Source organism: Piliocolobus tephrosceles, chromosome 14 (assembly GCF_002776525.5).
Source record: "Piliocolobus tephrosceles isolate RC106 chromosome 14, ASM277652v3, whole genome shotgun sequence".
NCBI classification, from domain to species: Eukaryota; Metazoa; Chordata; class Mammalia; order Primates; family Cercopithecidae; genus Piliocolobus; species Piliocolobus tephrosceles.
In genome coordinates this window covers 17958614-18029240 of record NC_045447.1, presented here as the reverse complement: position 1 = coordinate 18029240, position 70627 = coordinate 17958614, and the positions used below count along the sequence as shown (strand labels likewise).

General features: G+C 49.1%; 2 protein-coding genes across 10 annotated transcripts in view; both read right to left on the bottom strand.

Moving 5' to 3' along the window:
• Positions 1-5186, bottom strand: part of PHF19 (PHD finger protein 19) — a 23835-nt gene extending 18649 nt beyond the window's left edge. For 2 of the 6 annotated variants that reach the window (XM_023223736.1, XM_023223743.1), the window contains exons 1-3: positions 4325-5186; positions 1792-1992; positions 1216-1297 (exon numbers count right to left, since the gene is read on the bottom strand). In XM_023223736.1, the coding sequence (XP_023079504.1) occupies positions 1216-1297; positions 1792-1977 (268 nt within the window). In that variant the 5' untranslated portion in view covers positions 1978-1992; positions 4325-5186. The other 4 variants (XM_023223741.2, XM_023223740.1, XM_023223739.1 and 1 more) reach the window with 4 other exon arrangements.
• Positions 5187-32178: 26992 nt separating this feature from the next.
• On the bottom strand, positions 32179-57678 carry TRAF1 (TNF receptor associated factor 1). 4 transcript variants are annotated; one of them, XM_023223683.1, is made up of 9 exons: positions 57544-57678; positions 54551-54689; positions 53933-54298; positions 51694-51781; positions 42180-42245; positions 41268-41678; positions 39287-39464; positions 37243-37391; positions 32179-34085 (listed from the first exon to the last, which is right to left on the bottom strand). In XM_023223683.1, the coding sequence occupies exons 3-9, from the start codon at positions 54070-54072 to the stop codon at positions 33867-33869; spliced, it is 1251 nt and encodes a 416-aa protein (XP_023079451.1). In that variant the 5' UTR covers positions 54073-54298; positions 54551-54689; positions 57544-57678; the 3' UTR covers positions 32179-33866. The 4 variants fall into 4 exon arrangements, with proteins under 4 accessions (XP_023079451.1, XP_023079450.1, XP_023079449.1 ...); XM_023223682.1 differs by lacking the exon at positions 57544-57678 and adding an exon at positions 56861-57178; XM_023223681.1 differs by lacking the exon at positions 57544-57678 and having other exon boundaries at positions 54551-57178.
• Between the last annotated feature and the right edge of the window lie 12949 nt (positions 57679-70627).

The window sequence follows — 70627 nt, the reverse complement described above, 5'->3', positions numbered from 1 at the left end:
AGCAATTCTTCTGCCTCAGCCTCCTGGGTAGCTGTATTTTTAGTAGAGACGAGGTTTTACCATGTTGATCAGGCTGGTCTCAAACTCTTGACCTCAGGCGATTCACCCACCTTGGCCTCCCAAAGTGCTGGGATTACAGGCATGAGCCGCTGTGCCCAGCTGGTAACAAATTCTTGAGTAACAGCTTCTCTAAAACCAATAGCACTGAGCTAACCATTTTACATGGATTAGCTCACTTAAGCCTCCCAACCACCCTATGAAGCCAGTAGTTTCACTTCATCTTTCACATGAAGAAACTAAGACTCAGAGAGGTCATATTACTTGCTCTGCAAATGCAGCTAGTAAGTGGCAAAGCTGGTCCAAGGTCTACCTGACCCTAAAACCTGCTTCTTCCCCCTCTAGGGGCCATGTCTCTTCTCCTGTTAGAGTATAAATGGCAAACATGTTTCTCCTCTCATGCCAACTCTGATTGACAGGTAGTAGCTGCTTGGGGCTCCACGTTGAAAGTACATGTGTTGTCAATGGCTACTGATGTCTGTTGTGTGTACAGGAAGGGAGAATGGTGGCAAAGATGGTCCTGACTTGCCATCTCTGTAAGGGAGAGATGTCAGCTTTCTGAAGGCAGGGATGGTACCCAACCCAGATTCCCTTCAGCCCTGAAAGCTGGTCTAGCTCCATCCAGGCATGTCCATCTTCACCCTGCCTGACTTATCTCTGCTTTATTGTTTTTTCTCCCATTCCTCCCGGCTCCGGCTCCTTGCCCCGTGGAGAGGGCTGCTTCCACTAGTTTTATTCATATGTTAAATCAGGGATGCTGTGCTAGTATCTAGAGCTGACAATTCTGATTACCTGGACACGCCCCCTTTTCTAGCCCAGACTGACCCAGAGCTTTGAGCAGCTGGAGCTATAGTGTAGCCAGGAAGCAAACACAGGCCTGAGGCCCAGTCTGGCCCTCCCAACACCTCCCTGAGCTACCTTCCCCACCTGCCCAGCCTCCCTCCTGGGGTATGAATCCTCAAGGGGATGACTGATGTCCTAAGTACCTTCCCAAGTCAATATACAACCAGATTAGATCATTATCACAGGGGGGCTTGGGGTTCATGGACAAGGGCAGATGCCAGGAGTAAGAGATGGAAGGAGAGGAAGAAATGAAGGCAGCAGAGGAGAGAAGAACTGGCGAGGGTGGGGGCTACCTGAAATGTTAGGAAAACTCACCATGCTGTATGTCCTTCCATAGGACCCAGTATTTGGAATTATCTTCGAAAGTCACGAGGCAGCTTTGCTTAGAGCTGCTGACCTGGGGCACAGATAGGAAGAAGCAAGTGAGAAAGGGTTGGGGAAAGCCAACCTGGAACATAGTCTTCCCCCATTTTTGTCTCCATATGCTCCAGAAAGCAGGGCTAGAAGGGGAAGGAGGATGGCAGTTCCTGGACAGGGTGTACTCCTTGTCATTGGAGTTGCACAGCCAGGGACCCATGGATGATAACTTGGTCAGAATGTTGACGACAGAAGCACAAGTCAGATGCTCCTCTGTGATCCTCTCGAACCTGACTTTTTTGCTTTGTAGGCTCTTAGAGCACCTTTCTAAAGAACTGATTGGATGATGCTGACCCTAAGGATGGTTGGTGCCTGCAAGACCAGGCTCTGGCCCCTCCCACCACCAGCTTTGGGCATGAGGGACAAGAAGGGAATTCCCTGGCAATCCCCCTGCCCCCTGGTCTGACAGCCAGGCTGGAACATGAGCAGAGAGATGCTGAGCCTGAGAACAGGGGCCAGAGAGGACAGGTTTACCCTCTTGATTTTCCCGAGGTAGTACAGGCCATCTGTCCACCGGCACAGCACATACTGGCCCTCCGTCAGCTTGGACATCAAGTCTCTGAAGTTGTTCTTGACCTTCGCCAGGGCTCCCTTGTTGGGGAGGTGGCTGGTGGCACCATAGGAGTCCCGAGTCCCTGGATCCAGAGCTCGATTCTCCATCAGCTTCCCCTGACACTGGGAGAGACAGAACAGGGTTTTTACTTCTTGCTTCCCTGCTTCAGAAATCCCATTAGGGGAAGGAAGGAAACCACCATTTCTGTACACTGTGCTATAAGCCAGACTTGTTTATTATCTCACTGATTCCTTGTGGCCATCCTATGAGGGAGGTATTATTCACGTCTTACAGATAGGGAAACAGGTGTGTCAAGGAGAAGAGGCTGATGGGCCAAAGGCAGAGCCATGGCCCATACCACACTGTCTTTTAAAGAGACTGGATCTCTCAACCCACACAGAACAAAGTCCCCTACCCAGCGGGCCTGAACCACTCCCTGTTTCAGGAGGCTGAGGTTTTATTCCTTAAGCAAACACACTCCATGTGCTCTGGATGGATGATCTTCTCCAGGGGAGCAGCTGGGTTTTATTTTTTACCCCCAACCCCTGCAACCATCCCTACCCAGAGATCTGTCCAGAGAAAACTCACCTAGAAAGGAAAACCGGGTGGCTTGTAACTAGTGTAGCCTGGGTCATCTGTCTTTTGTAATCCCCTCTTCTGTTCTAAATTATGAGCTGATTTAATGGAAACCAATTCTGGGACATTTAAACCCACTTATGCTTTCACCCAGATACACATTTGCTCCAAGCAGTGAAGTCATCCATCCCCATGCCAGCCTCTCCACGCCTGTCTCTCACTATCCTAGTCAACGTGCAGTTCACCCATCGATTTCTCTGTCCCTGCTAGTGGCACTGCCTCCATGCATCTCAAACTTCTCTAAGCAATGAGTTGCCACAGCAGGCCATTTTAAGTGCCATGATTTCTGGTTTTCCATCTCTAGCTTCCATCCTCCTGCCCTAGTCTGAGTTCAGGCCTCATCTTTTGCTTGGGCCATTCATTCATTCATCACTCAGTAACAGTTTCCTGGGCCTTGTGCTCACCTCCACTAGGCATCTGGGGCGGGGAACGGTACTACCTGCACCCAGTGCTAAACAGGTAGCTCCTGCATTCCCGCTTCTCCACCAGACTCATCCGCAGGGCCACCAATGTCCTTCCAGAAACCTTCTGGGGCTCCCCACTGCCCTCACTGGTGCTCAAAGCCGTCACTAACGCCCCCTCCTTCCCTGCTGGGCTCACCTGGTTCCATGCCCCTCCACACACTCTCCACTACAGCCACACACAGCCTCGCTCTTTCCCCGAGAGCCTACTCGGGTCTCCTCCTTGTGGCCATGGCGCTGGGCACCTGGTGTTATGACTACTTGTTCACAGGGAGAGAGTCCAGTGCCTGTTTCTGCGTGGTGCCTGTGTGTACTCCTGTGCGACTGGGCAGGATGATGTCTACGGCATTGTGCCAGGGAGTGTGTGAAGCTAAGTACGAGTTTACGTGCGGGGCCCTGGGGCGAGCCGGGCACTGCAGTGGTCTCGGCTCCCCAGATGGTGGCGTGGCCACGACCCTCTCCACCCCCACTCCCATCTCCTTTCTCTCCAGCGCAGAGTGCTCAGGCTCCCGCGCAGGGGATGCGGTCTGAACCCCTGTCCTCTCCCTGCCACCTGGCTCGCCCGGGGCTGCGAGGTCCCCGCCCGCCAGGCCTGGGGCCAGGCCGGGGCCGCTGCAGGTTCACAAACTGACACTTCCTCCCCCGCTGCGCCTCTGGGAGCCGGCCGGGTCGCCGCACCCGCCTCCACCCTGGCCGGGAGGGGGCCCCCGGGTGGCGCCCCCCCAGCCCCCGCCTCCGTCCTCCCGGAGCGGGCCCCCGCGGGCTGTGATTGGCTGATTCAAACCCATTTGCAAAGAAATGCCTGTTTGCGGGTTCCCGTCTGCGTCCAGTTCAAATCCGCGGCACCGGGAGCGCGGGGCCGGGCGGGGGCAGGAAGCGAGGATGATTCATGCGCCGGGGCCTCTCCCAGGGCGGCCGTTGGCTTTTTAAAAAGGGTATTCAGGAGGGGGTAAAAAGCTTGCAGAAGCACCCCCTTCGGGTTCAGCGCTCCTCTCCTCAGTTGCTCGGACGCCAAGCCTCCCCCATCCCAACCCTGCTGCAGCCTGACTTCGGACGTGAGCGAAATGCCAAACGCTCGTCCGTCCTTCCCCCACCCCGACAGGAAAATTAAAGATCGGGGGCAAGGAAGAACGACCTGTCACCCACGCCCCCCGGGGCTCGGGAACCCGGGTGGGGCCCCTTTGCCCCGCAGGTACCCTGCACGCCCCGTCCCCACCCCCGAGCGCCCCGCTCCATGGGAGTCTCACCCCCCGGAGGCGTTCGGGCCGCCAAAGTTCAGGGAGATTTCGAAAAGAGAGGGATGACGGCCGGGAGAGGAGAGCGTGGCGGGGAGTCCGCCCAACAGCTCAGAACTCACCGCGAGGCTGCGTGTCCGCCGGTCCCACTTGGAGTCTGGCCACCAGGCGCATCGGTGGCGGAGGCGGCTGCGCTCGGCCCGCGGCTGCCCGGCCGAGTGTCCGCCCGTGGGGCCGGGGTCGGGGTCTCGGCGGGGGCGGAGCGGGGCGGGGGCGCCGCGGGGAGGAGGGGGAGGCGGCGGAGGGAGGGGCCGGGGCGCTCAGGAAGGGGCCCCCCGGGCGCGGGGCGCCATCTTTTTCGCGTTTTCCCGCGAATTATTGACGTCCCGCTTATGTAATTAGCGGGGGCCGCGCCGGCCTCGCCATTGGAGCCCGCGGCCGCCGGGCCCCGCAGCGCAGCCCGCCCCAGCCCGCCCCGCGGGCGCGCATCCTCCGCGGCCACTCTCCCGGACCTGGGCCCCCCGCCGAGGAGCGGCCACACCGCGGCGCACACGGAGACGCCAGGCAGTGCGCATGGCGCACACTGCCGCTCGCACACTTGTTGAGGAAGCACAGCTCTGCGCGCAGGCACCGGCGGACCCTGGCACAGACACACAGCAGGGCGGCGCGGACCCTTGGCGCAGACACGCAGACACAGACCCAGGACGGCCAAACGGGCCACACAACAGGTTGCACTCACAGCACAGGCGTTCGGCACAGAGACACAGCCCAAGCGTAATGTAGATACACAACACACAGTGCACAGCGCACAGACACAGGTCAGAACACACCGCAGCATGTACAGGACACACTCCACAAAGAGAAGTACTGTACACACCAGCCATAGGCATAGATACACAAGGGAGAACACAATGTACACAACAGAGACACAACAGAACATGCATGTAAGGTAGACGGACATAACACATAAAACCACAACGCAAGAACAACACAGGCAGGCAAGAGACACAAGTTTTCCTGAAAAGGGGGCATTCAGATAGGTTGTGGAAATAGGTTGGTGGGTGTGCCAGGTGGAGGGAATTTAGTGGGCTAACAATGCAATTTTTAAAATATGGGTTAAGGATATCAAAAGGCAATTCACAAAAGAGGAAACCTACATGGCCGAAATAACCCCAAACAACAAACTGCATAGACACAGTGCACAGAAATACATGGTACAATCGCAAATATATGCCACACGCATAACACGTCATATAAATAAAGGGCACACAATGAAAGATAACATGCACAGAGTCATACGAATGGCAGATCGAGGCAGTGGGCAGAGCTCCAATCACAGGGTCCCTGCCCTGGGGGGGAAAAGGCAGACACGGTCTCACCCAGACTCACTCTTGGGGGAAGGGGGGAAAAACACTTACCAATAACCCCACCCCCATCCTTGCCCTCAGTCCAGCGCGCCCACCTCTGTGGCTACCATCCCACTCTGCAGACACCCCCACCAGACAGGGATGTGTCCTTTCATGGGTGTGGCCTGTGGCCTTCCCTGTTCACTGTCAGTTGCTCACTCTGGGCCCTCTGCCTCCTGGCCTTGGAGCATGATCTGTGCTGCCCCCCACCTCACCTTCTCAGCAGAGATCCAGGAATCCTCACCTCCTTCCTCACTTCCTTCCACTCCTCCTCCTGCTCTCACCTGCCTCACTGTCCCGTTCTGGATCCTGGGCCTCAGCAGAACCTAGCACTGCTGAGCACCTGCCTGAACCTGGAAGGAAAGCCTGGGAGCAGCCTCATGGCACAAAATCTCCCAATCCTGGAGAGCACATTTCAAGTCCCAAAGGAGCCCTAGGATTGTGCTACTTAACCATGTTCCGCCCAGAGAACGTGTGTCCAACGCGGGTAGGGTTGATGATGGGAGCAGAACACTCCCACTAGCTTCTAAGCTGGCTGGGTCTGCCTTCAGGATGCTGGGGGACAGAGATGACAGAGGGAAGTGCTCACCTCTGAGGCTATAGGCCAGCTGCACCCACTACTGGCCATGGGAGCCTGAGTGTGTCACTTCAACTCTTTTTTTTTTTTTTAAACAATTCTTACTCCCGAGACTTTAACTCTTCAGCTTCCGTGTCCTCACCTAAATAGAGTTCTTGGGAAGGTTAGAGTTAATATATGCAAAGCCCCTGGTGCCTGGTGGGTGTGCAGTAAGTGATCATCGTATTAATACTTTGTTAAGAAATTATGTATTCAGAATCTTGATGGCCCCACTGTGTGGGACTAGAGCACGGGGATGGGAGACACACAGGTGGATGGGAGACAAGGGACTGGCAATCTGGTGGAGGAGGTGGTGTTGATGCATAAATAAATAAGGGGATTGTGCTGTGAGCTGCGCATGGAATTGAATTGTCCTGGCTTCAAGTCCAGCTCTGTCTCTGAGCCAGGATGGGGTCTTGGGTTGGCTAGACCCTCCTACACCATGTTTCTTTATCTGTTTAAAAGAGGGTAATAATACTACCATCTCGTGGGGCTGTCGCATAAATGCTCAAATAATACAATGAAGGAGCAGATGCTTTTGTAAACTAAAAAGTTTGATACCAAACTAAGAAGTTAAAACACTACAGAACAGGAAATTATAAATGCCACGAGAAAGGTACAGTGTCACCAGTGATTGTTTAGAGGCCACTCTAACTTTGAATTGAGGAAAGAGAACAAGTTTCCCAGAAAAAGTAGCATTCAGTTAGGTTGTGGAAACAGGGAGGTGGGTGTGCCAGGTGGAGGGAGTTTAATGGGCTGATCAACGATCCAATTTTGAAAATACGGCTTAAGGATATCAACAGGCAACACACAAAAGAGGAAACCTAAATGGCTAAAATAACCTAAAATGTGAAAAGATGTTCAACCCCATTGGCCACGTGAGAGATGCAAATGAAGAGAACTGTGATACACCATTACACATCCACCAGATGGGCACAGTAGTCGAGTCTGTCAATACAGGGGAGTGGGAGGGTGAGGATGTCGCACGGTGGGAACCCTCAAATGCCTATGGAGATATGAACTGGCAAAACAATTTTGGAGAACAGTTTGGCAACATGTAAGAAAGTGGAAGATACTCATAGCTACAATTCAATGACTCCACTCCAGTCATTCAGCACATAATTGTGAAAATTTAGAAATTAATGAATTATCCATGAACAGCAGTCCAGATAGGCCAGGCAAGGTGGCTCATGCCTGTAATCCCAGCACTTTGGGAGGCCAAGGCGGGTGGATCACTTGAGGTCAGGAGTTCGAGACCAGTCTGACCGATATGGCGAAACCCCATCTCTACTAAAAATACAAAAATTAGCTGGGAGTGGTGGTGTGTGCCTGTAGTCCCAGCTACTTGGGAGGCTGAGACAGGAGAATTGTTTGAATCTGGGAGGCAGAGGTTGCAATGGGCAAAATCGTGCCACTGCACTCCAGCCTGGGTGACTGAGTGAGACTCTGTCTCAACAAACAAACAAAAAAACAAACAGCAGACCAGATAGATTAATTGTGATCTAGTCATACAATGGAATAATATACTGGGAGTAAAAATGAACTAAGTCTGTAGCCTCAACATAGTTACACTCTAGGAAAAAAAACTAACATCAAGATGTGGCATAGGTACAGTGTGACACAAATGATACAAAATGTTTCTTAATGCATTCAGCTGGGCCCTGTGGCTCAAGCCTGTATTCCAGCGCTTTGGGAGGCCATGGTGGGAAGATCGCTTGAGGTCAGGAGTTCAAGACCAGCCTGGACAACATGGCGAAACCCCATCTCTACTAAAAATACAAAAGTTAGCTGGGCATGATGGCATGCACCTGTAGTCCCAGCTACTTGGGAGGCTGAGGTGGGAAGATTGATTGAGCCCAGGAGTTTGAGGCTGTGGTAAGCCATGATTATACCAGTGAACTCCAACCTGGGTGACAGGGAGGGACTTTCTCAAAAACAAACAAACAAACAACAACAACAACAAAAACCCAAAGAAATACAAAATAAGCTATGTAGATATTTTGGGGCTACAGACAGGTAGTAAAAGTATTGAAACATGCATGGGAAATGAAAGACCCCAGATTTAGAATAGGGTAACCTTTAGGAAGGGAGGGACAGGAATGAGATCAGAAGGAAGAACACAGGGGGTTTAATTCTATCTGTATGTTTTATTTCTTACAAAAAATATTAAAATCTGAGACAAATATGACCAAGTGTCAAGATGTAACAGAGCTGGGTGGTTGATCTATAGTTCTTTCTGATCCCTCTCCTTCTCAAGTCTAAAACTTTTCCATGTTTGAGATATTTGGTGATTTTAAAGATGGAAGGGGCAGGAAGCTACGAGGAGATTGCAGCAGAGGAGATTTTGATGATAGCATTGCTTGTTAGGTGTGCAGGGTGGTTACAGTGCACAGTGTCCCCTCATGCATGGGACTGATCACCCTTCTTATTTGTTTGTTTATTTATTTATTTGAGACGAAATCTTGCTCTGTCGCCCAGGCCAGAGTGCAGTGGCACGATCTCAGCTCACTACAACCTCTGCCTCCTGGGTTCAAGCAATTCTCCTGCCTCAGCCTCCCGAATAGCTGGGATTCCAGGTGCATGCTACCATACCTGGCTAATTTTTGTATTTTTAGTAGAAGATGGGGTTTCACCATGTTGGCCAGGCTGGTCTTGAACACCTGATTTCATGATCCACCCGCCTTGGCCTCCCAAAGTGTTGGGATTACAGGTGTGAGCCACTGCCCTTGGCCCACCCTTCTCTTTTAAGGCTTGTCACAGCTTGGTGAGCCAGGTGTGGCAGGCCTCAGGTCCATTTTGCTGGGGATAAAATGGAGGTTTGGAAAGGCGTAGTGATATACTCAGCGTCACACACAATAGAGAGTCAGGGCTTGTCCCCTCTGCTTAGCAGTGTCTCAGCACCTGTCTGTCTGAGGAGACCACCAAAGGGCCAGAGAGCCCTGAGAGAAGGTCCCCTGCCTCCCAGTAACCCATGCTCTTCCTTCTGCTGTGCTATTCTATGTTTTCTTTCAATTAAGGACAATTTGTAAAATGTCAAAAAGCATGAGGAAGAAAATAAAAGTAACTTGTGATTTTCACTGTTACTTTTAAAATCAGATTTATCAAAGTATGCTTCACACATGACAGATTCACTTGTTTTAAATGTACAGTCATTATTTTGAGAGAACATCATTTTCTTTCAGAAATACTTATTTGAATACCAAACAAGTTAGCCTATATGAAAGTGCTCCACAGCTGGGCACAGTGGCTCATGCCTATAATCCCAGCACTTTGAGAGGCTGAGGCAGGAGAAGCTTTTGAGCCCAGGAGGCATAGGTTGCAGTGAGCCAATATTGTGCCATTGCACTCCAGTCTGGGTGACAAGAGCGAAACTCCATCTCAAAAAAAAAAGTGCTCTATACAGAAAAGGCTTTTCACAAATATGAATAATTATTATTACATAATTTTTGAAAATAATTATTATGCAGGTGACAGGTTAGACGAGCCCATGTTCTATGGCCTGAATTTGGGGGTTGGTTTATCATGTCCTCAGCATGGAGGTACAGAGAGTTTTCAGATTATAGTAGAAAGCATGGTTATTAACACCAGTTTTAAAAAAAATGTTTGCCAGGGTCAGGCTGTGACCTGTTGGCGTGGTTGTGGCCTTGGTTAGCTGCCAAGCTATAAACACCTTTACCTGTGGCTTTTGTGGGGAAATGAGAGAAGTCTGCCTGCCGTCTCTGTGAACCCAGGGGGTGTAGAAAAGAAAATGGAGCCTTCACCAGACACTGGAGATCCTATTTCCCTGCCTTGCCAGCTTGCTATGGAACCAAAGATCCCTTCCCTTGTCTAAATTTTAGTCTCCCCATCTGTTAAAGATGAAGTGGTGGTTTGTTCACCCTTTCAACATAATGCATGTGTGTAAAGAATCATGCTGTAGGCAGGTACCATGCTAGGAATGACAGGTGTGGCATGAAGATGAATAAGATGCAGACTTTGACCTCAGGAAGCTCCTGGTCCTGCAGGGCGTGGTGGCTCATACCTAAAATCCCAGCACTTTGGGAGGCTGAGGCAGGTGGATTGCCTGAGCTCCGGCATTTGAGACCAGCCTGGGCAACATGGTGAAACCCCATCTCTACCAAAAATACAAAAAATTAGCTGGGCATGATGGCATGCACCTGTGGTCCTAGCTACTTGGGAGGCTGAGGTAGGAGGATCGCTGGAGCCTAGAGGCAGAGGTTACAGTGATCTGAGATCGCACCACTGCACTCCAGCAGCCTGGGTGACAGAACAAGACCCCGTCTCAAAAAAGACAAAAAAAAAAAAAAAAAAAAAAGAAGCTCCTAGTCCAGAGCTAGGAGGTGGGACTAGGGGGACAGACAGATTGATAGATAATTGTGGGAGGGTGTCGAGAAAAGGAGAGATCAGCTCTGTGCAAACCACAGTGACCTCTAAGGTGTCTCTGACGGCAAAATTATTCGATTCTATGAAGTCAGTCTGAGCTTTGTTTCTCCCTCACTGGGTAAGCTAGGATAGGTCACTTCTCTAATCAGGGCTTCAGATTGACTCACTGATCAATGTATGAAGTCTAGAACAAATGAGTTGCTCCCAGTCATTCTTCATAAAGGATGTTATATAAAGATTTGACCCACCAAAACCTGCACTGACTATTTGAGAGATATTTTGTCTTCTTGTTTTTATCAATTAGGTCTGCATACTACATTCAATTAGAGATTTTTGACTGATGTGATTAAAACAGTGTGATCATAAAAGACTGACTTAGATAGATAGATATAGTTATTAGAATTCTTGCCAAAAGTAAGGACACTGGGTAATTAGTCAATCTATGCCATTTTATAGCAGATACTTCCAGAGAAGATTAAAGCTATCTTTAAAGTTTTCCCCACATTGAATTACAGAGGAGCCATTTTATTAATGAATTCCAGTATTTACAAGGCATCTTTTCTGGGATCAAGCAATCCATGAGTTAATCCATGTGAGGTGGCTGAGCTCCTGGCCCCAAGCTGGGTGTGTAGGAGAAAGAGAAAATGTATGAGAGCTGTTCCCCGGGAGCCAAGGCTCTTGCTGGGCATTTCATGAAGGACAAGATATAACCAACTGCCCAGGATATAGCTAGAGGAGAGCAAATAAGAAGAGAGTGGATACAACAGCGTCATTTGTATGATTCAACTAGTATTGATGGAACTAAGGTTTGAACCCAGTTGATATGGTGTATTCAAAAGCTAATACCAGACTGGGCATGGTGGCTCACACCTGTAATCCCAGCACTTTGGGAGGCCGAGGTGGGCAGATCACGTGAGGCCAGGAGTTTGAGACCAGTCTGGCCAACGTGGTGAAACCCCATCTCTACCAAAAAATACAAAAAAAAAAAAAAAAAATTAGCTGGATGTGGTGGTGCATGCCTATGATCCCAGCTACTCCGGAGGCTGAGGCATGAGAATCACTTCAACCCTGGAGGCAGAAGTTGCAGTGAGCTCAGATAGCGCCACTGCGCTCTGGCCTAGGAGTGAGACTCTGTCTAAAAAAATACATAATAAAAAATATAAAAAGCCAATACCAGCCGCTCCTGTAAATCCCAACTACTTGGGAGGATGAGGCAGTAGGATCACTTGAAGCCAGGAGTTCAAGACCAGCCTGGGCAACATAGCAAGACCACATCTCTACAAATAAAAATAAATTAGCTGGGGTGGTGACACGCACCTGCAGTGCTAGTTACTCAGGAGGCTGAAGTAGGAGGATTGCTTGAGCCCAGAAGTTCGAGGATGCAGTAAGCTATGATTACATAACTGCACTCTAGTCTGAGCAACAGAGTGAGGCCCTGTGTCTTAATGGAGGGGATCTTCCAAGTTAAGTTGCCCAACTTCTCATTTTCAGATGGGGAAACTCGTATCTAGAAAGCAGGCAAGGTCGGGTGCAGTGGTTCATGCCTGTAATTCCAGCACTTTAGGAGGCTGAGGTGGGCGGATCACGAGGTCAAAAGTTTGAGACCAGCCTGACTAACATGGTGAAACCCCATCTCTACTAAAAATACAAAAATTACCCGGGCATGGTGGTGTGCGCCTGTAATCCCAGCTACTGGGGAGGCTGAGGCAGGAGAATGGCTTGAACCCAGGAGGCGGAGGTTGCAGCGAGCCGAGATCGTACCACTGCACTCTGGCCTGGGCGACAGAACAAGACTCTGTCTCAAAAAAAAAAAAGCAACCAGGAGAGGTCTGGCCAAACTCATGCAGGAAAGACTTGTTCAAGGTCAACTAGTAAATCAGCACATGAGCAATAAGTGGGTCCAGGCCTCTGCCCCTCCCCTGCCCGGAGATGTATGCCATGCCACTTTTATCAGGTCCTCAGCAGTCCTCTTGATTTTTTTTATTGCCAAAATTTATTTTAAAATCCTTCTGTTTGAGTGTTCTGTGACATGTGACCTTCTTATGAATTTCAGAGGTAATCCTTGCCTGGATGGAGGAATGCCTAAGTGACCTTCAGGACCTCTTTCAGCTTGGAGAAGTGGAGATTCTGTTGCCACAATTCCATGGTTCTTTAAAGTTAATCTTCACTCTTTTACAGCTCTCAGAAGGAACTCTCAGGTCTGGCCTTTCTCTGTTGTCTGTTCTCCTCCATGATCTTCGGGCTTAAGTTGGGGCAATAGTTCCAAGAGGTTTAGCTGGGACCATTCAGATCTGTGTCTTATAGCTGCTTCTTCTAAGATTACATTCAAAATCCCAGATGCCTCCCCCCACAGAGGAGAGGAAACATCTGGGCTGGAGCTGCACAGAGGGAGCCCAGCTGTGTGGGACATCCCTTGGGATAGGAGCCTGATGAGCTGAGAGCTCTTCATTCCAGATGTGGTTCTGACCATCAGGGTCTTGGTCTCACCCATGAGGCTTTGGCAGGCCCCAGGTATGTGTGTGCAGGGAATCTGAACAGTCAGCAGGCAGGAAAGAGGCTCTGGGGAGTTATATGTGGCTGGTGGGGTGGCAAGCAGACTTTGTATGGACATCAAACCAAAATAGAGAGATGCGAAAGCAGCTAGACAGAAAGTGGGTGGGGGGAAGCATTGCAAGGAACAGAGCTCTGCAGCAAGGAGTTTGGTCTGTGTAGGTCACAGGGAAAGCAAAGAAAAATATAGGCTCATATCGTGAGTCATGTATTCATCCTTCACAGCTAACCACAGCATTCAGCCATGCACTCCTGGTGTGACTATGGAGTTCCCTCCCATAGCCAGATGACCCAATGGCAGCTGAGTGTTTCCCACTCCAATGGCTGGTTCACCCAGCCTGTAGTCACTGCCCTCTGGCAGAGGCACCACTCTGGGCTGACCCCTCTGTAATGGTCAATTTTATACGTCCACATGACTAAGCTATCATACCTAGTTATTTAATCCAACATCAATCTAGGTGTCACTGTCAAGGGATCTTAGAGATGTGGTTAACATTTATCATCAGTTGACTTTAAGAAAAATACCCTCGAGACCAGCCTGGCCAACATGGTGAAACCCCATCTCTACTAAAAATACAAAAAATTAGCCGGGTGCGGTGGTGCACACCCATACAGCTACTTGGGAGGCTGAGGCAGGAGAATTGCTTGAACCTGGGAGATGGAGGTTGCAATGAGGCAAGATTGCCCCACTGCACTCCAGCCTGGGTGACAGAGTGAGACTCTGTCTCAAAAAAAAAAAAAAAAAAAAAAAAGAAAAGAAAGAAAAAAAAAGAAAAAGAAAATTACCCTCACCCTCGATAGAGTGGGTAACCCACAGCCAATCAGTGGAGGGTCTTAAGAGTAAAAACCGAGGTTTCTGGCTGGGTGCAGTGTCTCACACCTATAGTCCCAGCACTTTGGGAGGCCGAGAGGGGTGGATCACCTGAGGTCAGGAGTTCAGGACCAGCCTGGCCAACACGGTGAAATCCTGTCTCTACTAAAAATGCAAAATTAGCCAGGCGTGGTGGCGCATGCCTGTAATCCCAGCTACTTGGGAGGCTGAGGCAGGAGAATCGCTTGAACCTGGGAGGGGGAGGTGGAGGTTGCAGTGAGCTGAGATCACGCCATTGCACTCCAGCCTGGGCAACAGAGTGAAACTCCGTCTCAAAAACAAAAACAAAAACTGAAGTTTCCTGGAGAAAAAATTCTGTCTCAAGACTCTAGCATTAATTCCTGCTGAGTCGCCAGCCTGCTGGCCTGCCCTATAGATTTTGGACTTGCCAGCTCCCACAATCATGCAAATTAATTTCTTAAATACATCTATTTATGAACAAACATATATATACACACACACACACACACACACAGAGATGGTCCCTGAATGATGACAGCTTGCCTTATGATTTTTTGGCTTTACGACAGTGCAAAAGCTATACGCATTCAGTAGAAATCATACTATGATATTTGGTAGGTTAGGTATATTAAATTCATTTTCCACTTACGATATTGGAGAAGCCCCATTGTAAGTGGACAAGCATCTGTATACATACCCAGTGTATCTCCCATTGGTTCTGCTTCTCCAGAGTCTGACCGACCTACTTTCCTTCACAGTCCCTGAGAACAGAGCTTGTCCCCTAAGCACCTAATGACACGTGTGCAGGTCTTTTGACTCCTTGTCCTCTTGCAACTCCGCACATGTCTGTCGCCCAGGCTGGAGTGCAGTGGTGCGATCTCAGCTCACTACAACCTCCGCCTCCCTGGTTCAAGCAATTCTTCTCATGCCTCAGCCTCCCAAGTAGCTGGGATTACAGGCATGAGCCACCACGCCTGGCTGATTTTTGTATTTTTTTTTTTTTAGTAGAGAGGGCGTTTCACTATGTTGGTCAGGCTGGTCTCGAACTCCTGACCTCAAATGATCTGCCCACCTCGGCCTCCTAAAGTGCTGGGATTACAGGCATGAGCCACTGCGCCTGGCCCAGCCTCCTTCTTCACACTTATCACCCTTAAAAGGCTAGCAGCTCCCAGATGGGAATGGAATTGCAGGGGGAACAAGCTTGGTGGCAGTTCGAAGAGCTGAGAGGTGTGGAACCCAGCAGTGAGCCGTCAGCTTATGTCTGCTTTTCAGGATGCAGGCAGCAGCCTGGATAGCTGGGTCTATCTGCTGTGATAAATCTTAGGCCTTGGCAAGAGAGGCTATGCCAACCTTTTCATGGCACCCAAAAACGGTTTTCCTGGGAAGAAACTCCTTGATCAGTGTCCACAGCACCAGAGGAGATGGCTATTTCCTGCCTTCTCTGTAAACAGGATGGAGACCTAGGACCTTGTATCAGTTGGAATTCTTGATTATGAGCAACCAGGACCAACTCTGTCTATCCAAAGCAAAAGGGGAACTTCCTGGAGGGTAGTGAAGGTACACAGAATGAACAAGGGGCTGGAGAACAGGCTTGGACAAAGGGCAGGACCAAGAGAGGAATTCTGGCCAAAGGAAGACTGCAGGCACAGTCTGATCCAGGGTTCTCTACTGAGGATGAGTGATCTCCAAGGGTCCCCTCACCACTCACTCAACCCAAGAATGAGTATCTGATTGGCTAGTGTTGCATTTTCCGTGTGCCTGTCCACTAGCCAGGCAGGATAAGATGCCGTGGAAGGATTTAGCTCCACTAGGATTTCACAGTGATGGTGGCCATGGGAGGTGGGTGCTAGTTTTATCCTTCCTCAAAATGGGGAGCTCCTCCAAAATTGAACCAGAATTTTAAGGTGGGGGTGGATGCTGGACAGATCATAAGTGACAGCGAAACCTCTTGGAGCTATTACCCAACTTTGGCCAATAACAGATGAGGCCAGGCACGGTGGCACACGCCTGTAATCCCAGCACTTTAGGAGGCCAAGGCAGGCGGATCACGAGGTCAGGAGTTTGAGATCAGCCTTAACAGATGAGGCCAGGCATGGTGGCACACGCCTGTAATCCCAGCACTTTAGGAGGCCAAGGCGGGCGGATCACGAGGTCAGGAGTTTGAGATCAGCCTTGCCAATACGGTGAAACCCCGTCTCTACTAAAAATACAAAAATTAGCTGGGCGTGGTGGCGGGCGCCTGTAGTACCAACTACTCGGGAAGCTGAGGCAGAAGAATCACTTGAACCTGGGAGGCAGAGGTTGCAGTGAGCCGAGATCGTGTCATTGCACTCTAGCCTGGGTGACAGAGCAAGACTCCATCTCAAGAAAAAAAAAAGGACCAAGGTAGCCTGGGTGCAGTGACTCGTGTCTGTAATTCCAGCACAGGAATTGGGAGGCTGAGGTAGGAAGATCCTTTGAGCCTGGGAGTTCAAGGCCAGCTTGGGTTACATGACAAAACTCTGTCTCTATGAAAAATTTAAAAATTAGCCTGGTGTGGTGGCAGGTACCTGTAGTCCCAGCTACTCAGGAGGCTGAGTTGGGAGGATCAATTGAGCCTGGGAGGTTGAGGCTGCCTTCGGCAAGCCATGATTGTGTCACTGCACTCTGGCCTGGGTGACAGAGCAAGACCCTGTCTTGAAAAAAAAGAGAGAGAGAGAGGAAGAAAGAAAAGAAAGAAGGAAAGGAAGAAAGAAAGAAAAAAAGGAAAGAAAGAAAGAAGAAATGAGAGAAGAAGAAAGAAAGAAAAAGAAAGAGAAAGAAAGAAGAAAGAAAGAAAGAAAGAAAAAAAAGAAAGAGGAAGGAAGGAAAGAAAGAAAGAAAGAAAAAGAAAGAAAGAAAGAAAGAGAAAGAAAGAAAGGGGAAGGAAGGAAAGAGTGGATAGGCTCTAGGATCTGGACTAGACTTGCACTTAGAATCTGGACTTGGATAACCTAAGGTCAGGTTCTGCCATGTATTAAGCAATGTGGATAATAATGGCACCCACAGCTCACAAAATTGCATGTGTAAACACTTTGTAAACTATAAAGTATTTTGAGCCCTGGAGGGCAGTGGGGATGGGACCATCATGCCTCAGGCAGCTTCTCATCTCAGTGCCCAGCTCAAGACCTGGCACCCAGTAAATGTCCCGTAAGTGTTTGCTGAGTGAATGGATAAACAAGTAATTATCATCATCCTTCTAACTTGACCATCAGCTTTGCAGAAGAAAAACAGGCAGATGCTGTTGGACCCTGATTCAGCTTTTGTGAGCTGAGGCCTCACAAATGAGCCTGCTTTTTTTTTTTTTTCCTGTTAACGCTTTTGACGTTTTCATTTTAATATGTGAAACCTGGCTACTTGTCTCAGGGAGAGTTTATGGAAAAAAAGCTTCCAGCTGGCTTTGGGCAGCCCATAAAAATGTACTGAAATGTCTAACTTTGACCAGTTAGAAATTAGGAGCTGTTGGGGGATGGAGACCGGTGACACCACTCGCCCTGGTGAGGCCACTGAATTTCAGTAATTAGCTCTCTGGGCAGGAGGACGCGCTCCTAATTCCTTCCTGGTTCTGAGTTAAAGGATGAGGCCCTGAATCTGTTAAAGAGAAACCACAGCTTTCAGATAACAAACACATCTTTAACACACGCAATCTTTGATTCAAATAGTTTCAAAGGGCATGGGGGAGGGAAGGGTTTTTGTGAACTTTTAACTGAAGCAGCTCATCAGAATGTCAGCTCTCCAAATCCTATCCCTCCCTCAGCTCAAGTCTGACCTCCTCCAGGAAGCCCTCCTTGGTAACCCCAGCCCATCACAGGTTTGTTCATCCACATGACTCCTTGCTTTAAAACTCTCCAGAGGGTCTGCCTAGCTTCATGGTCAAGTTCAATCTCCTTAGTTTGGCATACAAGGCCCTTTGTGATGTGACACCTTCTCACCTGTGCAGCCTCTTCTCCTACTCCCCACCCTCACCCTTTGACCCAGGTATGACAAACAACCTTCACCCTTCTACCTGGAATTTGGGCCTCAGAACCTTGGACTGTGTCTTTGCCTTGATGGGGATTTTCCTTCCTCTTCGTCATGTGGTTGGATGGTCCTTATTCCCAGAACTCACCCCAAGCCTCTCCTGCAGGGGTGGGGAGAGATTGAGCCCCCGGGGCTGGGTTAGGTATCCCTGCTCATGCCCCAGAGTGCCCAGGTTTCTGCTCATCACACTTACTGTAAGGATCTATTTACTCACCTGCCTCTCCCCTCCTCTCCCCTCCCTTCTCCTCTCCTTCCCTCCCCTCCCCTCCCTGAGGAACTTGGTCCAGCTACAGCCGATATCTGGAGAAGGTATTGGCCTAGAGAGCCTTGCTCAATCTTAAGCCCTCACACCGGAAGTACTTTGGGATCACCCCAGGAACTGTAGCATGCTGATGCCTGTGTTCTCCTCTTCAGTGATTCTGGTTTGATTGGCCTGGATGTGGCCTAGGCATGGGGTGAGGAGTGTGGGTTGAAAAGCTGGTTCTAAGGTGTAGCCCAGTTGGAGCGCCACCATAATTTACAGCACGCGACTCAAGACCCACCCAGCCACTTAGAGGAGCTGCACTCCAGGCACTTCGGGGAGTATAACCTTGAACTCGGAACCCCACCATATTTGCCATATTTGTTGTGTTGGAAGAAAACTATTCATCTGTTTATCTGAGTCAGCAGCACTGAGCAGCTGTACAGTCCCCCACAGGCCCCACCCAGTCTTCCGTGCTTGTTAGGAGAGACGGAAGCATCGCAGTCACCAGTTAGAAGGATGCCTGGCAGAGCCGCATCCCAAATTCAAGGAGCCAGACGGGGGACCCTGTGCTATAAACAAATCTCCTGGTGATCCTCCTGCACACAAATGTGCCAGGGCTCAAAACATCCTAAAACAGGCTGCAAACTCCCGATGCCTTGCACAGCCAGGTAGGAAAGTTCAAAGCAAAGAAGGGCCTTCAGGGGACCATCGGGGGACTGGAAAAGGACTGGCTCTAGCAAATTCTTGTCCTTTGGGAATGTGGGCCCCATGTTGTCAAGTCCCTCTTTTTTAAAAAAGAGAATGCCAAAAATCTGAATTTTTAAAAAGGTGAAACTTGTTTAAAGTTGACAACTAATTCAAGCCATTTAAGTACAAAGCTCAGGCCAAACAAAACTTACCTGGGACCTGAATTTAGCATTTATTACCAATGTTTGCAGCAAACCCCACATGTGGATGAAGCTAGAGGGTGGTGTGCTTGCCTGGCCTTGTCGAGGCTCTCTCTTTTCTGAGCTGTTTTCCTGCTATGGGATTTGGGCCAGCACGGAGTGGTGTGGGGATGGTGGGGGGGGGGGGGGGTGGGGGGGGGTACAGGAAACAGCCCCTAAGACTTGTGCCGTACGTGCAATTGGGAGGCTGTTTGGGGACATTGTTCCTTACGTTTAACAGTGTTCTCTTCATGCCAACTCTCTAAAAAAAATACCTCTCGGGTCTCAGGCCTAATAGAGTTTTGATTTGCCTCAGCAATGCTGTGCCAGTGTCTTATGGGCACTGAATTGCGTGGGATCAAGTTTCAGCTGCTAGAAAGGTCAGAGGACAATCTGTGGCCTGTCCCCATGGCATATAGGACCTCAAGGTCCGCACTTGTATACCTGTCATTCCTGGGTTTTTCTGACCTTTCCAACTTCTGTTTTTCATTTGATGCTTGTCACATGACCACTCCTGTAAAATTTTATTCTTGTATATCAAATAAAGAAGTGCTTTCTGAAATAAGGCATGCTATAAATAAATAAGCCCATAAAAATAGTAAGTGCTCAAAAAAGGGTTATTGAATACATGACTACTTGAATGATTCATTTTGTGGTTGCACACAGGGCCTTGCACAGAGCAGGTGTTCAGGAAATGAGGGCAGGATGGTAGAGTGGAAAGCAGCGGTTTAGAGATGGAGAGACAATAGCCCTGCCATTTCCTAGCGACTGGGACCTTAGCCAAGCTGTTTAACCTCTCTTAGCCTCAGTTTCCTCATCTGTACAATGGGGACAATCTCAGTGCCACCTTCTCAACGTTGCTGGGAGGATTGAGTAAGATGATGTAATGTGCCTGGCATGTAACAGGCACTTAATAAGTGGCAGCTGTGATTATTTCAACACCAGAAATACCCTCATCTATGAATGTCATTGTTAAATGACTTAGTAAATGCAGGAATGTGTGCAACATAAGTGAGGGCACTCTCCCTTTGCTCAAGTCAGCTAGAGTGTAACAGAGAAGCCACATGGACTCATTGGGTCAATAAAATGGGAGGCCTTCCAGAAGCTCTTGATTCCCTCAGCTCCTTGTCCCGGGTCTCTGCTCCCCTCCACACCAGGGCCCCTCTGATTACAGCAGTGATGGCAGATAGCTCCCTGTCCGAGTGTGACCACCCCATCACTCCCCTCTCAGCATGCTCATGTGCTGAAGACTCTGTCCTGCTTGCCCCCATCATCCAACTCTCTAGCCCTAGCCCTGTACATCCCCTTTCTGGAAGCCTCTGGCAGTTTTCTGCAAGCTTCCCAGTCCCTTCCCCAGCCCTGACTGATCCCTCTCCTGGTCACCACTTAAGTGAGCAAATTCATCTTTGAACTGTTCCGTGACCTTTTTGCTTGACAGGTGCACACATGCTTTAGAAAGTGCATGTCACGCGGTGCACAGGAGGGGCACTCAGAGATGACTGAAGGTAGTGTCTGGGGCTCACTCCTCTGACGGTTGGACACCAGGCAGAAAGTCAGGAATGCAACTCTCTAATACTGTTACAGGGGAGAAAATACATCATATAGATCCCTGCGATGGAAGGTGGTCTATGATGAGTTGTAGGTTTCCCTAAAGGCCTAAAATTTATTCACAAGAGGCACTATTGCATAGCGCAGTGGTTCTCAAAGTGTAGGTCTGGAGCATCAGCCTAGACTGGGAGCATCTTATAAATGCAAAATCTCTAGCCTCACTCCAGAACTACTGACTCAAACGATGTGGGGCCCACCCAGTGCTCCCAGTTTTCACAAGCCCAGGGGTAATCCCATGCAGGGCCGGTTTTTGGACCACTGGAGTGGTGGATTCATTCTAAACCCGTCACCTCATCTGTCAACAGGGACGACCCTCATCATGGCAGTGGCTTCTGGAAGGGCCACGAGATGAACGTGGGAAGCCTGCCTGGCACGTGGCTGGTGCTGAGCCACCATCCCCGGCGACAGATCACCCACTACCTTTGGAGGGTCAGCTACCGCCTGGCGCTGTTCTGTGTCAGTCATGGAACCCAAGATAAGGGCTCCAGCAAAAAGGAGAAACAGGATGAAGATCAGGGAAAGCTGATTTGAAACTTAGGCTGGGGCCCTGAATGCCAACCTTAAGACCTCTCTTTGCCTCTGCCTGCGGCGGAGGCTCACGTTTCCATTACTTTTCTGTAATACAGCAAAGCAACGGAATCCTTGGGATTCCGGCCATCCCGGGGGCACCTCCCGGGTCCACGGCGGGGCAAGCGCTTCTTCCACGATGCCCCCAACCCGCCTCTTCTGCTTTGGCCGCGCTCCCGCGAAGGCCGCGGCGGGAGGCCCCTGATAGGGCGCGCAGGCCCCGGCTGCCAACAGAAGGCCGGGCGCGGGCCAGGAGCCGGCGCCTGCGAGCCAGGGCAGCCCCGCGCGTTTGGAATGCGAGCGCCGCTCAATGCGTTCCATATGGCGGCGGCGCGGGCCCACCCGGCCACCCGCGGCTCCCTAGCCGGGCGCCCGCCCCACAGGTTCTTGTCGGTCTCCCCGACCCGCCTGGGCGCTGGGGTGGGGACCACGGATTACCAAGACTAGCACAGTGCCGGGCACGTAGGAGGCATCCGGAGGCTTTGATGAATGAATGCTAAATACACAATTACTGGTAGAAGGCGTAAGAGAGTGGGCTCCTTAAATAACCCAGCACACAGTCCCCCAGCCTCGGCTCCACCAAACATTGCTGGGAGCCTGCGAGGGGTGAGGACCTTCTTTTCTATCTGTGTAATCCCAGTGCCAGGTCCCCGACTGGTCAGGGACTTTGTTCTCCAGCTTTGCTCAAGATGACAGTGGGGCTCAGAGCTGGTGATGTGACTTGCCCAAGGTCACACAGGTAGCAGGGAGCAAGTCGTGAATTGAATCCGGGTTAAAGGACTCCACCTCCAGTACTCTCTTTCTACCCCAACTCCAGAGGGAGGGGACCCTGTTGAAACCTTAATCTACCCTGGCCTCCCTGGAAGCTTTTCTCACTGGAATCCTAGAGTTACTAAGACTTATAAAGGACAGAACTGTCCCCTTAATCCTGGTGTGGTGGCTGATGCCAGTAATCCTGCCACTTAGGGATGGAGAGGTGGGAGGATGGCTCGAACCTGAGTTCGAGACCAGCCTGTGCAACATAGCAAGACCCTGTCTCAAAAAAATACAAAAATATGCCAGGGTGACAAAGAGAAACTCTGTCTCAAAAGAAAAAAATAAGATAAAATAAGAAAACAAAAAACAAAAACAAAAACCCCAAAACAAAGCATAGAACCCCCCCAGTAAGCTCTACTCTGCCTCTCCCAGGGTTTTGAGCTGCAAATTTAAGGACAAGTGATTGCCTTAAAGAGAAGTCTGCGACTTTCATGTTGCATTTATCTAATTAGCTATAATGACTTTTTTTTTTTTTTTTTTTTTTTTTTTTTTGAGTCAAGGTCTCACTCTGTCACCAAGGCTGGAGTTCAGTGATGCTATCTTGGCTCACTGCAGCCTCAACCTCCTGGGCTCAAGTGATTCTCCTGCCTCAGCCTCCCGAGTAGCTGGGACTACAGGCATGCACCACAATGCCCAGCTAATTTTTTTGTATTTTTAGTACAGAGGGGGGTTTCACCATGTTGGCCAGGCTGGTCTTGAACTCCTGACCTCAAGTGATCTGCCTGCCTTGGCCTCCCAAAGTGCTGGGATTACAGATGTGAGCCACTGTGCCCGGCCAAATTATACACTTTAAGTGGGTAAATTGTATGGTGTGTGAATTATATCTTTAAAAGGCTATTACCAAGAAACTCCAAGCTCTGCTGCTCCTCACTAGCCATGTGACCTTGAAGAGTGACCTCACTTCTCTGAGCCTCAGTTTCTTTATCTGTAAAATAGGCAGGATAAGAGTAGCTGCCTCAGGAGGTTGTTGTGACATTTTAAGGGAAGGAATTATGTAACTAGTTAGCATGGTACTTGATATACAGTAAACCCTTGATAAATAATAACACTAGCTAGTGTTTACTGAGGGCTCACTTGTACCTGGTACTCCGCTAAGCTCTTAGGTCCATGATCTCATTTAATCCTCTAACCACTCTCATGCCAATTGTGTAGTGGAGGAAACCGAAGCTTAGACAGATGAGGCAGGGATTAGAACCCCGAAGTTTAGGTTCTGAACCATGAGACAGTCTTGGTTTTCGTGTAGTTTTGTTTTTATGTTTGTATGGCTTTTTTAAATTATTGTAACCCGCTTCATTTGAAGATGTTGGGCTGCACACCCTGTAACGAAGTTGCATTTACCTATCTACCTCCCTCCAAATCGATTCTTTCCCTTTCTCTTGTGTAGAATACTTTATACGGTATCAAACACCCCCAGTGAAAGGCTGCACGAGACCTGGCATCTGCCCCGAGTGTAGTGGGCAGGGCCCACAGCCCACCCCTGTGAAGTGTTAGGCCTTTGGGAAGAAGGCCAAGGCTAGATGACTTGCTTCCAAGCCCCAGCGCTGCCGTCTCCTAGCTTCTAGAGACCTCCTCGCCTTGGTCTCTTCATCTGCAAATATGCGGATTACGATCATATGCACTTGCCAGGGATGTTGGGAGCTTTTGCTCACAGGCTCTCAGAGGCCCCAGAGCCTCACAATCGAGTTCTCCTGAGACCCCCATTGGCAGGGAGATGGCAGTCCTGGGGCTGGCCCACGCCCAGCAAGCTCCCCAGCCAGCTGCGCTGAGGCGGCAAGTGCTAAAAATAACAGTCACGTCTTGCAGGGACATAGGCTGGCCCAGAGGCAGATGGGAGTCGGGGAGGAAGGGGTGGGGATGCTTACGCACCACCAGGACTCTCCACCTGCAGTGTGCCGATGTGTGGGTGTGTATGGGGGATGATTCCTTTACCTAGTGCAAGGCCCCTAACTACAAAGGAGCTTGGTTTCAGGTCACATGGAGTGGATTGTTCCCTGCAGCCAAGGCAATGAAAAAGTCCTCTAGTGCTGTCCGGTGGAAATATTGCATGACCTGCATATGTAATTTTAAATTTTCTAGTAGCCATATTAGAAGAAAACAAGAAGCAGATGAAATGAATTTTAATATACTTTATCAAAACCTTTTTATCATTTCAACATGTCATCAATATAAAAATATGAATGAAATATTAAATTCTCAGCCAGGCACGGTGGCTCATGCCTGTAATCCCAGCACTTTGGGAGGTCAAGGAGGGCAGATCACTCGAGGTCAGGATTTCGAGAGCAGCCTGGCCGACCTGGTGAAACCCTGTCTCTGCAAAAATACAAAAATTGAGCCGGGCGTGGTGGCGGGCCCCTGTAGTCCCAGCTACTCAGGAGGCTGAGGCAGGAGACTCACTTGAGCCCAGAAGGCAGAGGTTGCAGTGAGCTGAGGTCGCACCACTGCACTCCAGCCTGAGCCACAGAGCGAGACTCCATCTCCAAAGACTTAGTATCAAAAAAGGAATATTAAATTCTCTTTTTGATACTAAGTCTTTGAAATCTGGTGTATATTTCAGACAGAACATCTCAATTTGGATCAGCCACATTTCAAGTGTTGCGTGAGTTTCCTGTGGCAGCTGTTACACATGATCACAACTTAGTGGCTTAAAACAGCACAGATGTATCATTTGGTACTTCTGGAGGTCAGAAGTCTGCAAGGAGTCTGATAGCTAAAACCAAGGTGCTGGCAGGGCTCTGGAGGAGAATTCATCCCTTGGTTTTTTGGGTTTTTTTTTGAGACTGGAGTCTCCCTCTGTCACCCATGCTGGAGTGCAGTGGTACGATCTAGGCTCACTGCAACCTCCATCTCCTGGGTTCAAGCGGTTCTCCTGCCTCAGTCTCCCGAATAGCTGGTGCGCACCACCATGCCCGGCTAATTTTTGTATTTTGTATTTTTAGTAGAGATGGGGTTTCACCATGTTTGCTAGGCTGGTCTTCCTCACCTCAAGTGATCCACCTGCCTCAGCCTCCCAAAGTGCTGGGATTACAGGCATGAGCCACTGTGCCCATCCCATCCCTTGTCTTTTCCAGCCCAAATTCCATGGCTCATGGCCCCTTCCTCTATCTCATCATTGCAATCTCTGCTTCTTTTGTCATTCTCTCTTCTCTGCCCCAGACCTTCCTGACTCCCTCTTGTGATTACACTGGGCTCATCTAGCTAAACCAGGGTAAACGTGTCATCTCAAAATCCTTAATTTAATCACATCTGCAAAGTCCCAGGAAAAGTAGCATGTGCACGGGGTTCTGGGGTCAGGACGCAAACATCTTTGGAGGGCTATTATTCAGCCTGCCCCTCCTGCTGACTGTGGGCCAAGCAGGGCTGTCCTATGGAGCTGCAAGGAGACCCCTGGGCCAGAGGAGTGGGTACCAGCATTAGTGTTGAGTTTCTGAAACACCTGACTGCAAGTCAAACAGGGATTAGGTTGTGCATAGTAACAACCTAACATGCTATTTACACAGGTTCCACACCAGTGGGAGGAAAAGGGGTGTATGATCTTCTTCTGGGCGCTGGAGACGTAGGATTTTGTAGAAACAGCCTCGGAGGTGCACGGTGCCCAAGTGAACATTCACTCATTATGGCCTCCTGAGTGTCAGGCTCTGTGCTGTGTCTCATGGCAAGGGGTGAAGAGGCTATGGTTCCCGCCATCTCACAGTCTTAGTGTCATTTTCTTGGCAGGGTGATGGAGGCCTAATGAGGGGAAGGGACTCACTTCAGGTCAGATAGTGATTCAGAGGCAGAGCCAGGACTAATGGGAAGAGGGTGTTAGGGCCTTGATTTATGGCTGCCTTCCTTGGGCTGCAGGCCAAAGGTTAAGATGATGGCAATGGTAGCAGTAGGAATATTAGGTACCATTTATAAAGCTCACACTATGTGGTTTCTGCTGAGTTCTTGTCATGTGTTGGCTTGCTTCATCCTCACAACACTTCTAGGAGGTAAGAGTTTATCATCGTCATTTTACAGATGGGGAAACTGAGGCACAGAGAAGTTAAATAACTTGCCCGAGGTTACACAGCTGCTAAGAGACAGAGCCAAGACTGGAACTAGACTGTTGGATTCCAACTCATGTGCTCCTGACTAAATGCAGGTATGAGGTTGGAGGACATGGTCTTAAATGACTGGCATGTACTGACCCAGGAGATGCAGCTCATGGGGTGTGGGGAAGCAACTTGTGGCCCTGGGAAGGCAGGTGGGGCCAGCTTCTAGCTCCCCATGAAGCAGGGACCAGGGCTGAGAAAAGATGTTCTTTTTTTTTTTTTTTTTTGAGACGGAGTCTCGCTCTGTCGCCCAGGCTGGAGTGCAGTGGCCGGATCTCAGCTCACTGCAAGCTCCGCCTCCCGGGTTTACGCCATTCTCCCGCCTCAGCCTCCGGAGTAGCTGGGACTACAGGCGTCGGCCACCTCGCCCGGCTAGTTTTTTGTATTTTTTAGTAGAGACGGGATTTCACAGTGTTAGCCAGGATGGTTTCGATCTCCTGACCTCGTGATCCGCCCGTCTCGGCCTCCCAAAGTGCTGGGATTACAGGCTTGAGCCACCGCGCCCGGCCGAAAAGATGTTCTTAAGACTCCCAGGGAAAAAGGGCCTCCCTCAGGCCCTTCGTGCCCAGATTCTGATATGGCCAGTGTGGAAAGAAATCACTTGTTTTAATAATATTGATACCAACAAGTTACAGGGTGCAGTGGGAAGGGCTGGGAGCTATGGTCAGAAGACCCAGTTTCTAGGCTGGGTGCGGTGGCTCATGCGTATAATCCCAGCACTTTGGGAGGCCGAGGTGGACAGATCGCCTAAGGTCAGGAGTTCGAGACCAGCCCGACCAATATGGTGAAACCCCGTCTCTACTAGAAATATAAAAATTAGCCAGGCGTGGTGGCACACACCTGTAGTCCCAGCTACTCGGGAGGCTGAGATAGGAGAGTTGCTTGAAGCCAGGAGGCAGAGGTTGCAATGAACTGAGATCACGCCGCTGCACACCAGCCTGGGCAATGGAACAAGATTCTGTCTCAAACAAAACAAAACAAAACAAAAAAATACTCAAAAAACAGAAATGATCCAGAGCCAGAGGTGGGCTCTGCCTCTTGGCAGCTGGGTGCCCAAACAAGTTACTTTTCTCCTTGAGCTCCCCCTTTCATCCATACACACGGAATGGAGTCCTTGTTGCTGGAAGGAGGGATCCAACTGCCCCACAGGACACTGGGAGGGTAGGGGCAGTAGGTAGGGTGGAAAGGCTCAGCCAACCTCCTCCCCTCAGAGAGAAGTCCCAGGCCACCACAGTCAAGTCAGGCACCCACCAGTGACGTTGTCTGGCGGCTACTTTGACCTCCCTGCTTGGTCGACTGAGACAGTTATGACAACCTTAGCACTGTACACCCAGGTTTTCCAAGGAGGAGAATGCCTTAAGATGGGTAGGGGTCAAGAAAAGGACTGAAAAAGAAGAAAGCCATGGCCCAGATGATTGGAACATCCGGTTCTCTAAATGGTCCCCTAAACCCAGTCTGTGCCACATGAATGTGCTTTGTTTAAACAAACACACAGGTCCCAGATGCTGAGGCGGCAAATGAGACCCAGTTCCTGGCAAGGGTCACCAGCTCAGCTGCAGCTCCCCTGACTTCATCCTACCCCTTCCCGGAGGTCCATGTCAATCCCACCCAAGTGGCCCCCCAGTGTGGAGCACTCCAGGCGGGGATGTCTCCCCTGGAGAGGGGTCTTGGAGAAGAATGACTGGCAGCTGGTGCAGAAGGCACACTACATCTTGTGTGACTCCTTCCTGCCAACACACAGCAAGAACTTAGCACAGAAACTACATGGTATAAGCTTTAAAAATAGCGCCTGATACTACTACTGCTACCATTGTTGTTAGCCACTGGACAGCACACCACCATGGAGCAAGCTCCTGGCTGTGGAGGCTGTGTGACCTTGGGAAAATTGCCTAGACTCTCTGAGATTGTTTGTTTGTTTGTTTGTTTGTTTGTTTTGAGATGAAGTCTCGCTCTGTCTCCCAGGCTGGAGTGCAATGGCACGATCTCAGCTCACAGCAATCTCCGCCTCCTGGGTTCAAGTGATTCTCCTGCCTTAGCCTCCCAAGTAGCCGGGACTACAGGCACCCGCCACCACACCCAACTAATTTTTGTATTTTTAGTAGAGATGGGGTTTCACCATGTTGGCCAGGCTGGTCTTGAACTCCTGACCTCAGGTGATCCTCCCCCTTGGCCTCCCAAAGTGCTGGGATTACAGACATGAGATACCGCGTCCAGCCCTGAGATTGTTTTTTCATCTATAAAGTCAGGAAAACGATACTTTCCTCTGAGGTCCATTAAGTGTGATACTTGCAAGAAAAGCATATGCTCAACAAATGAGTGCTATCATCATTTTATCATGGCTATTTAAACACATTAATGTGCAGTCTGTTCATAACTAAAACTGGACCTCACAGCTGATAGCTATTTTTTTACTTTTTCCACAATATTATGCTGCTTCTAGTCATGAATCAAATCACTGGACTTAAGGGTTTGAACTTGGCATAAACTGATCTTGATTGAAGTCCTGGCTCCTGGTGCTTGTGTGACCTTGGGTGAGTGATTTTTTACCCCTTGAAGCCTGGGTGTTGTCTGCTATAAAACAGAGATGATAATAATCACACCTTCCTGATGGGTTTTTAATGAAAGTTTCATGGAGCAACGTAGGTCGAGCCTGCAGTGCTGTGTCTGACACTAGGTAAGCACTCCATGATTGTTTAAGATTCTCTTATTCTGGCCAGGCTCAGTGGCTCATGCCTGTAATCCCAGCACTTTGGGAGGCCAAGGCAGGTGGATTACCTGAGGTCGGGAGTTTGAGACCAGCCTGGCCAACATGGTGAAAACCCGTCTCTACTAAAACTACAAAACATTAGCCGGGTGTGGTGGCAGGCGCCTGTAATCCCAGATACTTGGGAGTCTGAGGCAGGAGAATCGCTTGAACCCATGAGGCGGAGGTTGCAGTGAGCCAAGATTGCACCACTACACTCCAGCCTGGGTGACACAACAAGATTCAGTCTCAAAAAAAAAAGATAAAAAGATTCTGTTATTCTTACACTGCCACCCCAACAATGGACAAAGCAAGTGGCTTCTGCAGTTGGCATCCTTACGACAATACGGTGAGGTTAGAATTTTCATTCTCATGGCAGAAGTAGAAGCTGAGACTTACTGAGCCTCTGTTCCCGAACTCAGCAGAGGAAAGTGGATATTGTTTGTCTCGTTGGGGCTAAGCTGCTTTGAATGCAGAGGCTGTGTTATTCTCCCCAGCCCAGGCTGTAAGCACAGTGTCCTGCCTACAAGCTTCTACATCCATCAGCTCCTCTGGTCCCACAAGGCAAATCCCCTCCTCACTTCCCCCAGGGTGAGCCCCAGCATGACACTGGTGCGGGACACTGCCCTTCCGTGCCTCAGTTCCTCCATCTAAAAACAGTTGTGAGAATTTCCGCCCTGGCGTTGGTATCAAAAGACCCAAGTGTGAATGCTGAGTTGGAAAGGCCTTGAGCAATTGACTTCATTTTCTTTTTTTTGAGAGAGAGTCTTGCTCTGTCACCCAGGCTGAAGTGCAGTAGCGCAAGCTCAACTCTCTGCAACCTCCACCTCCCAGGTTCAAGTGATTCTCCTATCTTAGCCCCCTGAGTAGCTGGGATTACAGACATGTGCCACCACGCCCGGTTACATTTTGTATTTTTGGTAGAGACAGGGTTTCGCCATGTTGGCCAGGCTGGTCTTGAACTCCTGACCTCAGGTTATCTGCCCGCCTCAGCTTCCCGAAGTGCTGGGATTACAGGCATGAGCCACCGCGCCCGGCCTTGACTTCATTTTCTTGGTTTCTGTGTCTTTGCTTGGAAGAAGGGCTTATGGTAGAATGTGATAACAGGATGTTAAGTGAAAAGGGAGAGCCCCAAACAGTAATCAACATGATTCTAATTACATTTTTAAAAGTCGATCTATATGTATGTGTTTGTATCTACTTTCTCAAAAATACAAAGAAAATCAACCAAAATGTTCCCAGTAGTACTCTCTGGACACTGGGCTCATGGGTGATTTTTGCCTTTCTTCTGTATATGACTTTTGTACTTTCCTAGTTTTTCTTTTCTTTTCCTTTTTTTGACAGGGTCTTGCTCTGTCACCCAGACTGAAGTGCAATGATGTGATCACAGCTCACTGCAGCCTTCAACTCCTGGGCTCAAGGGATCCTCCTATCTCAGCCTCTTGAGTAGCTGGGAGTACAGGCATATGCCACCATGCCTAGCTAATTTTAAGGTTTTTTTTTGTAGAGACAGGATCTTGCTATGTTGCCCAGGCTGGTCTTAAATTCCTGGACTCAAGCAATCCTCCCGCCTTGGCTTCCCAAGTGCTGGGATCAGAGGCGTGAGCCACTGTGCTCGGCCTAGTTTTTCTATAAAGAGTGTGTGTCTCTTACAATCAGGAATTAGTAATGGAAGTCAGAAATAATAGTTGCCCTTACTGCCCAGGGTTGCCTGAGGATTGCCTGTGGACACCCGTGAGGTGGCCTCTGTGAGCAAGCTTGTGTGGCACTGACTGTGCTTGCCCTGCCCTCCCGGGGTGCTGCCAGCCTGGCATCTGTAGGTCCTACAGGGCTTGCCCTTTGGCTGGGGGCAGAGTGACCAACTGCTTCTATGAAGATATGATCTCATCAAAGCTGAAGATTTCACCCAGAAGGGAGAGGAAGGAAAGAAACTGGAAGCAAATACCTGATTTTTCTTACTTTTTTTTTTTTTTTTTTTTTTTGAGACGGAGGCTCGCTGTCTCTCCCAGGCTGGAGTGCAGTGGTGCGACCTCAGCTCACTGCAACCTCTGCCTTCCGGATTCAAACAATTCTCCTGCCTCAGCCTCTCGAGTAGCTGAAACTACAGGCATGGCCACCAAGCCCAGCTAAGTTTTTTGTATTTTTAGTAGAAATGGGGTTTCACTATGTTGGTCAGGCTGGTCTCGAATTCCTGACCTCAAGTGATCCACCTGCCTCGGCCTCCCGAAGTGCTGGGATTACAGGCGTGAGCCACCATGCCTGGCCGCAAATACCTGATTTCTAATGCCAGTCCCATCCCTGCCCCCTTGGGCCAAGCACTTGGCTTTTCTGGCCTTAGTTTCCTAATCTGTAAAAGAGGATTAAAGGTTGCTTGCCACACCGTTGAGGGAAGGGGTTGCATGTAGCCACTCGGACCCTTGGCTCATTTGGATTAGGAGTCAAAGAAACCAAATAAGGAGTGCGCCTGGAGTATGGTCAGACCCAGGGAGCCGGCAGCACCTGGTATTCTGAGTGCACTTCAGAGGCTGTTCCCTGCTGAGGATCAGATGTTCCTTCCATCCAGCAGGAAGCAGGGGAAGGTTCTGATGCCCCAGTCAAGTCGGATTGGCTGTTAGGGGCGAAAGGTGTGACTGGAGCACTGACAAGGTAGGTGGAAGCAATAAGTTGTAACACCCCCTCTGGCTTGGAAAGTTTTGCTTCATCCACTACAGCTGGAACCTCCTGGGGCAAGGCAGAAGGGGCAGAACAGGGAGGTCTCCTACTGAGGGGCTGTCATCGATGTCCTGAGACATTTGTGGAGCTTCTGGTATACACAGCGCAGACAGAGGTTCCCCTGAGAAGCTGACTGTCTAAAAGTCACACAAACCCTCTTCCCTGGTGGCTGTCCCGGAAACGCCCATCAGAAACCTGAACGGCTTCCTGTTGCCAACTGAAGCAGTCCTCACCCTGCACGTTAGAACCCCCTGCGGAGACTTCATCCTGATGCTCAGGCCTTACCACTCACGGGGGTGATATTCTGTCGCTGGTGTTTTAAAAAAATCTCCCCAGCACCTTTGGGAACTGCTGGGGGTGGGGGACCTACTGAATCCACCCAATGAAACAGTGGCTTTGCCTGCATCTTGTCTCCCCAACCCTTGAATCACCTATAAAAGATGAGATGTCATGTCTTTGATACACTTAACATAGAGCTTTGTTGGAAGAGAAATCATTCAATCATTCAGCATCTTCAATTATCGTCTCATCCTGCTTTCAGTAGGCCCAGGGGTTACCAGGAGGTGCTTTCCCGGGGAGGGGGAGGGGAACTGCTGCGTCTGATGCTGTCTACACTCCAGTTCATCTGACCCTACTGCCTCCCTCCTCCATCCTGCCACACAGACCCTGCCCTCAGCCAAGACTGCTTCCCATTTTCATGTCGGTACGCTTCCCTTTTCCCCATCCTCTGCATTTCAAAATATTCTCAGGCTGAGTTTAAATGCCACTTCTTCCCTGAAGCCTTCCCTCCTTCACCCGCTGGGATTCTGTGCTTTCTCTAATCTTCTCTTACTCTGTCATAATGATCTTATGTGCTCATTTCCTCCACTGAACTAAGGGTTTCTTGAGGCCAGAGTGCACATCTTGCCTTTCTCCCTTCAATGTCGAACACAGTTAACAGATCTAGGTGTCAATGAAACTTTGCTGAAAGAATGGCGGCATCTCATGCTCTTTGAAGAGGGTATGTATCTCTTGCCATCAGAAATAGACAATCAAAAGTGTAGAGTAACAACTGTTTCTCATGGGGGTTTGTTCTACAAATCCCCCTTGAGCTCAACACTCGGTGAGTAGGGATCCAGAGGTTATTGCTAGGACATCAGTTTCAGGGCCTAGACCCATCACTCGCTAGGCCAGACCTCCATGTGTGACGTCCAGCTGCCAGCGGGAAGAAGTCAGTCTCCACTGCCTCCACAGTCTCTGCTGCCACACTGTCACAGGTGGGAACAAGAAAAAGCAGCCCCAGAATGTTTGCTGCCATTGTGCATGGACGATGTCATTGCACATAAAAGCACTAGTGCTCCATTATTGCGATTGGGGGCTGGGTGTACTCCTGCGTGTTGGGGAAGCTGAGCTGCCAGGCCCAGGGTGGCAGGTGCCCTGCGGGCCAGGTCAGTTCAGCAGGGGTTATTGAAGGTGAGTGAGGAGCCAGGAGGACAGGAAACTCCTGAATGTTTCCAGAAACCCTGTAGCTCTAGGACTTGCCTGGGCCAGGAGGCCTAGAATTAGAGACTTTCTGGGCTGGAAGGAATCTTAAAAGTCTTCAAATGCAACCCCCAATTTGAAGTCTCAGTAGAGCCCTCTGGGTTTGCTTGTTCACCTCCAGTGATGGGGAACTCAGTCCAGGCCTGGACAGACTGCATTCACACTGGCACCCCATCCCTTCCACCCGGTCCTGTTTCTGACCCTGGACAAAAAGGGCAGGCCTGTGTCCAGGTCTCTCTGGTGGCCCTGCAGAGATCTTCCCAGCTCGAGAGCTTCTTTGCTTGGGTCCTATGGTTCCAGACCTGGTTCCATTTTCTTCGCATCTTGGTGACAGTCCACCTCAACATTCAGGGCCAGAGTGGCTCCCTGGCCTCCCAGTGTTGCATTGTCCGTGCAGAGGGGAACAGCTCTGCCTGTCTCCTTCTGGACCCTTTGCCTTTGTGGGCCCAGCCCACGTCCTGCCATCCTAACCGGATGGCCAGCCCAAAGTCGACCCCTCAGTCTTGCTCGGATCGTGCCAACCTTCACCCATCTTTGTGCCCTGGGGTCTTGGGTGCCAAGGGCAGGGCATCACAGTCCTCTGGCCAGCTCCCATCTGAGTTGGAGCTCCCTCAGGAGCCCCGCCCACCCTAAGTGCTGGTCTCCACGATGCACTTGAGGAACATCGTGTCGTCCTTCACGTAGGCGTGCTTGGGTGACTGCAGTTTGCTGAGGGGGAAGAAGAGTGGGCAGCCACTGGCCACGTTGGTTTCACTCTGGGGCCTCTGGAAGGACGCCGAGCTTAGGTCAGGCCGGAAGGCGTCAATGGCGTGCTCACGGTTGTTCTGGTCCAGCAGCATGAAGGTGACCTGCAGGGAAGGGACAGGTGGGAGATCAGGCCCTACATTAGCAGCACAGCTTGGAGGCCCAGGCTTGGGCTCAGAGCTGTGCTCCACACCTACTGCCTGTGCAGCCCCTCGGACCCTTGGCTCATTTGGATTAGGAGTCAGAGAAGCCAGGCAAGGAGTGCACCTGGCATATGGCCAGACCCAGGGAGCCGGCAGCACCTGGTATTCTGAGTGCACTTCAGAGGCTGTTCCCTGCTGAGGATCAGATGTTCCTTCCATCCAGCAGGAAGCAGGGGAAGGTTCTGATGCCCCAGTCAAGTCGGATTGGCTGTTAGGGGCGAAAGGTGTGACTGGAGCACTGACAAGGTAGGTGGAAGCAATAAGTTGTAACACCCCCTCTGGCTTGGAAAGTTTTGCTTCATCCACTACAGCTGGAACCTCCTGGGGCAAGGCAGAAGGGGCAGAACAGGGAGGTCTCCTACTGAGGGGCTGTCATCGATGTCCTGAGACATTTGTGGAGCTTCTGGTATACACAGCGCAGACAGAGGTTCCCCTGAGAAGCTGACTGTCTAAAAGTCACACAAACCCTCTTCCCTGGCACGTGCCCCTGAAATGCCCATCAGGAAGTTGAATGGCTTCCCATTGCCAACTGAAGCAGTCCTCACCCTGCACATTAGAACCCCCTGCGGAGACTTCATCCTGATGCTCAGGCCTTATCACTTATGGGGGTGAGATTCTGTCACTGGTGTTTTAAAAATTTCCCCAGCACTTTTGGGAACTGCCGGGGGTGGGGGACCTACTGACTCACACCCAGACCAAAGCGGCACACCCGCCCTGCCCCACCTGTTTCCCCACACCTGAGGTCTCTATTCTTGACACCCTCTACTCATGCAATGATGCTGTTCACCCACAGGAAATGCCTATCCCCCAAATCTGTCTATAGGAATTGTGGGGTTTTGTTTGTTTGTCTGTTTGTTTGAGACAAAGTTTCGCTCCTGTTGCCCAGCTGGAGCGCAATGGCACAATCTTGGCTCATGGCAACCTCTGCCTCCTGGGTTCAAGCGATTCTCCTGCCTCAGCCTCCCAAGTAACTGGGATTACAGGCATGTACCACGATGCCCAGCTAATTTTTTTTTAGTAGAGACGGAGTTTCACCATGTTGGTCAGGCTGGTCTTGAACTCCTGACATCAGGTGACCCACCCACTTCGGCCTCCCAAAGTGCCAGGATTACAGGTGTGCGCCACTGTACCCGGTGAAGAATTTTTAATGGATTGTATTTTTTAGAGCTGTTTTAGGTTCACAGCAAAACTGAGCAGAAAATACAGAGTTCCCATATACCTCCTGCCCCGACCCAATGCACAACCTCCCCGAATATCAACGTCCCCCGCAGAGTGGTAGTTTTGTAACAGTTGATGAACCTGCATTGACACATCATTATCACCCAGAGTCCACGGTTTACACTGGCATTTACTCTTGGTATTCACCTTCTATGGGTTTTGACAAATGCATAAGGACATGTATCCATCGTAACAGTATCAAACAGAATAGTTTCACTGCTCCCAAAATCCCCTGTGCTCTATTCATCTCTCCTGGCCCCTACTCTTGGACAACCACTGATCTTACTGTCTCCATAGCTTTTGTTTTTGTTTTTGTTTTTGAGACTGAGTCTCACTCTGTCCCCCAGGCTGGAGTGCAGTGGCGCGATCTCGGCTCACTGCAACCTCCACCCCCTGAGTTCAAGTGATTCTCGTGCCTCAGCCTCCAGAGTAGATGAGATTACAGGCACACAGCCTAATGCCCAGCTAATTTTTGTACTTTTTGTAGAGACAGGGTTTTGTTATATTCCCCAGGCTGGTCTCGAACTCCTGGGCTCAAGTACTCCACCTGCCTCGGCCTCCCAAAGTGCTGATATTACAGGCAAGAGCCACCGCGCCCGCCTGTCTTCATAGCTTTGCCTTTTCCAGAATGTCATATAGTCAGAAGCATTCAGAACGCAGTCTTTTCACATTGACTTCTTTTTCTTAGTAATATGTGTTTAAGGTTCCTCCCTGTATTTTCATGGCTTGATAGCTCTCTTCTTTTTAGCACCGAATAATATTCCACTGTCTGGATGCACTACAGTTTATTTATCCATCCACCTACTGAAGGACATCTTGGTTGCTTCCAAGTTTTGGCATGTAACTAAAGTTGCTATAAACATCCTTGGGTGGTTTTTCTGTGAACATAGTTTTCAGCTCCTCTAAGTAAACTCCTTTGAGTCCAAGGAGAGCAACTGGCTATATCGTTTGGTATGAGTATCTTTGGTTTTGTAAGATACTGCTAAACTGTCTTTCCAAGTGGCTGTACCATTTTGCATTCCTACCAGAAGTGAGTGAGAGTTCCTGTTGCTCCACATCCTCGTCAGCATTTGGTACTGTCAGTGTTCCAGATTTTGGCAATTCTAGTCTGTATTAATATGTAGTGGTACCTGCTTCCTTCCTTTTTCCTGAAAATTCTGCTAGTTCAGGCTAGTCTCACGGCACCTCCTCCCAGAAGTTTTCCTTATTTACCCCATAATGTGAAGGGGGAAGAAGAGTGGGCAGCCACTGGCCATTCATTCCGTCCCTCCCTCCTTTTTTCCCTCCCTTCCTTTCTTCCTTCCCTTCCTTCATTTCTCTCCCTCTCTCTCTCTCTTTCTTTGAGGCAAGGTCTCACTCTGTCACCCAAGCTAGAGTGCAGTGGCAAGGTTATGGCACACTGCAGCCTCAACCTCCCAGGCTCAAGCAATCCTCCCACCTAAGCCTCCCAAGTAGCTGGGACTACAGGCATGTGCCACTACGCCCAGCTAATGGTTTTTATTTTTAGCAGAGATGAAGTCTTGCCATGTCTCCTGAGCTCAAGCAATCCTCCCACCTCAGTCTCTCAAAGTGCTGGGATTACAGATGTGGGGCACTGCACCTGGCCATGAATTTTATTTCTATATAACCTTTGGGAAGATTCCAGACATTTTAGCTCCTGGACTCATGGAGCTGGAGGGAGCCCTAGTTACTAGATCTGATTGTTTTATAAAAAGGGAAACTGATAACACAGTGAGCGTGGGGGACTTGCCAGGTCACATGGCCAATTCATTGCCAAATCAGGACTAGGACTCAGGCTTCCATGCTCCCCACCTTGTCCCCATCACCTCCACGCCCATACCTTGTTCCGGAAAGGCCACGGCAGCAACGCATCATACTCCCCTCTCATGATCACGATGAAAAGCGACAGGTGGGTCCTCTTTCCAGTGCCATCTCCATTCAGGTACAGCCGCAGGCATAACTTGTAGCCATACTTGCCAGTGTAGAAGGCTGAAATGCAGAAGCCACAGGCAGCTGGGAAGTGCTGGACTTTGCAGATGTGGGACTGGGATCCAGCGGTCAGGCATGCCCAAGGTCAGTGGCTCAAAACCATGAAAGATGGGGTTAGAGCCCGGCATTCTTCTCGAGTAGGGTGTCAGAGAGGAATGGGCTCTTGGGGGTCATCTAGCTAAGTGTTTGTCAGCTGGCCATCCAAGTCATACACTGCCGGGCCCCACCCTCAGAGTTTCTTACTCGGTAACCCTGGGGTGAGAACTGAGAGCTGGCACTTCCAGCAAGTTTGCAGGGGGTGCCAATGCTGCTGGTCCTAGAACCACACTCTGAGAACCACTGATCTAACCAACCTATGTTTTACAGTCTGGAAACCAAGCTGAGAAAAAGACAGTGGCCGGTTACCATCTCACAGTGTGTTGGGGACCCAGCAAGAATGAGGGGCTTCCTGCCTCCCAGCACCGGTTTCTTTCTGCTGCCCTATGCCAACTGGTTGGGGTCCCCTGGAGGCTGGGGGTACATGGGGTTACTCGCAGTTCTGCCAGCCATTCTCAGGTGGCAAAACCCTTTGAGGGCTGAATCATCCCTGGTGAAGATGCACAGAAACCCCCTGGGCAGCTAAAGCGGCCATCCCATGAGAGCATGTCCTCTGGCAGAGCGCCCTTCTGGGAGAGGTTGACTGGGGACATGAATTGGGGGCAGGAAAGAAGGGGGTGGAGGAGGCACAGGCTGGCAGCCTGACTCATCTCTGCCCATTACGTTTTGGTGGAACAGGAAGCTCGAGGTACTGCTTGCTTTTTGCCTCTTTAAAAAGAATCGAGGGAAAAGGTCTACAAGTAGGGCTCGAGACCGCCCCATGAAGAGAGCTGTCCCAACACAGCAGGATGAGTGCTGCTCCTGCAGGAAAGGGGTCCCAGCCCTGCTCTAGGAGTGTGACACACTCCGCTGCCTCATTAAAAAAATTTTTTGAGAGGGTCTTGCTTTGTTGCCCAGACCAGAGTGCAGTGGCACCATCATAGCTCACTGCAGACTCAAACTTCTTAAGCCATCCTCCTACCTCAGCCTCTCAAGTAGCTAGGACCACAGGTGCAGGCCACCATGCCTGGCTAATTAAAACTTTTTTTGTGGAGATGGGATCTTGTTATGTTGCCCAGGCTGGTCTTGAACTCCTGGCCTCAAATGATCCTCTTGCCTCAGCCTCCCAAAGTGTTAGGATTATAGACATGAGCCACTGCACCCAGTCTGCTGCCTCATTTTTTGCCCAAATATATGCATTGTTATATTAACAGATATCATTTAGTTAACAGAAACACTTGCCAAGTAATTACTTTATGCAAGACATTGTGCCAAGTCCAGGGGCCCCAGAAATGAGTAAGAAATGAGTAAGACACTCATTCACATGCTAACTGCAATTGTACACAAGTGCATGTGTCTTACTCAGTTCTCTAATCTTATTTCAGACTGTTGGCTCTCTGAGGCCAGGGGTCCCACGGTATTCACTTGTGAAAATCATCATTCACATCCATCTCGTCTGCACACACTGTGGCCCACAGCACACTTTCCTTCACATCCCAAACCCACGAAGTGGGTAACAGTTTTGATTCCTATTTGCAGAATGGGACTGACATTCAGGGAGGAGAAAGGGCCTGAATGTCAGTCATCCTGGGCCACTGCTGTGTGTGGCTGCGAGCCACAGGGCAGAGCATGGTTCGCCCACCAACCTCAAGATCCCAGCACCCAGCATGGTTCCCGGTCGTGGCGAGTGGCCTGAATGGGCACTGGCCTAAACTGGACACAGCATGGCTGTCACAGAGCTGGCTGTTTTCACTGCTGGCTTCCTGGGTCCTGTGGGGTCTGTTTCCCAAGAAGGTCTCTGTGCCTCTGGGAGGTGTTACCTGGGGAGAAGAGGCTGACGGTCCTGCCACAGGCCGACTCATGGCACCGCCTGGTGACATTGGTGATCTTCCACAGGAAGGTGCCATCGAAGGAGGCCTCCTCCATGAGGCGCAAGCTCTGCTCCAGCTTGCCCAGGGCCTGGTCTTTCTGGGCTAGGGTCTGCTGCAGCTCCACCACCTGTAGGGAAGACTGTTCAGCCAGGAACACCAGAACCTGGCTTGGGGATGGGATGGGAACGGCCGGATGTGGAGATTGATCTGCCCCAAAGGTGCTTTCCTGACCACGCCTCACTCAGGCATGCGTCTGCATCTGAATGTGCTGCCCTCTGCCTGGCCTTCCTTTTCCTTATCCACCAGGAATCCAGCTCATATGGCCCCTCGTCTGGGAAGACTTCAACCACTGTCCTAGCTCAGTTGCTCTGTTTCAATATGTTTTTACAGAGCCCTTACAAGGATTTTATGACACATACTTTTCTGCCTTACCTACCAGATGGTCTTCTCCACTGAAAGCTGGGCCCATGCTCATTTTGTCTTTGTGCCCGTGCCTTGCATAGTGCCTGGTATGTAAAAGTAGAGCTGGGAAGTTTGTGGGTGAAATGAGGATATAATTGTGGCTTTCAGGGAGGCTGCCTTTTAACTGGAGCAAGAGTTACATAAATAAAGGCTAAAGCCTCAGCCACTCCAACTCAGAGCCTGGCCCTTCTAATAGCTTTCCCCAATAAAGTGGAAAGAATACAAATTTATTCTTGGGTGTACTCAGGTAGGGAAGCCATGAATGGAAGTGAGCATCCTTAGAGAAAATTTAATCGTTAACTTTACTGATGGGGAAGGTCCTGAGAGGGAAAGTGACTTGCTCAGACCCACAGGGCATGTGGCTCTGAGTACCTGCTGTCATGGTAACTGTGAATGGTGAGGCAGATAATGGTAATGGTGAAGCAGGAACTAAAACCCAGGCCTAACTCAATATGAGCAATGATGTAACGTTACTGCAAAAGAAGCAATATTAGAATGGTGATTGGCTACATTAAGAAAAGTCTAGGCCAGGCGCAGTGGCTCATGCCTGTAATCCTAGCACTTTGGGAGACTAAGGAGGGTGGATGACGAGGTCAGGAGTTTGAGACCAGCCTGACCAACATGGTGAAACCCCATCTCTACTAAAAATACAAAATATTTAGCTGGGTGTGGTGGCACGAGCCTGTAATCCCAGCTACTCAGGAAGCTGAGGCAGGAGAATTGCTTGAATCTGGGAGTGGAGGTTGCAGTGAGCCAAGATCGTGCCACTGCACTCCAGCCTGGGTGACAGAGCGACACTCTGTGTAAAAAAAAAAAAAAAAAAAAGAAAGAAAGAAAGAAAAGAAAAGTATAAGCTCTAGAATAAGGGAGAAGACAGCTCTGTTGGACCAAGAACTGTGGCTAAGTGGATTATCTGGAGTCAGCCTGGGACCACACTCCAAGCATACTTCTGTATGCTTCTTTGGAGACTGAGCCAGATCATAGGAGGGCAATGTGAAGCAGCATGCTCTGAGGAAAAGGTGAAGGCACCGAAGCTTTTAGCCTGAAAAGCAAAGCACTCAGGTAGGACAGAATCCGACTCTCCATCCCTGAAGGGCTGTCATGGGGACTAGAAGGTGGATTTGTCTTGTGGGCTCTGAGGGCCAGGGCCAAGAACAATGCAGGGAACAGAGAGGCTGATTTAGCTTAGTATAAGGAAGAGTGGAATATGTCCTGCACTGGATTGAGCTGCTCAGGGAGGTGGTGTCCTATCACAAAGGAACTGAAGCACTGGATGGGAGGCTGTGACCTTGACTACAGCTTCCAACTCAGCACTCTTCCTGGAAGGGTGTGGGATAAAGGGGAGACATGTTTTGAGGGAGTGACTGCTTTAAGCAGGATGAAATGATTAGTAGGAAGCCTGTCTGCTGCTCTGGAGACAGGATGGGGCTCAGCCGGGCTTGAAGGCAAACTTGCCTCCCACACTCACCCTCTGCTCCAAGCTCAGGATACGCTCACGGTCCAGCTGGCTCTGATGGATGGAGGTGGCCAGGGCCAGGTGGGAGGCCTCCACCTCCTTGTTGAGGACAGCAACAATGTTCTCAAACACACGCAGCTTCCCTTCCAGCTCAGCCAGAAGCTTCTCCTTCATGAAGTGCTGCAGGGCCAGCTCCTCCTGGCTCTCGGAGCAGGGTGCCCGGTAGCAATCGACCTCCAAGTCCCCCGCCACTTCCACGGCTGCCTGCAGCTGCAGGTCTGACAGGTTCTGCTCCAGGGCCATGGGCCCAGACTCCAGGCCAGAGCCCAGCCGGGTCTTCCACTGTTTCATGAACCCCAACAGCAGGTTTAGGTGGGAGGTCTGGCAGGTGACCTCATGCTCTTGCACGGACTGTGGGCTTCCCTGACAAGAGAGTGGGGCTGATTAGTGAAAACAGAGGTGGAGTGAAGACAGGGGAGCAGTGGAGTGCCCTGCTATCAAAGGTCACCAAGGAAAGTCAGATTCATTCACCCAGCAAAGAGGAGTGGATTTCTGTACAGTGGGAGGGATTTAGAGGAAGACCCTGGCATCAGACATGCCCACGATGAGCCACATGCATTGCAGCTTCTAATTCTGCCCTGCCCTGGAGCGCAAGGATGATTCAGGACCATGGAGAGGGGCGGCGGAGGTGGGGGTCGTTTTAGTGATGTTCTGCGGATGCTTAGGTGAGACATTAAGAAGAACCTCCCTGAGTACTATGATGACTTAATAGTAGGCTCTGATGCTTGGGAAAGTCATTAGTACAAGAGACATCCAGATGAGTGGACTGATGTTACAGGAAGATTCTGGAGGGGCTGCAGTGGGGAGACCTGGAGGTCTGGAACTGCAGTGGACAGATCTCCTTTCTCACACTCAGATGCTTACCTTGAAGGAGCAGCCGACACCTGCAAAGGGGCACCCAACTCCAGCCTCAGCCACCTCAGGATGAGCCTGGAAATAATAATCACATCACTGAATGTTATAGCAATCCCTGTGGTTACCCCGGGGGCTCTCTTCAATGCACCAGGATCCACCAGGGTAGGAGATGGCTTGGGCCACACGACTTTGCACATGCTGTTCCCTTTGGCTATCTCCTTTCCACTCTTCAAGCTTCTGCCCTTCCATGACCTTCCTTCAAAACAGGACCTAGGCCCCTACTGTGATCCTGGGCAGCACTGCTATTTCTCCTGTCAGGGCACAGTCCACACAGCTCTGTAATCATCACTCACTCTCTGGTTGCCCCAACTGGTCGGGGAGGCTCTGTGAGGGTCATGGCTGTGTTCCCAGTGCTGAGGGCAGTGCCTGGCACAGCTGAGACACTCAGAACACACTGACTGCATGAGTAAATGCCTCCCTCCTCCTGAAGTCCATGGGGAATCTTGTGGTCACAATTCCCATCTGCATCCCTCCTTGGCCATCTATCCTAGACTAAGTTGTGTCCATTCAGCAGACCTTTCCCTTTCAGATAATGTCCAGCCTGAGGGAAGTGACACAGGAGGGTCTCAGTGCTATTACAATAGCAACTTGACCCCGCTGTTAACCTATTTAGGTCTGAAGCATTTACCAAATGCTTTCAAGGCCGTAATTCTTCCTAGGGCTCCTCACAGCACGGTGGGGAAGAGAGGGTGGGTTTTTATTCCTATTTCACTGATGAAAAAACTGAGGCTTCCAGGGGGGAAGGGATTTGCCCAAGGAGGCCGAGCTGGGAGGCAGCACAGCCCCAGGGTCCCTCCCACACACATCACTGCCTCTTAACAGGAGTCAGCCCAGGACAGATGGGAGAAAAGTTTTTCCAAAACATATACAGTCATGCAACAGGAATATGTTCTGAGAAATGTGCCATCATTGTGTGAACATCATAGGATGTATTTACGCAAACCTGGATGGTGTATCCTGCTACACACCGAAACTCAGTGACAGCCTATTGCCCCTAGGCTACAAACCTGTACAGCACGTGACTATACTGAATACTGTAGGCAACTGTTAGCACTGTAAGTACATGTGTATCTAAATATATCTAAACATAGAAAAGGTACAGTAAGAATACAGTACTATACTCTTCTGGGACCACCGTTGTGTATGTGGTCCGGTGTTGAGTGTTATATGGCACAAGACTGTATCTTCATAAAGGCTTGTATCCAGAATATATAGAGAACTCTTACAATCTAATAATAAGAGACAAATGACCTAATAAAAAATGGGCAAGGCCAGGCTCAGTGGGCTCCACACCTATAATCCCAACACTTCAGGAGGCTGAGGCAAGAGGATTGCTTGAGGCCAGGAGTTCAAGACAGCCTGGGCAACATAGTGAGACCTCATCTCTACTTAAAAATTTTTTAAATTAGCCAGGCTTGGTGGCATACACCTACAGTCCCAGCTACTTGGGAGGCTGAGGTGGGAGGATCGCTTGAGCCCAGCGGTTCAAGGCTGCACTGAGCTATGATCACATCACTGTACTCCAGCCTGGGTAGCAGAGAAAGACCTTGTCTCTCTTAAAAAAAAAAAAAAAAAAAAAAAAAAAAAAGCAAAACAATGAACAAACACAATCTATGAAAGTATCTTATAAAGTTAAATCATACTTATAAAATAATTTACTTATAAACCATACTTATAAAGTTACCGTACAATGCACACATTTCACTCCTAGGAATTTACCTAAGAGAAAGTAAAACATATGCCTGCACAAAGGTGTGTATGTGAATGTTCATGGCGGCTTTGTTCAAAGCAACCCAAATGTGTCATCAACTGGTGAGCAGATAAACAAATTGGTCTATATATACTATAGAACAACCAAGTGGAATTAAATACCAGCATAAACAATAACAGGATGAACCTCAAAAACATTGTGCTAAGTGAAAGAAGACAAACACCAAAGACTACATACTACCTCTTTCCATTCTTAGGAGCTTCTAGCAAAGGCAAAACTAGAGTGACAGTAAGTAGATCAGTGGTTGCCTGGAGCTGTGGGTGGGGAGGGGATTGACTATGCAGGGACACAAAGCAGCTTTATCCCATGCAGAAACGTTTGCCACTTGACTGTAGTGGCGGTCACGTGATTATTTATATTCCTCAAACTGTATACTTCAAATGAGTGAGTTTTATTGCATATAAATAATATCTTGAGTCTATAAGCTCTTTGTTTATTTATTTATTTATTGAGAGAATAATCTCATGGAACCACGTGAAAGGGGATTTGGATGAAAGCAGGAGAGGACAGAGGTCTTTCGGACTGAGTAAATACAAAAAGCCACACCGTTATTATTCTTTGAAAGTAACATAAGCAGAGAGCTGTGGGCTTAATGAGTACAGTTGGTTTGGGACACAGACAGAACACAGCCCAGCAAAGGCCACCCTACCCCCGCCCCCACCCCCCAACTGCCCAGGGCTTCAGGGACAAGTTGTTCCCAACAAATAATAGAAAACAGATGTTTTATGGAAGGCAGGCAGAGGGCGGCCTTGGCAGGGAGACTGTGCTGGCTTCAGGAAGTCTGTGGTGATGAAACCTCCCTGAACATGTAGCTTTTGACATGTGAGAACAGTGGAGGGAAGATGCTATGTGTGGACCTGGCTCCTGGGTGAACACACTTCAGGGAGCCTCTCAGTTCCCACCACTCCCTACAGGTCCATGATTCCAATCCTCTGTGGTTCTAAGGGTCAAAGCTTGGTGGGAGAGTCATAAAAGGGATAAGAACGTGAAAATGATCGAGCTAAGAGTGAAATTCCAGACATCACCCCCCAGGTGGAGGGGATGTGTCTTTCAGCAGCGGAGCCGTCCTGGTGTTGTGTGAACAGCAAATGCCTGTTTCAGGAAGTGAAATGCTATTCAGATGTAGGGACATCCTTCTGTGATGTGTGCCCAGATGTGGACTGTGATGAGCTTTGAATGGTTGCTGCAGAAAGGGGCAGGGGTGACTTGAGAGGGTTTCGGAGGCTTCTCTGTCATCATTATTCATTCCTTAGAGTGCACGCAAGTTCAGGGTGTGGCCTCTGGAGCCAGCCTTTTGGGGTTCAGAGCTTGTTTCTGTCACTTCACATACTAGCTTTGTAGCCCTGGGATAGTTATTAACTCCTCTGTCCTGCAGTTTCCTCATCTGCAAAATGGGGATAATAATAATATCCCCCTTACAGGGTTATTGTGAGGATTAAATGAGATAATACATGTAAGCACTGGTATTAGTTACCTATTACTGCTGTAACAAAATATCACAAACTTAATGGCTTAAAACAACACAGCTTTATTATCGTACAGTTCTGGAGGCCAAGGGTCCTAACATGGAAACGTCAGCAGGACTGCGTTGCTCCTGGAGTCCCAAGGGGAAGATGGCTTCCTCCCTTCCCCAGCTTCTCAGGGCTTCCTGCACTCCTTGGCTTCTGGTCCCTTCCTCCATCTTCAAAGCCAGCAGTGGAGCATCTCCCCTTCTCTCTGACTCTCCTCTCCCTCTTCTGAGGACCACTGGGCCGCCTGGATAATCCAGGGTCACCTCCCCATCTCAGAATCCTTCATTTAATCATGTCTGCAGAGTCTGTTTCGCCATTGTTATGGGCTCAGCACCCCCCACCCAAATCATATGTTGAAGTCCTAACCCCCAGTATCTCAGAATATGGAGACAGGGCCTCTAAAGAGTTAATTAAATTCAAATGAGGTCATTGGGGGCGGGCCCTAATGCAATGTGACTGGCATCCTTTTAAGAAGGGGAAATTTGGAGAAGGACCACATGAAGACATAGGGAGGGGACAGCCATGTCAAGGCAGGGAGAGAGGCCTTGGAGGAAAACACTCGCCAATACCATGCCTCGAACTTCTGATCTCCAGAACTGCGAGGAAATACAATTCTGTTGTTTACACCACCCAGTCTGTGCACTTTGTTATGGCAGCCCTGGCAAATGCACAGAGCCATGTGAGGTCACATACTCACAGGTCCCGGGGATTCACATGGGGACATCTTTGGAGGACATTATTCTGCCTAACACAGTGTTCAATAAATATGAGCCATTATTAGTAATAATAATTATTAGTATTGAAATTATTCAGTACTACTACTGAATACTTGTTGAATACTACTACTATTAATAACTCTAAGAATACTAATAGTAGTAATACTAATACTATTACTACTAACTACTACTACTACTATTACTATTACAAATACTATTATTAGTATTACTACTAATTAGTATTCTTATTCCTATGGATTAAGCACACTGCCCCTGGGACATCCCCAGTCCCAGTTCTCCAGTGGCTGTCATACACATGTATCTCATTTAATCCTCACATCATAAACTCTTAACAACGAATTCTCTAAAATTCCATTTTCCCACTGGATTTCCTCAAGGCGGGGAGGAATATCCCTAAATGAACAGGACCAAAACGTGTTTGAATGTTGTCCCATAGGATCCCCGTGACAATCCTCTGAGGCAGGTGGGGCTGGATTAGTGTCACCTTAATACCAGCAGAAACAGAGGGAATGGCTTAAGGTCACACTGAGCTTGTGAGTGGAGGAGGTGGGTGCGCCTGTGTGTTCTCCCTCATAGTTGTGAGCCTCTGCAAGGGCTCACTGCTCTCCTGGCACTCATGTAGACACTGTCCCATCAGATCCTCACAGCCATGATGGGGAGGCTGGGGCTTTGAGGTTCTGCTTCCCTCGGGTAGGTGGAGAAGCTGAAGCCCAGGGGTGATCAGTGACTTGTAGGAGGCAATGGGGCAGGCGAGGGCAGCCCAGGAGTCTGGAGTCCATGAGCAGGCTCTGTCCTCCCCACCATAGTGTCCTTGCCTGGCGTGGCCTCATTCGAAGGCCAGGGACCGAGGAGACAGGAGAGGGAATCAGGAATCAGACTGCGTTGCAGGAAAAGAACAGAGGATGTGTCCCGGGCCAAACCCATCTGGTGTCACAAGTGGCCCCTGTGTGAGTGGCCTCACTGCTTGCAAATTGCTAAAAATAAAGTGTGCAGTGGAATTTCCTCCGAGGAGGAGACAGAAACAGAGAAAACAGATTCCCAGCCCTGAGGGAACGCTCGTTCTTCTGTCTGGGTCTGAGGAGTCTCTGCATGTGTGGTGTTTCCGGTCACCCCGGCTACCCAGGCCCTTTGTGGTGGGCTCACAGTGGGCCCTAGCGGGAGGCCCCATTTGGAGACCTGGGGCCTCCGGGAATTTGACTGTTAAGAGGGTGCCGGGAGCATGAGTGCCACCTCTGCAGCACCTGCACAGAACAGAGAGGATCTGAGCAGGCCAGGCACTGCCTACCCCCTCACTGGGCTGAGGTCAGAGATGCCCGGAGGGGCTGCTTTGGCTCAGGTCTCAGCTGGTGCTGAGGGGGTGCTCTACATGGGGAGCTCGGTCAGCCTGCCACTGTCAGCCCGTTCCTGCCCTCCTCTGTAACTGGGCCAGTTTAGTCTCTGTCAGCCTCTGCTCAGCTCAACTGCCGCCTCCTCCAGGAAGCCCTGCCTGATTCTCCTGGTTGAAAGTAGTCTTGCCCATCCCTGTTTTTTCCATAGCACTTGGTGGACTCCTGCACTAAAGCCTGACTGTGTTATTTAAGCAGGTATGAAACATTTAGGGGAGGATTCCTTGTGTAGAGGCAGCATAGAGAAGATGCCACCACCTCAGGAGCCATGGGTTAGAGCCTGGCTTTGCCTCCCACTTGCTGTGTGACTTTGGTCCAGGCACACCTCCTCATGGAGCCTCAAAATATTACCTATTGGCAAAATAGGGCTATCACCACCACCCACCACACAGAATGTCACAGGATCGGGGCGATTACGGATGAACACTGTCAAACTCAGAAGTGTAAGGTTTAGGGGTTTATTCCCAGGTATCACACTCCAAGGAACACAGATAAACAGAAGCACATTTACCCCAAGTGCACAGAGACTGGCGAAAGGCTGCTCAGTGTCTTTTCACGGAGGCAGGACTGACTCCGGGGACAGGAGGCTGAGTTGCCTTTTGTGACCTCAAGGGAGACAGACTTCAGCTCAGTACAAAGAAAGAGGAGAAAGTTGCATCCATCAGAGCCCCCCAGGGTGGGTGTGGTTGTTTCATGGAGTAATGAGCTCTCTGCCATTGGAAGGACATGGAGCTACGTAGCAGGAATCCAGTACAGAACAGAAATTTGTCTAGACAGCTTAAACTTCTGTCATTTTCTGACTCTAGAAAAATTAAGGCTTTACTGTGAGCTACTGGCATCAGATGTCAGCTTGCCTTTGACCTTCCTGCATGGGCCTCACGGGAAAGAGAGTGGGAGAAACTATCCCATTGTTGATCCTCAGCAGACAGGACCGAAGGTTTTTATCTTCCAGCCCCCCCGGCCGTCCCCTCCTTCACTGTCACTTCTACAGGAAGATCATGCGAGGCAAGTATCAAGTCTCTAACTAGGTCAACATTAATCCTTTAATATCCGCTTCTTATATCAGGTAATCAGTCCATGGCTCTGGGCACTTCTTCGGGAGATAATCATCTAATGAAGTCCGAGGCTGAGGACAAACTGATAAGCAGATGGTGTGGGAAGTGTTTGCAAGGAGGGCTGGTCCTCAGCCCTCTACCCTGCCTCCATTTCCCAGGTTGCCCTACATGTGCAGGCAAACTTAGGAATTACCACACATGCAAAGTGTTGACTTTTCATCAGCCATTTTCCTTTGTTCAAAAGTCCCCCAAAGTTCCCACTGGGGCAAAAGTCAGAGGAGTCCCTGGTCCTTCCCCTATGTGACTTTGTGTAGGTGATCAGACCATGATCACCGCCCCTCCCCACCCCAGCTTTTCACCAGGAGTCCATGACTCCACGAGGTGGGGAAGCCAGCAGGGAGGGGAGGGGGCTGCTGCCTCTCAGAGGTCTGCCTGCGTTAAAGAAGCCTTCTTTGCTCACAAATACAGGCAGCTTCCTCTCCCATCCTACAGCCTGTTAAGGTGCCCTATAATTCTACCATGAATTATAGTCCCTTCATTTGGCTCAAGGCAATAAGTTTCAAACTGTGCTCTGCAGGGCCCTAGGAGTCCCCAGAACCTCTTAGGGGCTGGGATAAGAGAAAGAAATGGGGCAATTAACAGGCCAGGGCTCCAGGCTCCCCCTCCATCAGAATGTTTTTACTTTCATCTGATTGAAAAAGATGAAAAAAAGCCATTGGATTAGGAGATATTAAAACATCTATGTGATCTAAGATTTACACAATAGATGTATATTAATTTTGTTAAGAGGAAAAAATAAAACAAGCTAAAAACAACAGTCCTAGGGCATTCAAGCAGGTAACGGCCTTTTGCAAGTGAGGCACAGTGGCCCACAGAGAGTTGAGGGTCTGCTTATGTCTCACAGCCAATCCACCAGGAGCCAAACAGGGAGGCTCAGGGAGTTACTCCACGGAGCAGTGTATCATCTTAACTCTTACCATGTTGCAGAGTGTAAAGTTCCAAGAACATGCACTTGATCCTTACTCTTACTCCCTGAGGGCCTGCCGATGGAGAGGCTGCTGAGAAGCAGATGGGAGAGTGCTCAAAACCAGCTCTGGGTGTGAGAGGAAATTCCCCTGAACTCTCTGAATGAGAAGGACCAGCTCAGAGAAAGGAAAAGGAGGTGTGGGAACTCGCCTGCCTCTGGTCCAACGGTAGGGGGATAGCTGCCCTGCCGGCACTGCTATCATGGTCTCCTGGAAAGGCCTTGCAGAGCCGGCTTAACATCCTCATTTTACAGATGCAGACACAGGGCCTGGGAATTGCTGCCAGCCGAACAGAGAATTATGCAGAACTACCCTTGGACATCAGGCTCCTGATCCCTGGGCAACAGTTTGCTGCAAGAAGAGGGCTTTGGCTGAAAGGAGCCAGGCACCTCACAGTGGAGGTAGAGAGGGTGGCTGAGCAATGAGGCTCCTCTGCGGGTCTCAGGGCCCCATGTGTAAACAAGAGGATTTGATTTTGAGCAGTGACTCCTGCCTGTTTGGATTCGTGGACCAATATGAGTGTGTGTGTGTGGTTTTTTTAAATTGAGACATTAACAAAGAGATTGCCATCTTTTAAATTTTTCTTAGTAAAGGCTTTACCAAAAACTATCATCTATTATTACATCCTCTATTTATATAAAGACACGCATAGGACAGACACAATCTCAGAGTAAAGGTTGGTTTTAGAAACGGAAAGAATTCAGTTTACATAAACTCATTTATAGAATTGCCTTATTTTTATCATTTTGTCATGAGCTGGTGGGAATGGATCAGTTCTGGATAGCACGTGGGAACCTTTGAGCAGGACATGTAACCTATGAGGGTCCTTCCAGCTTGGGAGGGCCAGGGTTCTAAACTGCAGCTCCTGAAACTGTCTCTCTGGCCTATCACACTTCCAAATGTGTCTCTTATTCCTAGAAGCACAGTTTGGCAGAGCCCAAGAGGTGAGCTGATAACGGTCTCTCCCTGCCTAAGGGCAAACAGAGGCAGACAGAACCATCTAGTTGAGGAGTTTGCTAACTTTTTTGTAAAGGGTTGGATAGTAAATATTTGGGCTATGAAGTCTTTGTTGCAAGTACTCAATTTTGTATAATTTTCATGTGTCTCAAAATATCTTTTTTCGTTTTTTTTGAGACAGAGTCTCATTCTGCTACCCAGGCTGGAGTGTAGTGGCACAATCATGGTTCACTGCAGCCTTGACTTCCCTGGGCTCGGGTGATTCTCCTACCTCAGCCTCCAGACTAACTGGGACTACCGGCACGTGCCACCATGCCAGGCTAATTTTTATATTTTTTGTAAAGATGGGGTTTCACCATGTTGCCCAAGCTAGTATCAAACTCCTGGGCTCAAGCTCTTTGCCCACCTTGGACTCCCAAAGTATTAGAATTACAGGCATGTAATTGTATGTAATTCGAATTCTAACACTTCAGCATTACAGGCACGTTTGTCATTTACCAAAGGGTTTATATTTGTCATTATAAGAACTTTTTTGATTATTATTGATTGGGCCTCATAACAATTCTGTGACGCAGAAAACATCTTCACAGACAAGCAAGCTGTGGCTGGGGAATATCAGCAGTGCACCGGGCCACACAGTGAGAGACTGGCCTCACAGCCTCAAGAATTACAGGTCATTGCGCATGGCCTATCATTCTTCTGATCTTTTCAACCATTTGAAAATATAAAAACCACTCTTGGCTCGTTGCTCAGGAGGTGGGCCAGATGTGGCCCATGAACCGTAGTTTGTGGACCCCTGGTCTGGACTGTTCTCACCCTAAGTCTATTGCCAGGTGGCTTCAGGCAAGACACTTCACCACTGTGAATATCAGTCTCCTCACTCCTTATAAAGTGAATTCAATCTGGACTCGGGACTAGTTGGGAGGTGCCTGCCAGGGGCAGAGTGCGCAGCTGTCTACTTGGCCTCAACCTGGAAAAATCAAGACAACGGACAAATGCTTTTCCGTGATGTACCAACGTACCCTCTCCAGAGTTCGAAGACGGCTTCCTGGGCTTACAGACTGGAGGTCTTCCCCTCTGCATTTGGGGCAGATCTGATCCTCGCTGTTCCTGGGGAAACATGGACAAAGCCTTGGAGAGAGGCACTACAGTTCCCTGCACCATCCACTCTCCTGACAGCTCCAGAAGCCTCAAGTGTCAGCAGGCTGGGGATCGTGTATGTCCACGATCCCAGAGCCACGGTTCCTAAATTGCAAAAGTGCCGAGCCGAGCATCCCACGTTTTTTTAGTAATTTGCAGTGAGCTTCCTGGGCTGCCAAACCTGCCCTGACTGCACTGACCGGAAGCTATTACAGCCCTTACTTACCCCACTTAGTGTGAATATATACATATTTCATTGCAGAAACATTAATGTGCTTGATTACTGGGCACTGCCCCATTCCCTGCCAGAATTACATAATGCCCTGATTTGCTTTTCTAAAAAAATTCTGAATTACAAAACACATCTGATCTCAGGGGTTTAGGCAAGAGATTGCTGACATGTGACTATACTTGCTCTTCTCATTTGGTCCTCCATTTGGTTTTGGTCTCATATGTTTAGTAATTACAGAGGATCATGGCCTATTAGAACAAGAAATGGCCTCAGAGAACATCTGGCCTGGAGGTTCTTAATCAGGAGTGGGTGTCAGATTCTAATGGGTAACACCTGGGTACCCGTGGATTTTTGTTTTGTTTTGTTTTTATGGGGTTTTTCTTTTTTGGAGACAGGTCTTACTCTGTCGCCCAGGCTGGAGTGCAGTGGCGTGATCTCGGCTCACTGCAACCTCTGCCTCCCAGGTTCAAGTGATTCTCATGCCTTAGCCTCCCAAGTAGCTGGGATTACTGGGATTACAGGTGTGCACCACCACGCCCAGCTAATTTTTGTATTTTTAGTAGAGACGAGGTTTCACCTTGTTGGCCATGCTGGTCTCAAACTCCTGACCTCAAATGATCCTCCTGCCTCGGCCTGCCAAAGTGCTGGGATTACAGGCATGAGCCACTGCACCTGGCCAGCACCTGCGTTTTCACAAAGCTCCTGGTGTCTCCGACCTGCTACTGAGATAGCCCATTTTACAAAAGAGGGAATGAGGCCCCAGAGGGCATGTGGATTAGTCAAGGTAGAGTGAGTCAGGAGCACAGCTGAGTAGAAGTTCTTCAGGACTTAGGCCTCAGGCCTCGGCCCTCCAAATTCCAATCAGCTCCCTCCTCTGCCAGGTTTTGGAAGGAGGGAGAGGAGAAACCAGGAGACCCACCACCAGAGCCTGAGCTGAACCCTGACAATCAGCTTGATGGTAAAACCAGACAACCTCTGCTCCTCCACCCTCTGGTTGGCCTTTCCACGGTCACAGCCTCTCCTCGCTATTCTCACAGCCTCCTCCTTTGTCATCATGTTTGAACTTCTCACTTGCCTGATTCAGCTTTCCCACCTTCTTAAGCTGTAAAACCTCAAACAAAAGGTCATCACATGAGGCAGTTTAAGGGCATATTTGCCAGGAAACTGACCAAAGCTGACCTAATCTATTAGGCCTCAATGTCCTCATTTGTAAAACAGGATCATAATAGTATCCACCCCTCTAAGCTGTGCTGAGGACCTGAGAGCAGAGCATTTGGCACACAGTAGGCGCATAATTGCTTAAAGAGGAATGTTGATGATAGTACTGATGTCATGCCTTTCTGGATTAATACTTTAAATATCATTAAATACATAAATATATATCGATCTCTTTGTCCCCTCCAAAAGGGTTCCCAGCAAACAGTCTGAGGTGATGAGCAATGCTGTGGAAGGAGAGATATTCGTCTAACAGTTTGTCATTCACCAAGGGGTTTATATTTGTTACTATAAGAACTTTTGTGATTATTATGCATTGGGCTGCATTAATAATTGTGCTACGCAGAAAATAGCTTTACAGACAAGCAAGCTGCGGCTTAGGGACATTAGCAGTGCCCCAGGCCACACAGTGAGACAGTGGCCTCACAGCCTCGAGGCTCTCCTCGGTGTGATGCTTTCCCCTGTGGGAGCTGACGCCTTTCTGTGGCTTCCTCTCCTTCCACTATAGCCAGAGGGGCAGTGTCAGGGAGTGTGAGAAAAGGGTGTGGAAACTGAGGCCCAGACAGGAAAAGTCACCTGCTCGAAGTCACAGGCTCTTCTGCCCCTCACCTCCCATCAGGGGTACCTCCCTGGCACCCACTTTCTGCCCACCCTCCGCTCCTCCATCACCTCACCTCAGGTTCTCAGAGAGACAGCCTGTGCAGCAGAGAGCCCTAGGCTCCTTTGGGTCCTGGCAGACGGTGGGAGGGCACCCAAAGGGGAACTCATTCTCATCAGGGGCCAGGTGTGGGCTGCTGCCTGAGCTGGATGCCATCTCAGGGTCCCAGGCTGGCCAGAAGGCCTGTCTAAGTTCCTTCAGGACAGGGCACCAGCCCTGTGGAGTCCTGGCCTGGGCCTCACTCTCTGGTGAGTAGGAGCTCTGATGACTTTATCTTCTTCTCTCTGGCTTGTGTGGTTCAACGTCACAGCTGAGTCACAGCAGGGATGGAGCAGGAATTACCCTTTGTGGTGATAAAAATCCCCTGGATGGTGACTGAAGGCTTTAGGAGTGTCCAGTCATTTTTTTTTTTTTTTTTTTAGAGTGAGAAAAAGCAAGAGAGCAAGTCAGAGAAAATGACCCGTGTCACAGACTCTCAGAAAGCACAGTGAGAGTTCCCCTGGCTGAGAATCACAGGCTGCCGCTGGCTTCCCCCACCTCCCTGGGCACATCGGAGGAGAAGGCCACAGCTGGCCCCTGGTCTGTGTTCCCTGGCACCTCTGAGCAGCCTGGAATTCTCAGTGGGGGTGCTCACCTTCCTGGTGGAAATCCCCAGGGTGTTGAAGGCAAGTCCAAAATTTCAAGTTCTAGGCACTTTTGCTCTGCTCTGTGTGGAGTGTCTGGATGATCTCAAAGAGAAGTCACTTCCTCACAGTGGGTTCTGATAACCCCATCTGTAAAAAAGAAGTCGCAACAGGTGGCCTCTAGGCTGTAAGATTCTGGGACCCTATCTTGCCTGGGACTGAGGCAACCAGAAGGAACAGGAAAGCCCTGATGAAATCCAAGGCCTTAGGACCACAGACTCCTCAGGGCCCTCCCTGCACCACCCCACTCAGGAAGTCATAGGTGGCTACATGCTCCGGTCAGGTGCCACCACTTTGCTGCCTCAAGGAGAACAAAGCACTAAACAACTACAAGATCACAGTAGCTGGTCTCAGCAGCTAAGTGGGACACAGATCCACGTTTGCAGGAAAAGTGCACCGTAGAAACGATGGCTCCTGGCATGTGTACTGTGTGCTGGGCGACAGTTTCCCTCCAAATCCTCACAGCAACCTGCAAGGAATTCTTCTGCAGCTGTATATAGGGTCAGAGAAGCAAGATGCCTGGTCCAAAGGCACACAGCCTCTGGTGGTAGAGCGGGATTCACTCCAGGGCTGTGGGGCCCCAAGCTCTGTGCGCGTGATCTCTGATGGAGATCAGAGTACCCAGCTCTTGTCTCATCCATTAAATGGAGAAGACGATCCCTCACATCTTTCCATCGAGTTCGGCTGCTACAGAGGTTTTGCAAACTTTCACATTGGTTTCAGATCATGGGTTTTGAGGTCAGACAGAGCTGAGTTGAAATCCTGGGTCCACCGCTTACTAACTGCGGGCCCTGGGACAAAGTCCTTAACTTTTCTGAAACTCAGATTCTGCATCTGTAAAATGGGACAATAATACCTATTTCACCCAACTGTTGTGATGACTAAATGAGATCGTGGATCAAAGTGTGGTGTGTAGCCCAAGTGAAGTACTTGAAAGACTTTGACATTTGGCTCAGATGGTGACTACAGGTCTTCCAGCTCCTCAGAGAAAAGGATGAAAGTGGTACATTACTCTTACACTGTGTTTTCACGTCTATCTACTGCAGCCTCACAGGTGGGCAGTGCAGGTCATCGGACCTGAGACACATTAAACTGCCCACCTACCCTGGTGTAACACCGGGGCTGCCACAGGCTGGTGGCAAAGAGGGCATGGCATCTTATAGCCACAGTGTACATCAGGACCTTCACCCCCATAGCAAACGACCTCCAGGCCTGCATCAAGACCATGAGAAGACACTCCCTTTAACTGTGTACCCCATAGCTGCAAACTTTCCCACAGCCCTACCTGTTCCCTCCTTCCCCTGGAGTTTGGGATAAAACAGACACCGAAGACTTCTCTCCCCATCTGTGGGTCCCTTCTCTCCCCTCCGGCTTCAATACCACCCTCTCTACCTGTTCATTCCCACGGACATCAAAATGTGCCCAAGCTGCTCTAATAAGAAAAGGGAAAAAGAACTAGTACTACTTTTGGGTGCTGTGTTATGTAATTTTACAGACATCATCTCATCTAATTGTCACTCTATGAAGCAGGTATTGCCATCATCATCCCCATTTTAGAGATGAGAAAACCGAGGCACAGAGAGGCTAAGTGACTTGCTCAAAGTCTCACAGCTAGTGAGTGGGGACTCCTGAACCCAGAGCCAGTTCTCTAACCACGCATGCCTTTACAACACTCTATTCTCGTCTCCAGTTTCTACATCTACCCTCTCCTCACTTAATGGTAGAAACCCTAGAAAAGACTGTCTATACAGGCACTTGGATCTCCAGGGAATCATCTCTCCAAGTGTATATGAATGTCGAGGACGCCAAATGCCCTGGGCCCTTCCCAGTCTCTATCCAACCAGCCCTTCTGCCAGCACCTGACCGGCTGTCAGCCCTTCCTTCCGGATTCCCTTCCTTTCCCCGGCTTCCCGCATCCTCTGGGGGGAATTCCCTCTGCGTCTCTGGTGGCTCCTTATTCGTCTCCTTGACCCCTTTCTCTTCCACACTGGGCCTCCATCGGCTCCATCCACGAGGAGTCTCTCTGTGCCGCGTGTCCCCATCTCCCACTTGTCCTTCGGGGCGCCCCTGCACTAGACCCCACTCCCATGGGAAGTCTTCGTGGGCCCCATGATGAGGCTGGGCGCCCCGCTCTGTGATTCCTCGCGCCTGCCGGCGCCAGCACAGCCCCCGCCGCCCGGCTCTGCAGGCTGGGTTGCCTGTTTGAGCTCCCACCCCAGTCCGTGATCCCTCCCGAGGGCGGGGGAGTGTCGCGTCGCCACCTCAACATATCCAGTTGCGAGCGCAGCGCTAGGAGCCAGGCAGCGCCGGTGCCCGCGGAAGGAGGAATGAGCCGCCGGGGGGCTGGGGCGCCTGCGGCTGGGCTGGGGGCAGTGAGTCCAGGGGCCGGCTCTGCAGCCGACGTTCCACGTCCCCAGCTGCGCCCGGGGAGTCCCCGCTTCAGCGAGGGGGAGCTGGAGCGGGGCGTCCGGGACGAGGAAGGGGGCCGTGGAGCCGCCCTGCTGTCCTGGGGCAGGGGTGCTGGGCAGCCAATCTCGTCGCCGCCTCAGCCACCGCCTACCGGCGGCCCGGCCGGGAGCTTCCGGTGGAGTGTGGAGGACGCAGCCGCGCGGGCGGAAACCTGCAAGGCAGGGCCGGGGCGGGGAGCTGCTGCTCCGCGGGCCTCCGCGGGCGGGGCGAGCGATCCCCATGCGGGGAAACTGAGTCCGAGGGCTGGGTCTGCGGCGCCACGAGCACTGTGCGCCCAGTTAACTGAAACGCGTGCACGCCGCTCCTCCGCGTGCAGGGCTCCTGGCACCTACTGCAGCAACTGCGCGTATTTAGTGCTCAGTAAAATGCCCCCTGAAAAAACAAACACGAACCAGGAATTGGAGCCCCCACCCTGGTCCCCTGCCTGCCTGAGATCCGAGTAGTGAGGTGAAGAGCAGTAAAACCCAAGTCTTACCCTTCTTGGATTTCTCCAGAAGATCCTAGCACAGTGCCAGGCTCTCCCAAGCTTATTGGGTTGGAGCAATCAAGTGATAGTACTTGATAGTATTTGATCGAAGTGATAGTACTAAGTGGTTCCAGGCCCTGTGCTTTCACAAACTGGGTATTTTAAGGAACCGTTTCTGTTTTCGTCTAAGCGCGCGCGCGCGCGCGCGCACACACACACACACACACACACACACACACAGTCGCTAAATCCTTAAGAATATATTAATCAAAATAGTTACGGAACTTAGTGTTGGGGTAGAATTTTAGATTAAAAGCTACACAACCTTTATTTTTGCGAACTACAAATTTGACAAAGGCTCCTTCTCTGTCAGATGTCTTAACATTGTAGGACTGATGGTGGAGGGAGGGATGAGACTCCCCACCTTGTTGGTTTGGGTTTAACACCTCAAAAATCTCTTTATGTGTTAGGGTCCTTTTTTTTTTTTTTTTTTTTGAGATGGAGTTTCACTCTTGTCACCGAGGCTGGAGTGCAATGGCCCAATCTCAGCTCACTGCAACCTCTGCTTCCGGGGTTCAAGCGATTCTCCTGTCTCAGCCTCTTGAGTAGCTGGGATTACAGGCGCCCGCCACCACGCCCAGCTAATTTTTGTATTTTTAGTACGACGAAGGTCTCACCATGTTGGCTAGGCTGGTCTCGAACTCCTGACTTCAGGTGATCCACCCACCTCCGCCTCTCAAAGTGCTGGGATTACAGGCGTGAGCCACCGCACCTGGCCTAGGGTCCCTTTTTATGGCCCGACTCTCAACTAGATTGTAAGAGCAGGGAACGATCTTTTATGTGTTTATTTTTTAACCTGGCATGCCTGTAAGTCTCTCACTTATTGGAGGCAGAGCTGCTGTCCTCCAGCTTCCACTAGACAGGCGGAAGCTGTGGGACACAGGGTACTCTAGTCAAAGGGGGACCTCAGGGGTCCACCTGGGAGGGAGATGCTGCTTGTGGACAAGCAGAGGATCTCAGGGGCCTCTAAGAGAGAATGTCTGCAATCTATGGGAAGTTGACCAGATGTGGCCTCTGTGGGGCCTTTCAATTCTGGGGGAAAAGGATTCAAAGAATTAAGTGTCTGAATTAAAAATTGATGGGCCGGGCGCGGTGGCTCACGCCTGTAATCCCAGCACTTTGGGAGGCCGAGGCGGGCGGATCACGAGGTCAGGAGTTCCAGACCAGCCTGGCTAACACGGTGAAACCCGTCTCTACTAAAAATACAAAAAATTAGCCGGGTATGATGGCAGGCACCTGTAGTCCCAGCTACTCGGGAAGCTGAGGCAGGAGAATGGCGTAAACCCGGGAGGCGGAGCTTGCAGTGAGCCGAGATGGAGATCGTGCCGCTGCACTGCAGCCTGGGCGAGGGAGGGAGACTCCATCTCAAAAAAAAAAAAAAAAAATTGATGGACTCTGAGTCAATTAGTCTGATGGTTTTCCCATCATCAGAAAACATTTATTTATCTTTGACCTTGCCTTTTCCTGGGTGTTGTGAAGTTAGAAATAACAATTCTAGCAAAAATTTGGGAAGAAATCTGGGGTAATTTGTTGAAGGGAGTTTCTAAGTCTAGTGATTTTCCCTAACTCAACAGATTTCCAGATTTTAAGAAAAGAAACAAAGCACCTCTGAAGCTATTTGAATTCTAGGCACCAAGCAATCCCTGGGGTTTCTCTAGTTGTTTTTGGGACTGGTTACTTTGAAGGTGCAGTGGGGATTTCAGTTTCTGATGGAAGTGCCAGTGACACTCATAGTCAGGGGACGTCGTTCAGGGGAAGAGCTTGGCAGATGGATCCTTTGACAGGGACATGCTCTAAGGTGCCAATGATGAGGAAGACATTGATACTAGCCAGCTCGCTGCCTCTCTTTGTCATCTGTAGCTACCCATGTGTCCTGTTCTAAGAGACCGATTTTTCTGTGTGGCAATTCTTTCTTTCATGGACTCTGGAAACAAAGACTCTTCCAAAGGTGGGCACACTGCACAAGGGCCTTTTGAAGAAAAGTTTCTCAAGGATTTGGGGCCTATAAAAGCCATTCTCCTCTGTCCCACCCACCCCTTCCTCTCTGCCCTAAGCCAGTGTAAGTGAAAAGAGCAGGCAGTCTGACCTCACTGTCTTCATGTGCCACATCCTGTTTTCAGATTAATGAGCTCATTTGCTGGAAATTTACCAAGGGAAATAGTTTAATTTTGGAAAGTACCAAAAACTTATCTGTAGTCATTCGGCTTCATTTGGGGGGCTCTTGAAACGGAGGGGCATCACCGGAGGACCTCTGAATGCCCAGGGAGCAGCAAGGCAACAGAAATTGAAAGCCGAGCCCAGTGAGGCTGAACCTGACTCAGAAAGGAAATAAAATCTTTTGGAGGCCACTCATGTCTACCCAGTTGAATTTTTTTTTTTTTCTAAAAATAACTTTGAAAAGAGAAATAGTTCATCTGGCCAAGGCCTCATATCTGGTGGTCTGACCATGGAGCCATGACTGAGGAACAAGAATATGAACACAGGGAAGTGGGCAGTGTTTGAGCCTCCACCCTCTACCTTCTTGTGCACATATTAATATGTTTGGCTTGTTCTAGGAGGCACAGAAAGGCTTTCAGTCTCTAGTTTCCCCCCAATCCCTTAGCAAACCGACCCTTGACATTGAAGTTGCCTGCCTAACCTAGTAGCCTTCTGAGCTTGTGGCTCCTGCAGCCAGGGGGATTCTAGATAATCACAGATTTGCAAGCCATTCTGCATTGGAGATGATGAGATGATGGAACACAAGTGATGTGCACCCTAGACTTTGCCTCTAAGCATCTAACCATGTCCTGGCCTGCACTGTTTCCCAGAGTAGAGATTTATAATCCATTCTAAGCAGAATGAATGGAACACGTCAGTGAATCCAACTGGCTAAAGGCAGCCATTTGGGCAGGCTCCTGTTTGTCAACAGCCCTTAAAATGTGGAGCCCAGAATGGTTATCACTCCCTCAACCCCAGTGAGCGCTTTGTTGCCTTCTTCTCATTGCCAGCAGCACGCCTTGTCTCTGTCATACGTCTTGTGTTCACTAAAAACAATTAGTGAACAGCTTTCCTGTTAGCATCATCTTAATCTGCTCTGATAACTTCTGATTCCTGAACCAGGAAATTTAATTAAACAGATGATTACAAGTTGTCAGCAACCTATCAGATTAGAAGACCAAATGGTACTGGGTTCTTCAATCCAAATTCAGTATCTCCCTTTGGTACATTACATAGAACTGGTATCAACAACAAAACAAAGAAATAAAACATGATCTTATAAAAATGATAGCATAACACGTGTACTTTTTGCTATGGTCTGATGATTAAAAATGTCCCGAATTTCCTTCTGTTAATCTTCATCTTGGTTATTACATTTATAATAACTAGCAATTTTTAAAACATGCCTGTTTACAGGTTTTTTTCTTTCTACCACAGAATTATGAATACATGAAATTGAAGGAATATATGAAAATGTGTATTAGGAATATATGAAATTAGATGAATTAAAACCATGAAAGTAAAGCTGTATCTGATTTCGTTGTTGTTCCCCCTGGCATAGCAGGATGCTAGGTACATAGGAGACATCAATAAATATTTATTCAATAAATGACTAATATGCAAGACACTATTAATACAAATTTGTACTTATGGTAATAATAGTTAATGATTATTTCCCCACCATCAGAAAACATGGAGTAAGTATCTTCAACCTGGCCTTTTCCTGTGTGTTGTGAAGTTAGAAATAGCATTCTGGCAAAAATTTGGAAAGAAATCTGGGGTTGTTTGTTGAAGGGAGTTTCTATGTCCAGTGATTTTCTCTATCCCAAGAAATTTCCAGATTTTAAGAAAAGAAACAAAGAACCTCTGAAGTTATTTGAATTGTAGGCACCAAGCAGCCCCTGGGGTTTTACTAATTGGTTATGCACTTTGAAGGCGCAATGGGGATTTCAGTTTCTGATGGAAGCGCCAATGACACTCATGGTCAGGTGATGTGGTTCAGGGGAAGACCTTGGCAGATGGACCCTTTGATAGGGATATGCTCTAAGATGCCAATGATGAGGAAGACATTGATACCAGCCAGCCTACTGCATTTCTTTGCCATCTCTGGCTACCTATGTGTCCTGTTCTAAGAGACTGGTCTTGCTGTGTGACAATTTCTTCTTTCATGGACTCTGGAAACAAAGACACTTCCAAAGGTGGACATTCTGCCCCGAGGCCTTTTTCTGGGCTATGGAATTATTACTCTTTCTTCATACTCACCTTTGTGAGGCTTGGGCTCCCTGGCCACTGGCTAGTACAGAACAAGAATAACACGGTGTCCGAACTCTACAGCTGTTAACATCTGGCTGAGGAAGGGTACAGTGTGGAGGTTCCCATCTCACTCTATCTTGAGGACTCAGCCTGAGAGAGAAAAATCAAGGAGTAGGGAAAGCTGTTACTCAGAAATCAGAAGATCTGCTCTGATGTTGGAGGACTGTGGGGGAAAGTTCCTCCCATCCTTGAACGTTATTTTTCTTACCTGCAAAGTGGGAGAATGACTTCAGAGGAATCCTTCAGCATGAACCGTTTAGTTCTTTAAACTTTAATCATTCAAGCCCTGGTGCTGGGGAAGGGGCACATTCTCCCACCTGTTGAGGGGTCGTTCTCCCCACCTGTACTTGGGGTGGTACCAGGAACCCCTATAACGGATGTTGGAAGCTTCCACTAGAGGCATGGTCTTTGTGGACTCCAAACATTTTGTGTGTTTTCTTTTAAGGGAAGCTATGTGAAAAACCTCCTCTGATGGATTTTTTTCAGAGCTGAAGCCAGGCGAATTCCCAGCACAAGCCAAGGCTTGGGAGCAAGAATATGTAGCAGGAGTAAGAGGCTAAGAACCAGGGTACAGCCCTCACTCTCTCAAATAATGCACAGGCTGGGGGCCAGGAGGGTTGTGAAAGTGGAGTTGATGTTTGCTCATCTCTTCTGACCTCCTAGTCTTACAAAAGGGGAAATGGGGGCCCAGACAGAGAAAAACTTGCACAGTCAGTCCAAGGTCCAGAAGTCTCTTCCCCTGTGTTCTGGTGCCCTATTATCTTAAGACATCTTAGTAATAACTCTGTTCTTTTATTTCTGCGTTTGTTTCTCCTTGGATATGTCTCCACAGACTGAGTTTCCTGAGGGCCAAGAAGCAGGGCACAGACATCTCTGCAGGTTCCTTTACGCCTAGCCTGCATCTTATACACAGTGGGGGCCCAGTAATGATATATTAAGAGGGACTTCTTTACCGTCATAAGAGGATTCAGGGATACTAGGAAATATTAACCCTACCTTTCACACCTGTGGGTTACCCGGATGTATTTAACAAATATGTGTTTAGCTTCTACCATTAGCCTTTTCACAATTTTTTTTTTTTTTTTTTTTGAGATAGAGTCTCACTCAGTTGTCCAGGCTGGAGTGCACTGTTCTGATCATGGCTCACTGCAGCCTCCACCTCCTGGGCTCAAGTGATCCACCCACTACACCCTCCCAAGCAACGGAGACTACAGGCCAGCGCCACCATGCCTTCACCACCATGCCTGGTTAATTTAAAAATTTTTTTTTTTTTTTTTTTTTTAGAAACAGGGTCTCACTATGTTACCCAGGCTGGTCTCAAACTCCTGGGCTTTAGTGATCCTCCCGCTTCGGCCTCCCAACGTGCTGGGATTATACGCATGAGCCACTGTTCCTGGCCCTTTTTGTAAATTTTAAAAAGACTTCTAGCATATATATCTAGCAACACTTTCTGGAGATCATTGTCTTAATCATTTCAGATCTGTATTTGTAACATTTTTAAATGCAAAATCGAATAGATAAGAAAAGCCATTCTGTCTAACTGCCATCCTTGGTTACTATCTTCTGTAACCAGTGTGCAGCTGCACAGCCAGAGAGCTGTGGGTAGGGCCCATGGCTCTCTCTGGCCCCTGTGATTGCTGAAACTGGAACTGCCTGGGGAGCCCTGAGGCCCTGGCACCAGCTCTCGCTCAGTCCTGCTTCTCCTTTCACAGGGAACAAGTCTACACACCAGCTCTCCTGAGCAGTCTTGGAACCCCTCCAAGGACAGCCCTGGACACTGGCCAAGAGGGAGGGTGCCCCTGGGAAGGACATATCTGTCAGGAAGCAGAGACTGTGGCAGGCAGGCACTCACACGCACATGCTCGCAGGATGGCTAGCTTATCCAAGATTTCAAGAGAAGTTGGAAATCTGGATTTTTATGTGAAAGTCTTGATTTTTCGAACACCCTATAAGCCAAAAAATAAACCCAAACCAAATGAGCATCCCTACGAACTGTGTCTGTGGGCCACTATTTGTGACCTCTGGTAGAGCCTGGCACTGCATAAACACAAGGAAAGCAGATGTGTAAACGTGCCCACATGTAACTCACCCGGGCTGTTCACATTGTTCATCTAGATGTGGACCCTGCACACACATAATAGAGACCTTTATTGGACATTGACACACACATAGTATCTCCTGGGATGTGTTTTTAATATTTGCACTTTCCAGCTAAGGAGATTGAATGTCAAAAGATCTCTAAGATCATGTCAAAATCTAGGCTGCCTGACCACAAAGCCAGTGTTCTGAACTGCCGCACAAACCACCACCCAGATGCCTGCACTCTGAATTAAAATTGCCTGTTACTTTGCATCCTTCTCTAAACTAAGCTTTATGAATTTAGAGACTCTATTTCATTTGCTGGTGCATCCCATCACCTGGCACTATGCCCAGCAGAGCACAGAAGGTGCTTAATATGTACTGGTGGGATTGTACCCACAGGCTCATACAAACGTGTACAGACAGGGCACATGTAAACCCACACAGCCCCACCATGCTGAAGAACACGTGCACACTGACGTTCCCACATGCACACCGCCCACCTCCATCTCCCACCCCCAGGGCATTGGACCCTAAGCTGGGGCAGCCCAAGTTTCCCCTGCCAGCCCCCTGCCAGCCTTGCCCAAAGCCTTCAGAAATAGTTTCCTGGAAATTTTGAGGAGGCTGTGGAGTTCTTTTTCCTAACTCAGGAGACAACTCAGCAGTTTTGTTTTTCAAAGTCTGGGACTCATAAACCTGGAATCCTTTCTTCATTTTTTCCACTAGAATTTTCCTTGGCCTGTTGCCTTCCCCCAGGGCCTTGGCTAGGAGGTTACACTCGGAGCGCCCTCTGCCGGACACTGTCCTCCCAACCTTGTGGGCAGTTGCAGATGGGACCTGCCCCAGGCTGCTTTACAGATGGGAACCTAAGTCAGACAGTGGTAGTGGGGAGGGGTTAGAGGATACTGGCCCATTCCAAGTGTGTGCCAGTGTTATTACTAGTAAGGGGTCTTTTGTGATTTTTTTTTACAATTTTGAAAATAAAAGAATAAATAGCTTCCAGAGCTCAGATGAAGGCCCTCTGCTCTCCCAAGGGCCTCTGTGTGGGGCAGATGACAGAGGTTTGGGAAATCACCTCATTCAGCTTTATCCTTGGGTCTCCATCACATTTAATAAGTGAGGAAACGGAGACACAGAGAGACTTTGGGGGAAGAAGTGCGAGGAATATTTATTGAATGGCTGCTATGTGTAAGGTATACTTACAAATCTCTATCATTTCATCTTGGCAAGTAACCCTGTAGGGTAGGTGATTTTGTTTCCATTTTACAGATTAAGACATAGAGGCTCAGTGAGGTCTCTCAAGGTCAGAAAGGGAAGGGGAAGAGCTAGGATTTGAATCCAAATCTTTTTCTTGGCTTTGTAGCCTCCTGGATTTTTTCCATTTGGCTGCAGGTCTGAGTTCAGTGGGGCCCAGGGTGGAGCCTTTATGGCTGGACTCATCAGAGGCCAGGGTTCCTTGGCCCTGCTGCCCAGAAAGGCAAGTCTTTCTCCTTGTACACTTCCAGAGAGCAATCTTTGGGGGACACAGTCTTTGGGGGACACAGGGAAATGGGTCAAGCAGCTCCACCAGGACTCAGAGCTGGGAATAGGCTCCTGGGACTGGCAGCTATGCCAAGTCCTCTTAACTAAGAGTAAAAAAAAGGATCAAATGCCTTTATCAACAAAACACATTAGAGGCTCCAAAGGGCAGGGTTTTTTTCTGGGAAAGAAAGCAGGTCCTGAAAGGTTTTTGTTTTGTTTTTCTTCTTAATGGGACACTACGTTTCACCAAGAGTTAGTCACTACCCTCCCTAATCCATCCTCCATCCTGTAGCACCGTCCAGAAACTTTCAAAACATCTCAGTTCCTGCAGGAAAAAATCCAAAGCCTTTATCTTGTTCACTTTTGGTCTGGCTTGGCCTTATCTTCCACTTGCCTCATTTAAGCAAACTGCTTAAGGGCCTCTGTCTGCGCCTCCCTGGAGTCCCACTGCTGGGTGTTTGCTCACATTACTTCTCCTTTCAGAAATCACTTCGTTTCGGTGGATCCAAGCCTTAGTCATTCTTCCAGACCCAGCTCAGAGGCCATCTTCTCCATGGAGCCTTCTCCGCTGCAGGCAGCAGAAATGATCCTGCCTTGTACTTGTCTTATGGGCACATGCTGTAGTTCCCCTAATAGACTGAATCCCTAAGAAACAGTGTTGGATTCATCTTTGATTCTCTTATATGGGTATGTGTGTGTGTGTGTGTGTATGTGTGTTTGTGTGTGTGTTTATATGCACGCACGTAGTCATGTCAATGGTAGTTTGAGAAGGGGAAACATGGTGAGCTTTGTCTCATGATAGCATATACCAGTCACCCAAGAAATCTTAACAACGAGATATGAGCACCATTTTAGACAAACAAGACAAAGGAGAGGTGGCTCTGCTCAGATCAGCCTCAATTCCTAAAGTTGGTGTGGGCAAAGAACGCTGTTCCATGGACTAGAAGCAGGCCACGCACAAGAAAGCTGATGTGAAAGGCCTCTTAAGTTTGTCCAATAGCAAAGGGTGACAAACTGAAGGTATTGCTGGATTCCTAGGGTGGCAGAAGGAATGAATGATGGGATACAGTGTGATGCAATGAACACAGAATGGCGAAAAGTCTTCAGAGATTGGGGGAGTGGCCAGGCATGGTGGCTCACGCCTGTAATCCCAGCACTTTGGGAGGCCAAGATGGGTGGATCACCAGAGGTCAGGAGTTCAAGACCAGCCTGTCCAACATGGTGAAACCCTGTCTCTACTAAAAATACAAAAATTATTCCAGCATGGTGGCGCACGTCTGTAATCCCAGCTACTCGGGAGGCTGAGGCATGAGAATCGCTTGAACCCAGGAGGTGAAGGTTGCAGTGAGCTGAGATCATGCCACTGCACTCCAGTCTAGGTGACAGAGCAAGACTCCATCTCAAAAAAAAAAAAAAAAAGAGAGACAGAGAGAGATTGGGGGAGTGTCTAAAAAGCCCATGGACATGCCCATGAAAGAGTCCACTTTAAAGCCTTTGAAAGCCATCTTATGGTAGTACTGATCAAGTAAGCGCTTCTGCTCCCGTTTCTTCTGCCTTTCCTCCCTACAAATCCCTCTAGTGCTGGAGAGGTCAGAAGTCACAGCTTGCACAGCAATGTGAATATACTCAATACTACTGAACTGTACACTTGGGAGTAGTTAAGATGGTAAATTTTATGTTATGCATTTTAAATTTATTACAATCTTAAAGAAAGAAGCAGCCACACTAAGCAGCCCTAGTAAGCTGAGAAGGAAAGTCCGGGGAAAGAAGCAGCTGCCTGAGGGGTCCCACCTGCAGCAAGCCTTGGTTGGGAGGGAAGATTTTATTTTAAATCAAGTTGGGAATTTTGCTTTTGTATGGGACTGAACATCTAATTTGTGAATAGAGTTATTTGGTGACTGAAGTGATCACAGGACTTTTTAGTTCCTAAGAGTCATCACAACAGTCATAAGATGCTTGAGTTTTCCTTAAAGGGCAGAGAAAGGACATCTCTCCCTTGCCTTTGAATAAATCTTTATAGGGAGCTGGAAGACAAAATAAAGTTGACTTATGGGTATGTACGGTGAGTCTTATTTACTTAATTTAGCAATTATATTTGCTTTTGTAAAATGGGATGTCTTCTTCCATTATATTTTTCTAATTGGTGTTGTTTGCCTCTATCACATCTTCCAAAGCAACTAAAACCCTGGGCTCACCTCAGGTAAAGGCACTTAACCATTACCTGAAAGATCAGCTGGCTTCAGGCTTTAAACCCTTAACTGCTCGGTATTCTCATGTCCACAGGTTGAGGGACTCAGTATCAATGTGCCTTTGTTGTAAGTTCTTATATGACAGTAAAATTATGGTTCTGATGTTTTATTAATTGTCACAGACTTTAATTTACACCTGCCAAGGGTCAGGTCTTGTGCTTAGGATACAGGGAGGAACAACATACAGCCCCTATCCACCAGGAGATCACAGTGGGATAGAAGGCCATGATAAGCAATCAATGAGAAGGCTGTGGGTGGCAGGAGCTCCAGCACAAGTGTGTTTCCACAGAAGGACTTACAGGAGCTTGTCCTGAGTGTACCCTTGTTGCTGGTACTATGTCTGGCCCATGATAAGCTTCCTGCCTCAGGCCATGTGCTTCCAGGAAGACATCCTTGTTTATTTCTATGTCTACTCTGATTGCTTCTTTATCATCTTGGCACTTTGCAATTCAGCCTTGTGTTCATTTACCCTGGTGCTGCAAATATAGGGAACACACATAATGCACAGGATATTGACATGCTGTGTATCTCAGGGCACTCAGCAGAGTTGAAGCTGTGATTGGAACCCATAAAGTTTATCATCTGCTTCTCATTCATAGGCAGTTATTACAAAGTGGCAATCACTGCCTTTGTGATGATCATAAGCATTTTCCAGGTTCCTACCTAGTCTTTAAAATTTCTTTTTAGAGGCGGCATAATATTTCATGGAATATGCATTCCATCATTTACATGTAATTGTGAGTAATAATTACAATTTCTCCCTTTTGAACTATTAGTTTATATGTCAGGTTTTTTATATCACACAAAGTACTTCAATAAATTACAGTGTATTGCCTTATATACCATAACTCTAGATTCAGAGTAATTCTAGGCTAATTCCTACTTGGTATCTCCACAGGGATGTCTAAAAGGCTTCTCAAACATAATGAAGCCCTGACAGAAATCCTTCTCCTCTTCTGTATTAGTTGGTGAGAGCTGTGGTAACAAAGTGCCACAAACTGGGTGGCCTGAAACCACAGAGATGTATTCTCATACGGGGCTGGAAGCTAGAAGTCTGAAAGCAAAGGGTCGGCAGGGTCGGTTCCTTCTGGCCGGCTACGAGAGCGGACCCGTGCCTTGCCTCTCTCCTGGCTTCGGGTGACAGCGGTGGTTCTTTGCCTTCCTTGGTTTGTACATGCATCACTCCAATTTCTATCTCTGTCTGTATGCGGCCGTCCTCTCCCAGCGTCTGCATCTTCACATGGGGTTTTCTCTGCATATCTCTGTGTCTACTTTTCCCTCTTCTCATAAGGACACCAGTCATTTTAGATTAAGAACCACCTTATTCCAGTGTGACTTCATCTTACCTCAGCTAATTACACATGCAACAACCTTATTTCCAAATCAGGTCCTACTCTGAGGTACTGTAGATTTGAATTTCAACGTATCTTTTTGAATGATATAGTGTTCAACCCATAACATCTTCTTTCCTTGTTTTCCTAAATGTGTACCTTCCCCTGTCTTCCCCAGCTGTGTAAATGGCATCTGCAGCAGTGCAAGCCAGGAATCGGTGAGTAATCTTTGACTTCTCTGCATTCATCACCCCACCCTGATTCCTTCAGCAAATCCTCTCAGCACCACTTCCAAAACCATCCTGAATTCATCCCTGTCTCTTCACCTCCATTTCTTCCTTTCTAGTTGAAGCTACTGTTACCTTTCACATGACAATGGCACCAGCTCCTTGCTGGTCTCCCCTGACTCTGTTCTCATCTACAACCTGGTCTCATACCCTTTTGCTGAATATTCTCAACTGCATAGAATCTAAACATCTCACCAGTTCTTACAAAAATCCCAGTGATCTGGCCCCTCTCACTTCTCTGACCTCATTGTCCATCACTTGCTTTCTTCGATCCAGCCATATCAGCCTTCTCGCTGTTCCCTGGACCCCTAGGTCTTTGCACGCACCAGCCTGGAGCTTCATGTGGTTGTTCCTTCTTGTCAAGAAAATCTCAGCTTAAATTTACCTTATTTAGTGACACGTGATAGACCTTCCCTCTTAACCATCTAATCTAGGGCAGCCACTGAGTCATTCTCTATCATAGAGCTTTAAAAAAATTCTCTGAAGAGGCCAGGCACAATGGCTCACACCTGTAATCCCAGCACTTTGGGAGGCCAAGGCGGGCGGATCACTTGAGGTTGAGAGTTTGAGACCAGCTTGGGCAACATGGTGAAGCCCCATATCTACTAAAAGTACAAAAATTAGCCGAGCACCGTGGTGCGCACCTGTAGTCCCAGCTACTCAGGTGGCCGAGGCAGGAGAATTGCTGGAGCCTGGGAGGTGGAGGTTGCAGTAAGCCAAGATCATACCACTGCACTCCAGCATGGGCAACAGAGTGAGACTCTATATCCAAAAAAAAAAAAAAAAATTTTTTTTTCTCTGCAGAGAATTCAGTAAATATATTATTTTCCCTTTTTAAGTAGGTATTTACTGTCTTTTTCCTCAATTATAACACAATCTCCAGGAGAGCAGAGACTTTGTTTATCTTGATTACACCATCTAGAACTGTGCTTGGCATGCAGGAGGCACTCAATAAATATTTATTAAATGAATAATTAATCTTCCACAGAAGATCTTTGTGTACCAACTATTTTTTTTCCTTTTGGGAATTTATATAAATCATTCAGCAGGAGAAGGATTACTGGATCAAGAAATATAAACATATTTTGGCTCTTGAAGTGCATTGTCGAATTGCTTTGCAGAGAGGTAAGATCAGTTTTCATTTGCTGGGCAACCTTTCAAATCCCAAGTACTAAGACAGTGATTTCTAGTATGTGGGGGAAGGGGGAAGGGAAGCGAGAAGAGAAGGAGGGAAGTGAGGGAGGGCAGGCATAGGCCGAATCAGAGCTGCTGTCCC

Bases quoted from the DNA above. Each gene is read 5' to 3' on its own strand.
- TRAF1 (XM_023223683.1), bottom strand. From the start codon at position 54,072: ATGGCATCCAGCTCAGGCAGCAGCCCACACCTGGCCCCTGATGAGAAT. The intron at 39,465-41,267 runs GTGAGTGTGGGA...TCTTCCCTACAG, and splicing joins TCCTGAGCTTGGAGCAGAGG to GTGGTGGAGCTGCAGCAGAC. The intron at 37,392-39,286 runs GTAACACCTCCC...TCTGCATTTCAG, and splicing joins CGTCAGCCTCTTCTCCCCAG to CCTTCTACACTGGCAAGTAT.